Source organism: Acinonyx jubatus, chromosome E4 (assembly GCF_027475565.1).
Source record: "Acinonyx jubatus isolate Ajub_Pintada_27869175 chromosome E4, VMU_Ajub_asm_v1.0, whole genome shotgun sequence".
NCBI lineage: Eukaryota > Metazoa > Chordata > Mammalia > Carnivora > Felidae > Acinonyx > Acinonyx jubatus.
The window spans coordinates 20,696,378-20,768,466 of NC_069395.1; the positions used below are offsets into that span (position 1 = coordinate 20,696,378).

General features: G+C 37.7%; 1 protein-coding gene across 2 annotated transcripts; it reads left to right on the forward strand.

Moving 5' to 3' along the window:
* The first annotated feature begins 12,147 nt into the window (after positions 1 to 12,147).
* Positions 12,148 to 38,972, forward strand: RGS13 (regulator of G protein signaling 13). 2 transcript variants are annotated; one of them, XM_027074956.2, is made up of 7 exons: positions 12,148 to 12,539; positions 13,833 to 13,903; positions 17,148 to 17,331; positions 19,356 to 19,424; positions 23,110 to 23,171; positions 36,682 to 36,848; positions 37,997 to 38,972. In XM_027074956.2, the coding sequence occupies exons 3-7, from the start codon at positions 17,270 to 17,272 to the stop codon at positions 38,177 to 38,179; spliced, it is 543 nt and encodes a 180-aa protein (XP_026930757.1). In that variant the 5' UTR covers positions 12,148 to 12,539; positions 13,833 to 13,903; positions 17,148 to 17,269; the 3' UTR covers positions 38,180 to 38,972. The 2 variants fall into 2 exon arrangements, with proteins under 2 accessions (XP_026930757.1, XP_014932713.1); XM_015077227.3 differs by lacking the exon at positions 17,148 to 17,331 and having other exon boundaries at positions 12,155 to 12,539.
* The last annotated feature ends 33,117 nt before the right edge of the window (positions 38,973 to 72,089 follow it).

Genomic DNA, 72,089 nt, shown 5'->3' on the forward strand with positions numbered 1-72,089 from the left:
TGAAGGGGATACATCTCTACCAATGTCCCTTTGCCAGATTATCTTACAAAACTCTCCATCTCTTATTTTTTGCAAGTTTCTATCCACATCTGAGGTGATCTCTATATCACTCAACCTTCTGATACAGAGAGCAGTGTGGTGTAGCAGTTATGGTGTGTTCTTCACAATCACACAGACCCAGTTCCATGCTAGGTAGCTCAGCAGGACTGTGAGCTCAGCTCTGTGTAGGTAAGCACACTGCTTACTCTGAATTTCAGATTCCTTATCTGCAATATAAAAACGAAAATAATAGTCTCATGTGGTTATTTTGAGGATTATATAGGAAAATGTGTTTACGGCACTCTTTACCATGCCTGGGATATTAAAAGTACTAAAAAATATTGAATTAAGGTACCAATTCAATTTAACAAATATGTATTGAGTGCCTGCTGAGGACCATGCGTTAATTTGTTCTGAGGACCTAATAATGAGTAAGACTGGCATAGGCCCTACTCTTACAGAGTGTAGAGTCCAGTGGAGGAGACAGACACCTGAACATGCAAATGTAGTACTTGTGACAACCAAGCAATGCAGAAGCAAGTACACAGTAGTTTTAGGGCTTAAATGAAGGACACCCATAGAATCATAACAGACTTTTTTCACTCTTCTGATATCTTCAAATCTCAGTGGAAACTCAGCACCTACAAAGTGTAGTCATTATTAACAATAAAATCTATTTGATAGACCAATGCTGGAGCTCAGTGTAAGGTGTCAGGGACCGTAGAACCACATCAAAGAACCATCATGCCTTTAGGGCATGCCACATTCTAGGATCCACAAGCACAGTCTCACGGAGAAACAGGAGTCAAATCTACACACAAATAGCCATCCTTTTAGATTTGTATAAAATCCTCAAGACAAAAGCATAATCAATACATATGTCTTCTATTTGCATATTTTCCTATCTTGGGTAATAACTTAAAACTCAATGTGAAGAGAGAGGGACCCTGCAAAGCAGATGCCTTTGCTATGCTTCTAAAACCTGCTTTCCTTATTTTCTAAAATAGCATGTTAATTTTAAAAGGCAAAGTAATAAAAGACATACAGGGTGGTGAGTGGAAATGTTTCAGAGCTCACAGGGCCAATTTCTCATTATTAGTGGTCCCTGGGGAGTGATGAGAAACTCGCACTCCACTTGTCAAACAGGAACCTGGGTGGCTATTTCACACTTCACTGTACTTACAGCAACCCTACCCGACCAAGAATGTTCTGAGGAAGAAACAACACGAGTTTAGGTAAATGAAGTCTAGCAGCTTCGCTGTTGAACACAAATGACAGCTGTGACGGAAGGGCCTTGAGTTCATTTCCAAAAGTCATGTCTTCTGCCTCTGAACGGGGTTGACCAAGGGCTGCAGGAGGGAGGGCACACCATGCCTACAACCCTTTCCCAAGGCTGGCATCTACCACACTCTTCTTAACTCTACCCACTCTTCCCTGCACCCAACAGAGGGGCCAATGTGCATGTTCTGACCTGTAGCCTAATTCTAAATGTCTTGAGGAAGCACAGCCCAGAAAAGCCTTTTGTGGCCGTTATGTTCCTTTGATTTCAAATATTGCTCTTTCTTACAATCAAATGCTTTGCTTGACTATGTTTTCCAGGGAGTTGACAAATACCTACAAGTCCCCATTATATTTCCATAAAGTGGCACACTCAGAGCTTTTATCCACCCCCGTTTCTCTCCCCTGGGTTCTTTATAAAAGTGGGTATGCTCTCCAAATGGGAGATTGGATCAGGAAAAGTAACCTAAGCTTCTACATCATCAACTGGAAAAAAAAAACAGTGAAATGAAATATCATGAATTACTACATGTAACAAAAGACTCAATACTGTAAGATAAACAAACATCCTTGTAATCAGTGCTCTGGTTCTTGCTCAGCAGCGAGGACTAGAATGGAAGGTCCCCTGCTAACTGCACTGGAGTCTCCTCAGAGACAAATAGCTGCTAAAAACTGCTGGAAGGTTGGTGAAGTCCTAAAATCGATATAATTAAGAGCCTTGAGATACTGAATCTCAACTTCCTCTTCTGATAAATGAAGATAGTAAAATCTATCTCTTAAGGTTGTTAAAAGGATTGAGTGAAGTCTGAGGTCACTATGCCCATTGCAGGACCTATATAAATGGTAGTAGGAGTAGTAGTATTACCCAGATTAATAAACACTCCATAATAACCTTGGAACATCCATAAACATAGAATGTAACAGAACTCCTCAAATATACCGATAATGGACCTGACTGCTACAAGATATATGTGGTATGAGGGAAAAGCCCTGAACCAGAAGCTACTGGATCTTGTCAGAAGCAATGTCTCTACACACTTAGCTGTGAGATCTGAGCCATTCACACCCCATCTCTTTCAAATTAGTCATCTGAAAATTCAAGGAGTTGACCTAAATTGTTTGTAATGCCCCTGGAAGCTCACAGACTGTCGTTTTAATGGATTTTCTAGATTAAGTAAGGTCCGTCTACAATATCTGAGAGGCATAATGTCACTAGATAATATACTGGAGGTTTTTGTGGAGGGGAGGGTGACTATTACTTATAAGATATCTCCCTAGAGAACTCCTAACTAGAACACTTGAACTCCTAAATTTCTTTAAACCACATCCTCCTAGTCAACTCTACTAGACCCCACATTTATTTATTTCTGTTAAAAGGAACAAGCTGCTGTGCCAAATGATAAAGAGCCTATCTCTTAGGAGCCGGGAGCATTTGACAGATACTATCACATTAAAACTGTTAGTTGTTGGAGGACAGCTAATATGAAAAATCATCCTACTGATAAGGAATCTGAAACAGAAAGTCAAGTGACTTTCTCTTGAGCACCAAGTGAGTTAAGGCAATTTAACTCTCCGAATTCTATGGACTCATCTGGCCTCCTAATTAGGTAAATGCAACTGTCCGGGCTACTGTGATGTCCCCTGTTATGGACCTCTTACCTGTCACTCACTCCTGTGCTTCTCCCCCCAAAACCCGACCCTGGCTCTGACCCTCCCTCCACCTCACCACCAGGAGCATCACTATGGGCTCCACTATGATCACCTCTCCATTCTCAGCAACTCCATGGTCAAATGCCCTCCTGATGCTGATCCAGTCATAATGTTAGGAGGATTATCTAAATGCCTTCCCTCCAAACCCCATTATAGAGAATAGAATTGTCCACAGCCCAAATTGAAATTGACACAAAATCTGCTTTTGGTATCTATCAGCCATCTATGGGCCCTTATAGCAAGACCCGTTAAATAATTTGTGGGTCTCAGTGCAAAGTGAAAATGAAAGACACTTTGTTAAAAAAAAAAATTATGAAGAATTAACACCGGAGCATTTAAGCAAACCCTGGGCCCCAGGTAACTGTGGGCCATGTCACATGCACGTGGAGCTGGACCCGCTTCCCAGTGTCTCCTCTTGAGTTCTAAACATATACCAGATGTAGGGTCTGGCATCTTCAGCAACCCGGAGCTATTTCCCCTCTCCTCACAGCAACCTCAGGCAATTTGTTTGCCAATCCCTTGTCTCCACAGGTTTATTTTATGTGCCACTGACATTTGCTATTCTCCTGTGGAGGAGGTCGTCAGATAGTGAATCCACTGGATCAACAGTGTTATCTGGAATATCATCCTCGCACTCCCATTTCAAATACGGCCTCCAGAATCCTGGCTGCATTTTTATTGACTAACCTATCACTAATTGGACCAGGGAAACCCTGTGTGTGGACAGTGTGAATCTCAATATCTGTCCAGGAACCTGGTATGTGGTCCACCTGGGAGTAGGGCTTGACCCTGGAGAAAGTCTCCTCAGCAGAGTAATGGTGTCTTTTCCTCAGGATGACAGACAAAACATTTAATTTCTCATTATCTAAAGCCAGTAAAACATCTGTAGGCTCAAAGCAGCTCTGCCAATTAGCAGAGGCCACAGCCTGAATCAATAAACTGCAGGCTAAAAATAAAGCCACAAGGTCCCTTTGGAATGCTACTTGACTTAAAACAGACCTAAGTGGAATATTCCTTAATTACCAGTGTTTCATAATACGTTTTTTGACCCTTTTTTCTCAGGCATGTTTGATTCTCCAGGGTATTTGGAGGCATTGCAAGTTAGCATCTTAAATCTGTTTCTAATCTGCAGATAGGATTATTCTTCCTACCGAACAACCATGGGCCTTGGCAGAAAACAAAAATAAAATAATAAGGAACATATTATTAAGCATATTGTTGTCTGCATTATCAGATATAACTAGCGTCTTGAACTGCTAGAATTATTTAGAAAAGCTTGGGTGCTTTTCATTTATCATCAAAATTCAAATACACATTTCTTTCTGTTATGTTCTTGAAATACTGGGCATCAACTAAATTTCAGAAATTCAAACAAGAGGAATTCACTAAAGGAATCCTTATGGAATTCTTTTGTAAAATAAGTCATTATTCTCAATATGAATAATCATTCCTCTATCTGTGTTTTTCTTCAGATATTTTATCATATTTTGGTGGCAGGCAGCATACAATCTGCTTCTTTAGAGATTCTGATTCTTTAGAGAATGATCCCCAGACTGTATCATTTGAGACAGATAAGTTAGATCCATTCAACACAATAGAAGCCATGTTAATAACAACCAAGTGGTGAGACCAGCTTCTCAATATGAAATTAATTCATTACAATGAATATAAAGTACCGACAATGGGGTAGAGTTAAATACAGCATCTTTCTGCTAAAGAAAGAAAAAAGGCATAGATAAAAAAAAAACACACACATGTGCCTAAAAACTCTTGGCTGTTACATAATTTGAAATGAGACTATCAGATATATATCATTCCTTGAGTTTTGCCCAGAAATAAATCAGAAAGGGAATCAGAGAGCTCACTGTAAAAAAAAAGCGCAAAATTTATGCACCAGGGTTTTAGCCTAGGCTATATCACAACTAGCTGTGTGATTTGGGGCAATGCACAAGAGACCAGTGTTTTTGTCAATAAAATGAAAATTTTAAACTAGATTATCTCTAAAGTTCCTTTAAACTTTAAGTTTCTCTGACAGAAGTTCTATTTTAAAATGGGGTTGGAGAAGCATGTCTCTGATACAAGCTTTTCAACTTCCTACAGAGACAACCAAGATTTAAATATAGAAATACTTCTCTTATTGTAAAAGTCTCACAAAGCTGTTCAACCAAGTTATTAAAAAACAACCAACTGATGTATATTTTACACTTGTATTTATCTTCTGCCTACTCACTTATAAAAACAGTAAGATGGGATATATGTCCACCAACCTGGAAAAAAAAACCCTCAAAATGTAATTTTCCCTAAATTACTATATTTGAAATTTTTCACTAGAGTTCAACAAGTTTCATGGTTTACTAAATATTATTTTCCATAGTTTTTGAAAATGTGTTGGGGAAAAAAATGAGTGTTTGTCATTACTGCCCAGAAATTTTTCTTTTTCAAAATAAGATCATACTTCTTGTCTTTCAATCTCCCCTGTCTCCTTCCCATTCTGCCCCTTTCCTCAGTTTCATCTACAAAAACCACCCAAGTAATTTCTCTTGGCCTGATGTCCAGCATTCAGGATGCCATACATGATTCTAGGCCCCCCAAATTATACCTTTCATAATGGCAATTACTTTCATTTTCTTTTATAATTTTCTTTGAGCCAAATTACTTTTCTTTTATGTAAAAATGTTGTAAAGCTACATTTTCTATATCTGAATAAAAATGTGATGGACTAGTTTTATAGTTATTAAGGCAACCCCCAGATATTCAAACTTGAGGGGGGGGAAGCGTTTTTTGGCTTGTTTTGGGGGGGGTTGTTTGTTTGTTTTTTATGATAAAAAGCATGTTATTGTAGATTTCTAAAGCTCTGAGATTGCTTTTTTTTAATTCTTCAAGTTTCCTAAAATTTAACATGTGTTAACTAACTTGTTTGCATATCATGTCCTTCCAAAGGTTCTCAGGTGTAGTTTTATTATGCTATTCTAAGATCCTAAAGACACATGTTTGCTTTGTTTTATTCTAGTTCCTTATTTGATAGAAACACAAGGACTCCATTGTTCAAATTTGCATGTTGCACAAAAATACGTATTTGAGCAAATTATACTTACAAAGCTTGGCATTTCCAGATATATCTCATTAACTACTACACTAATTGTAGATTATAAACAGGTTACAGCAGAGACACAGGACTATCTCTAAGGAAGATTTGCAATTTATACGATAAACTCCTTCCCAACTCCACTCCATAATTTTTATATTAATGAAAATTAGTTAAAGGAACATTAAAGGTAGGTTTTATTTTGGATGAATCTTATTAGAAAGGGGATATATTCATTAATTGTTTAAATATTTCTTGAGCACCTACTGTACCAGTCGCAGCGCTATGCCCACAAAAGCAGTTGAAGCATGGATGAGAAAACTGGGCGATTCCTTTAGTAAAGGAGGGAGAGACCTCGCAGGCCAGTCCCCCGTTCTCCACCTTTTTTGTACCACCTACCAGCTAATGGAAGGAACTATTCTTCTTAAATTGCCTTGCCCCTCGGTACTACCTAGCCATCTGCTTCCCTGAGTCCCCGGACATCACATAGACCTCCATAGATGGGTCACATGGGGCTCGGCATTACCATTACCCTGGAGATAGATTCGTTTCAAGATTGTAAAGTTTTTATTTTTTTATTTTAAAATTTTTTTTAATGTTTTATTTATTTTTAAGACAGAGAGTGACAGAGAATGAGTGGGGATGGGGCAGAGAGAGAGGGAGACACAGAATCCGAAGCAGGCTCCAGGCTCTGAGCTGTCAGCACAGAGCCCTACGCAGGGCTGGAACTCATGAACTGTGAGATCACGACCTGAGCCGAAGTCAGACGCTCAACCGACTGAGCCACCCAGATGCCCCAAGATTGTCAAGTTTTTAAATAGAAATCTGCATCAGAGTCATTTTACTCTCTATGATTAAAAAAATAAATAAATTGTCATGTCCTGCCCTTCCATAGCAGGAAATTCAGATACCTTGCAGAAAGTAACAGGCTCATATTAAAGAATAAGGGCAGTGAGATATTTTGGGGATGACAAACCTGACAGGGGTGCCTGGGTGGCTCTGTCATTTAAGCGTCCAACTTTGGCTCAGGTCATGATCTCACAGCTCCTGAGTTTCTCTGTGCTGACAGCTCAGAGCCTGGAGCCTACTTCAGATTCTCTCTCTCTCTCTCTCTCTCTCTCTCTCTCTCTCAAAAATAAATAAACATTAAAAAAAATTTTTTTAAATGAAAGAAACCAGACAGACCCCCGCTTTGCAACCACATACTAGTAAGCCCAGTATGTTTAACACATATATGGTGACTTAAAGAAGCAAATAGTCGTGATTTCCATCTGTGATAACAAAGAAATACAAAGAAACAAGAACTACAAAGATAAAGATAATAAAGAAAAGTTCCAGTTTCCTCGATACTTTATTGCATTAAAAATGAATACATCACATTATTTCAGATAAAAGAAAATATGGATAATGGTAGATAAGACATATCTTGAAATATCGCCTCACTATCAGACACCTAGAAATGTTACAAAAATACATGTAACAAAATACCTCTCCCCTCCCATTTAAACATATATTTAAGCTCACCAGAAAAAAAAAAAAAAAAAAAAAGGAAAGAAAATCCCCACAGAAAACCAGAGGGAATCCTAAACCAGAGTAGTAAACTAGCATTTAACATATGGTTGAGCTCAGCATTTGCTATTTTCAGATATCTGAAAGGTTGGCTTTTAGGAGCCTTTGCATGTCAGAAAAAGAGATTCCAGGCAGCTCCAGGTAGGAAGATGAGCCAAGGACTTCAAAGTGCTACATCTTCAGTGAAAGAGTGGAGAGGAAAACACAGTTACCTGCAAAGACTAATGACAAGGAAACCTGGATTCAGCATAATACCAGGGTATTCTGTGCTCTCCTGGATTTATAATTTAAATTTACCCTATGTATATGGTCCTGGAACCTCCTCTTTCCTCATGACAACAAGCCAAGAAAATAGGAAAGAAGTCCTAGGTTAGAAGTGTCTGGGCTGCCTGACAAAGCCAATGCACATTGTCTTCAAGGAATGTATCCTCAACCTTGTTCTCAGCGGGTTCCACAGATAAACATCATGAATGTACAATAAAGCTAAAGAACACAACCCAGTCCAAATTAAACAACTGTAAGCTGTCTTCTTTTTTCCAGGAGAAGAACTTCGCTTTTCTAGTTGCTAATGTTGCCTTAAATAGACTGGAGGGTGGAGGTGGCGGGGGGGGGGGGGTGGGGTGGGGGGGTGGGGGGGGGTGGAGGGGGTGGGGGGTGGGGGGGGTGGAGGGGGTGGGGGGGGTTGGGGGGGAGGAGGGGGGGGCAGACACTGAGATTCTAACTGATCTCTGTAATCCAGTTGGCTAAGACACAAAAAGACCAACCACTAAGTGCTCAGGAGAAAATGGAAACCAAGCAGGGCTGCTGTTCCTTTTCCATTACAAACTAGAGATCGGAATCCTGAAAGCATTACTAATTTCCTGGGAAAGTCAAGAGAATGGATGTAGAGCCACCATGAAATGGAAGCTGTAATGATTGGGAGTTAATGACTGGACTTTACAGACTGACAGAACCACAATTGTCATAAAGGCATCTTTAGAGTAAGTCATTTGAATAAATGCAGACAAGTTGGTAGCTAGTTTTAACTGTTTTTAAGTGCATTTTTTGTGCTGGCAATAGTGTGGGGTGCTCAGTAATCCGTTTTTAATTTACATTGTCACCATGTTTCTGGTTTACACAAGGCAGAAGCCAAAGTTAGGTTGTTTCTAGTTAGCAGCAAGCAGAGAAGCCAAGAAGAGGAGGTGAGTCAAGTCTGGGTTACAGAATATTCCACCATGCTCTAAGATCTGGGCATTGATGCACCTGGGTGGTTCAGTCAGTTGAGCGTCTGGCTTCGGCTCAGGTCATGATCTCGTGGTTTTTGAGTTCGAGCCCCGCGTCGGGCTCTGTGCTGACAGCTCAGAGCCTGGAGCCTGTTTCGGATTCTGTGTCTCCCTCTCTCTCTGCTCCTCCCCCTCTCATGCTCTGTCTCTCTCTCTCTCTCAAAAATAAATAAACATTAAAAAATTTTAAGATATGGGCATTGAGTCTATTATGACAGAGGTTGCTCTACAAAGATACAACATGGGAAGGAATTGCAGGTTGAAGGGACAGAGTAGAAAGGCTAAGGGGATCAGATCCAGAATTCAAGAAAAGCAGGAGCAGACTCTCAGGATCCTGACACAAAGGGTGGTCGTGGAACACGGGGAAATCCACATAGATGGATATCTCAGGATCTGTAAAAGGCAATTGGGCCCTCACAGAGGACAGATCACACATATCTGCTCACTCTAGGAGAAGGGCTATACTTCTTGGTGATAAAATGAAGTTTCTGGTTAAAAAAAAAAATCAGTACTTTGAGAGGTTTCTTAAGCAAGGTGCTACCTACAAAGCACACAGAACTCACATGTTTCTAAACTTTTTAGTAAAAACTACGATGTTGTAAACAAAAACTTGAATACAATATTTTTAAAAATTCTTTAAGGAATATAGAGCTAAAATAATTGTGTTGTTAAAAACCTGTTAAAGACTAAGGAGGCAATAGCTGACATATTCACATCACATACTGCCTTTCACAGACTGTTTCAGTACATCTTTCTTTTCATTTTCTCTACTGAAATTAGTAAGGAGGAACAAGCATTTTCATATAGTACTTAAGTGTTAAGCACCATAGTAAAGGTTTTCATAATTTATTATCTGACTAATTTGTGGTGTATTTAAAGTATACAAAAATATATTCTAAGTTAGTTCATTTAAGTATCAGAGGTACATAGTCAGAAATAGCTGCTGAATATCATTACAAAATCTGGTGTGAAAAGAAATACACTTTTGCCAGGGGATAGAAAATAAAACTATAGAGTTTGTGTTTCCATCTAAATAGAAAACTCTCCGTAGCAGTTAAGGTAGTAACTACTCCACACGGTCTCAACGCAGGTGGTTATATTTACAGACACATCAGAAAATCTCTCCTTTGTGAGAATGAAAACATTGGCCCAAACTGCTGCCAATTGGATACATTTCACTGAAGAACTCCTCAGTATCTATGAGTGAATTCACCAGTTGTTTATCATGCTTCTAGAATATACTTAAAAGTATTATGTATTAACTATATATATTAAGTATATATCATATTACATTAAAGTGTTATATCTTAATTATGTATTTTAAAGACCATATATTAAAATATATAGAATATATTTACTGTGAACAAATGGCAACAATCATACAAAAGAAGAGGATGCGCTGTAAATAGCTTATTTCTTAAACCACCACCACCACCAGTAACCCATTTCTAACATTTCATTATTCTATTCATGTAAAGAAGTTGAATTTTAACCATGCGAAAACAGTAAATATTCTGTAACTATGCACATTTGAACTTGTGTTACTTCAGTCTTAGCTGGGTTGAAATAGAATTGGAATGAATGTGCTCAGGAGTGAATAGATCACAATTAATCAAAGACAGCCTTTTAAAGAAAAGAGCTTTTGCAGACTGCACCAATGAAAAGGCTCAATGCTCCTGTCACCTGCCCCTACCTGACGCCTCTGAATCTGTCAGGTCCACCTTTAATTCCTAGACTACCTTTTTCCAGAAAAATTAGAAATGCTTAGGTACCTGCCACAAATATCTACACTTTGTCCTGGAATTTTTCCGGGGCCATCTCCTACATAGCCATTCTGTTACTCTTCACTCCATGGCTTTTTGCTTCTCAGCCCTGTTGATATACAATTTTCACTCCATAAGAAGACGTTCATGTTGTATTCTGTTCACCAAGCTTTCCACTGGTATTCTTCCAGGGTGCTACTTTCAGAATTGTCCTGTCTGCTCCTTGCACCCAAACCAGGAGAAAAAGAAATCTCAGGCACAGTGCCCATAGAGACTCCCAAATGTCCCGAGGTAGGAAAAGAATTGGGGAACTAGAAACCAATGAAAATGAGTGCTATCAGCAAACAACCTGGATCCTTCACAACTGATCCAAACCTCATCCTGGCTTCTAACCTTCAAGTTTGTCTGCCTTTTCTAGTCCCAAACTTATCCTCTACATTTCATAGATTCAATTTCTCTGGGTTTGTACCTCAAAATCATGAAATACAAGTAAAAATAATCTTCTGCCTTGTTAGGCTCCTAAATACCTTTCTTAAGTTTATTTATTTATCTTGAGAGAGACAGAGACAGCATGGGTGGGAGAGGGGCAGAGACAGAGGAGACAGAATCCGAAGCAGGATGTGTGTTGCCAATGCAGAGCCCAACACAGGGCTTGAACTCACAACACTGCGAGATCATGACCTGAACCAAAACCAGAGTCCAATGGTTAACTGACTGAGCCACGCAGGCACCCCTAAATAATTTTTTAATGTTTATTTATTTATTTTGAGACAGAAAGAGATAGAGCGCATGCAGGGGAAAGACAGGGAGAGGGAGACAGAGAATCCCAAGTAGGCTCCATGCTCTCAGTCCAGAGCCTGATGCTGGACTCAAACTCACAAACAGTGAGATCATTACCTCAGCTGAAACCAAGAGTCAGAGACCTAACCAACTGAGCCACCCAGGCACCCCTAGTCTCCTAAATACTTTAGGAAATACTCCATCAATCATATTCTGATCTCCTTTTCCTGCTATTTTGTTCTAGCATTCCTCAAATCCACCATTCTCTTTCTCTCTCTCTGTCTCTGTCTGTCTGTCTCTCTCACACACATAAGTTTAGATTAGACATAGGATAAGGGTATTAACAATCTCACCATACTATGCGTTCATTAATCCTCATCTGGAGCTCTGCGTTCAGTTCAGATTTTAACAGGTATACTAACTGAAGAATAATGGTGAGTCCAGAAGTGACCCTATGAGGACCAGCTGAGGGAACTAGAAAGGCTTAACTAGAAAGGAGACCTCTCTAGACCCTTCGGTTATTACAAGTCCTTAGTAATTTGACTATTCTAAACAGATTGATTTTAATAGTTTTCAATAACTTAATAGCAAGTGCTTTCAGGCTCAGCCTATTTATTGGTATTCAGTTCTCTGATTTTTAAAAGGGAGGTTTCACTTTAAGCTAAACAAGAAAAAAATTTCTAAAAGCCATTTTGGAAAAAAGTTTGAATATTTCATTGAAGCTACATACAGCTACTGCTTCCAATCATCTGATCGCTTCCGATGGGTTGATAATATTAGATACAACCTCTTTATCAGCAATGCACTAGCGTCCCACAGCACTATTTTCCATATTCAGCCAAACCTCTTTTTGCATAGATACATGTGTAAAAACAGAACATTCATAGAGAGGGCAGAGTGCCATCAGGGGTAATTATAGAGACAGTAAAGTTATTTTATGCCAGGAAAAATATAATGCTGGCTGTCTCATGGAGCTTCAGCACCTGATTTCAAAAGCATCATACCGATAGAAAATAAAATTTAGCATGGTGGACCGTTCTACAGGATATATTTGTAAGTATACGATTCCATAAAATAGTTGATGACTACAATAATGTTGGCTCGATGTAAATGACTAGTGGATGTTTACTTTAACAGCAGGACCACTGGAAGTGTTAGCTTTCTTCTAAGGAAAACAAACAAACTGCCAAACACATGTTTGCCTGGCCTAGGCTTTCTATAATTAAAAAATACTTATAGTCACACATGTATAAATGAAGGTTCTAAATTGGGCAGTAAAAGAAATATTACTGGCTTAGAGTAAGGGATACTCTCATTTTATGTGTTTTTTGGGTGGGATGTACATGTTTAGATGAAGATATTTAACAAAATCAGGTATGTCAGAATTGTTTGCTTCAAACATCATACATTATTAAACAATTAGTTCCGATACTGGATTAGCTGTGCTGACTCCATGTATGGATTGTTGTAAGGTTTACATGAGATATCGTTAATTTTGATTTTACAGAATTTCTTCATTCCTTAATGTTATGCCTAACCACAACTACGCACAAATTACTTGCTTTTTGAAAAGCAAGAATTCTATGTACTGTGTCAAACAAAACCTCACTAAAATGTAAATTGCTCCAGGTTTTTCTAAATTCTATGGGATATTCTATATAATAAAATAAACACATTTAAATGCAGAGATTATATTGAACAGAATGAATTTATCACCCGTCAGGATAATAAAAACATTTAAATATGTGAAAAGGTGAAAATGAAGACAATTAATTTATTTTTGTATTGCTTTGAGAAAGATTTCATTTAAATGCTAGCTAAAGCTTGGATTGTTCTGGCATAATATATATCCAACTCAATTCATCACTAAAGCATTTATAAACCACTCTAAATATTAGATTATATAGATGAAATGTATACTTTCTTTAAAATAATCAAGAGAAAACATTGGAGGCAAAATCATTTTGAAAACCTAACTAAATACTATGCTTAGAGTGTAAAAGACCATACTAGTCTTACCAAGAGGATATTGAAAATTTTTTAAACATAAGCAAATTAATGTATATTGTTAACATAAGATAAACAAAAAAAAATATTTAAAGAAAACCTAATGGAAAATACAAATGAAAAGTATAGGAATTTTTATAATATCAATGTATGAAATTAATAAAGTTCTAGATAAGGAGTTAAATCAAAAATAAGGATAACCATAATCTAGCACTTACATAGTGAAAAAATTATTTACTTAAAATATAAGCAAGGTATTTATAGAAATATTTTGTGAAATATGCATTCTCCAGGAAGCACACAATAATTTTTTGCTTTTGTTATTTATCTTATTTTTAGGTCAATGGAATTTTTCCACATACCATACTACTAACATGAGAAAAAAATGATTGTTGTTGATTTGAAGCTTGGTGAGTTTCTCCAATTTAAATCAATTCTATTTCATATCCATTTAGGTCATTCTTTCACAGAAACTCTCTTTTTGCCAAAATAGAATTTTAGTTCTATGGGATATTTGAGGATAATTTTTATTTTTACCAGTAAATGACAAGGCATTCTCTAATTCCAAGTAAGTTTATTAATTTACATTTTTTTTTGGAATTACCAAAATTATTTCTTCAGAGTTCTCAATTATAAATATGAAAAGGTTTCACCATGTCACTCTAAACTTTGGTAGTAACAAACTGTAGATGCAGGTCTATTACTTAATGGTACACACTGTCGAAAGCAGGATTGCAGATATTTCTTTTTAAAGCACTAGCTGTTCTTGGAAATTCTTTGTCTTCAGACTGAATTTTATTTTCTTCATTTTGTCAGACAAAATTCTTTTCTAATTTTAGAGGTATGAGAATTTTAATTTCTATTTCTTCATCCACTTTCCATCTTCCAAAATTAGTTTAAAAGGTTTTGTTGCTTTTTGTCTCCCTGTTTAATCTCTATTCTTCTTCATGTTAAGTTAAGATTAACTATAATTTTAGCAGTGTTTTGGCTAAAAGAACCAATCAGCTCAAGGCGGCCAATCTGTTCTATTATCAGAAGCTGGGTAACCTGTTTGTGAATTTATCTCTTGGTTTCAATGTAGAAGGCATTATGAGGATATGGAAAATGTTCTGTGGTATTTCAGCAAAGGAGTAGTGCACAGTGATAGCAAATCCACTAGTAATCAAAAGAGGGAGGTGCAGTGGACATTTGGTTTCTGAGATCTTAGAAGATGAGCAGTAAGTCTCCAGCAGGTGAGCAGGGACATGGTGCGCAGGGACTCCTATACTGGGACAGCCCCCAACAAACTCCAGCTCTTAATGGACTAGAAAACCAAAGAACTTTGTAAAACAAAACTGCTTTGTGATCTATTTATTTTATGCATAATACATCTCTTACATAATTCTGTCACCAAATATTTTATTTACTTTGGATGTTTTTATATCATTATATTCTATTGGTATTCTATAAGTTAATCAATTTGCGAATGACCTAGAATACTAAACAACATATAAACAACTACTTACACAGGATTATCAAATAGTATTTGAACATAACACTTCAGTGAATTTATAGTCTATTAGGAGTAGAAAAGTCAGAAATATAAATAACATTATTTTCATACATTTATATCACACTCTTTTTCCAAAGGTCACCCAACTAATGAGCGCCTGGGGCCAGAGAACCTCTGAATCAGACACGTAGCTGAATGCAGGGCTGCTACTGGTCTATTCAGAGCCTTTGTTGGAATTTTAAAAGATAGCCTTTCCACCACATGGATGAATGGATGAAGCCCCACATGGAGGCCCATAGCTTGACCTCTCCTCTCCGCCAGACCAGGCATCTCCATAGAGGAGAAATCTGCCTAATTGTAAGGGTTAGCTCTGCTGGTCTGTCCTCTCTGAGCTCCTCTGGCTAAACAAATCCTTCCCAGCAGCCCCATCGCTTCAACAGGACACACTTGCCCCAAAGTGTCTGCCCTGATGTAGCAGACCAGCTAGTTCTAAAGCTGAAACCCAGCTGCTAATATAATGTGCAAAAATTGAAATCTAGGAACACAGCAGCAAACAAATGAAAAGAAGGAAGAGTTGCAGGAAGTATGCTAACACATTGAAGAATGGATAAGGTTAATTGGAAAACTTAGAAGGTCTGAGCTGAAATTCAAAAAGAGGAAGGAATGCAGTCTGATAGATGTGTGTTTCCTGCGCATACAAAAGAGCTTAGGAAATATTTCCTGAGTGACAGAGTGCAAGAAGCTGAAAGAAGTTCAGATTAACTGGAACAGAAAGTTTTTGCATATAAGCATTTTTCTAATCTTTACAATTCCATTTTAGGGAAAAGGAAATCAAAAATCTAAAAGTTTACTTACTGTGTGCAAGGTCATACAGCTAATAAGACCCCAAACTCATGCACATGTTTATTTGCCTCCAGAACCTAGAATTATTTTAATATACCCAGTCACCTGTCAGGAGCTGTGGGAACCCCCTAAACTCTAATGCATCTGGAAATCACTTTACCTTTGCCATGCTTCTGACCCCAGTCAGTGTTGAATACTAAGACCGTTCTATCTTTACCAAACTGTTCCATTAAAGCTCTTTAAAAGTACATACTAACTTGTAAATAGACATGAATTGTACCTTTTCCTAATTTGTTTAAGTTTATTTATTTTGAGTGAGAGACAGACAAGGAGTGCACACAACCAGGATAGGGGCAGAGAGAAAGAGAGAGAGGGAGAGAGAGAGAGAGAGAGAGAGAGAGAATCCCAAGCAGGCTCCACACCATCAGCACAGAGCCCAGTGCAGGGCTTGAACTCACAAACTTGAGAGTCGGTTGCTTAACTGACTGCGCCACACAGGCACCCCTAGACATGAATTTAGTTACAGAAATCACTAATGTGCACACATAGCTCTAATACACCAAATGAAGAGACAAAGAGATATAAAAAATTGTTAAATGTAGTAGATAGGGAGAGGTCAATGCCGAGCAGAAGACAGTGATGACTAATTACCCTGACACAGGATGGAAGGAACTTCTTTACCATCCTCCTACTTAGAAGAAGAGAAGCAAAGAGTCACTGGGTAACCTACATCATAGAAGTGATTACAGAGATGAAGAATCTTAATTTTCATTCAGGGCCCAATTATGAAAAAGATCAGTTATTAACAGCCAATGTAAGAGATTTCTTAGCCTCAATGATTTCAGTATTAATCATCTTCAGTCAGATTTATCTTTCTATAAAAAAAACACTCTTGTTTTCAACACAGCTATTATTTACAGACCTCAGTGAATTATTACTACAACAAAATAGAGCTCAACATTGAAGGCTATCCAGAATCTAACAGCACACACAGATATATCCTTATAATCAACTCTCTTTTTTGCTTGAACTAGTTTGAATCTATATTTGCAATCAAAAGAGTCCCAACTTTGTTTTTGCTTTTTTCCTGTAGATCTACTTAGCTACCTTGTCCCTTGTTCCTCCTTATAGTAGAGAGACCCATACAGAAAATGAAGTCCATCAACCCACAACACCCGTAAATTCCTATCCCCAAAACTGCAAATATACTTAGATCTATGCCTGCTCCAATGACGAGAAAACAGTAATTTCTTCCTCTAGTTCTTTAATGTCCTGTCGCCCACAATCTGAATTCTGGTTCCTTTTTTTTCCTTTTTCAGAAACCTGAAAATCTATTGGTTTTCCTCCTTTCGGCTGTCTGCAACTTTTTTCCACGGACACCATTTGCCAATCTCAGGGCATGTCAGCCACATTGCAGACTTCATAAACTATACTCCTAGAGATGTGCAGGCCAGAATGGCCAAACAGCATAGTCCTGCTTCTCTGTCTCTGTTATAATACTCGGTCAGTGGCTTTCATCAGAAGGAAAGGAAGAAAGGGAGAGAGGGAGGGAAAAAGGAAGGGATGGAGGGAGGGAGAAGGAGAGAGAGGAAGTATAAGTAGCCCTATATTTGTCCAGGTCTCCATTTCCTTTTGCTTTTTCTCCCCTCTTGCTGCTGCCCTCCCTGTTCTGCCAAAAGCCTTCTCACCGAGGTTCTTGATAACCTTCTTGTTAGCAAATCGATGGATAGTTTTCAGTCCTTTGTTCTCTTCATGTCTTCCCAGCTCTTAACACTCAATTGGCTAGTCTTTGCTTTTGATAACTCATTCTTTGGTGTCTTGGTACCACATTACCCTGATTATCCTCCTACAGGCTCCCTTTTTCAGTCTGTCTCTGAGTCACCTGTCTTGGGAAATCTGTTTTTCTCAGTACATACTCTCTTCTTGGGCCACCTTGTTTTTTCTTTTGGCTTCTATGTGTTTTATAAAAACTACCACCTCTACCTTGAGGTCAAATCTTTCACCTGAACTTGTTTCCTTTCTTTCTCCCACCTTTGATATCCAGTACATCAAGTTCTGGTAGTTCCTCCTCTACCCCATCTAAAATCTATCCTCTTCCCTCTATCTCTACTGCCACCTTCCTAATTTAAGCCTATAATATCCTCACCTGCACTCCTGCAGGCACCCCTTAACTAGTCTTCTGGATTCCGCCTCTGCACCATTACAATCAATTCTACTCACAGAACCAATTTCAAATGTTAACTTGTCAAATATTTTAAAACCTTCAATGATTTTCCAGTGTCTTACTATGAAACTGATCGTGTGTATGACCTAACATGCCCAGCTTCTGCCTATCTTCCAACTTTATCTCTCATCACTTTCTTGTGGCAACAAGCATTTTTGAATGTGATTATTGGTCCAGTCCTAACTCTCTAGCCTTTTCCCTCCACTTTCTCCCTGCCAAATTCTATATTCAAGTAATGACTACATTCATTTCCTCAATTAGGACATAACCCATTGCCCAAGCTTCCCCATCCCCTCCACTCAGCACATTCCTGCACATCCTGTAGGTTCCAGCTCAGCTATTAGTTTACTGGAATGTCATCTCTAACCACCACCAAGGCTGGTTAGCTTCTCCTCCTGTGTGTACTCATGGGCTCCTGGACTTCCTGTCTCAAAGTCCCCATCACATGGATTTTAAGTGCTTGCTAGTGAGGACAGGAAGAGGAAAAGGCAGGATCTTTGCACATAATAAATGTTCAGCAGATGTTTCGAAGGAGTCAATAAAGATTGATATAAGAACTCACTGTTATCCTTAATAATTCATTGTATGTAAGTGTGCATATGTTTAGCAAAATATTTCCAGCTCTCATTATAAATTGTAGATTTAATTACTCTTAAATTTTTGAGTTGTTTTTCAAAGTCCCAAGTTGAAAACCTTCTATGACATACATTGTTATATAAAGCCTGGGCTGAGTACAGGCTGAGTATTGGGCTGAGTACCTGAATTTTAAAGCCAAGGTCACACTGCTGAGAGTGGGGAAAACCAGGTAAGCAACCCCCCTCTCAGAATTCACCCCTAAGGAGGCTTGTTTTTTTTTTTTAGCCTTTTACACTATTTTATGTGGCTAATGACAAAAAAAAAAAGCAAATTCTTATTTAATAGATTGAGAGCTCTTTCTAAAACTAAGAATTATCCAAAAAAGGGAAGATGTGGGAGTTGACTTTGCTGTTAGTGGGCCCTAAATGGGAAGCTCTTTCTCAGTGAGCTGCATTTTTTTAAACACCATTATGATGAATAAGTGGCCCAGATGGGTTCTAAAGTCACAACTCTAAGAACCTATATTCCTAAAAAATATTTATGAGATGAGTCTTTTTGTTCTCCTCTCTTCTCTCTGCCCCCGCCAGTGACTGTATTCCATTAATTTCAAAAACCCATGCTTATTTTTTCATGATTTATAATTTTGGGTATTCCTGAGACATTGACTCTAGCATATAATTATTTTAAATGACTAAATTATACTAAGTATATTTCTGTATTGCTTTAGAAAAATGAGCAGGCGGACTTGTTGGATTTGCAAGCCTTGCAGAGATGAATCTCAGAGGCTCCCGTCAAAGTAAGTAGCATTTAAATTCTATGGCCACCATAATGCATATTTACCACATGATAAATAGGTGTACATTTACTCAACTGCTAATTTAATATATTTTGTTCAGAATGTAGAATTTGCATTTACACATGAGTAATTCCACCAGAAGAGCAATCATGTATTACACTAAGGTTCCATTTTCATTAGTTATGGTTTACACTTGAGAATTAAGCAAGTTTAATGTTTCTACAGTGTCTATTATGAATAAATACTGAGACTTTTTCTAACATTTTATATTGTTTATGTTAAAATGAGATTCTTTATCCAAAATATTTTTTTCATGATTCAAACCCTCCATCTACAAAGTGCCAGAAACCTCATGTCCAGTTGGAAGAAGTGAGACTGGGGAGGTAACCAAATGCTTACCAAGCTCCTGAGGCTCTTGGATTTTTTGCCAAAAGAAAAAACGTAGCTATTTGGATGGCAACGGTGACTGTTGAAATAAAAAGCAGAATGCCTCAGGAGGGTAACAAACCATTTGATTGGAGTTTCCACCTCAGGGTTCCCAGGAGTTTAACCAGAGTGCCTAACTTTCGTCCACGTGGAATACTCTGGAATACTCAGTCATAGCCACATCTCCCTTGCTAGGTCAGAGCTCCTGGCATGCATGCTCCACCCCCTAGTACCTAAATGTCCAAAACACTTAAAAGCATTTGTGTGAGGTGGGGAGGAGGCTGCAGTGGTAGGTGGAAGAGACAATAAGGCCCAAAGCTCAGCATTTTAAACAACCAGGTGAAACTACTACACTGAACAGGCACGTGCAAAGAGGAAGATGAAACAGGTTAATTTGGGAATAGCTTCCTTCTCTTCTGCTGGTGACTCCCATCGAGTATCACCATCTGGGCTCACATGTCTTTCTACTTGCCTTGCAGACCCCCCACCCCCATCAGGGAAGGGAGAGACCAAGGAAAGAGAATTCACATTCCTGGCAAGCTGGTAGATAACAGTCACTTGCTAGGTGCTTTACTTTCACGAACTACTTTAATTTTCCAGATAGATAGCTTTGAGAAATAGATATTATCCCCATTTTATAGATAATAAAGCAGGGGCTCAAAGATTTGAGGTAAAACCAAAATTTATTAAATGCAGCACTGGAATTAGAATTTAGGACTGTCAGATTCCAAACACTCTCCATTCTTGTTTCCATAATGACATGAGGTCTCAGAATACTCCCCTATTTTTTATTAGGAAATCCAGGTAGGTGAGGAGACAGAGGTGTTTAGAATTATTAGCATACAGACAGCTGAACAGCCATGGGACAGCATGAAGTTTGTGAGATGCTCAGAAAAAATTACAAGCCAAATGGGATTAAACCAAAACCAAATTTCATTTTCACAGTTTTTTAAGTTCATTTATTTTGACAGAGAGAGAGCACATGGGAGAAGCAGAGAGAGAGAGGGAGGGAGGGAGGGAGAGAGAGAGAGAGAGAGAGAGAGAGAATCCCAAGTAGCCTCCACACTAGGATAGTGCAGAGCCTGATGGAGGCTCGAACTCATGAACCATGAGATCATGACCTAAACCAAAATTAAGAGTTGGTCACTTAACCAACTGAGCCACCCAGGCACCCCTCATTGCATAATTTTAACACCAACCATAACCATTCCAATCATGGTCTATCTCCCTAAATCTCATGAATCTTAGAGGCAGAAGAATTCTCTAGCCAACAAAGTACCAACACTTTATTTTAAGCTAAGCCAAGACAATGATGGCCTCTTCACTCATGTTGTAGATTTTATTTTTTCCTAGATAATGAGAATGGGTGGGACTGAGAGGCATGCCACATACCTTACCTAGCACTTACCATTTTACTGGATGGAAAAGGTTACCTGAGGTTACTGTTTTTAAAGTTCTTAATAACAGAAAAGAACAGTGAGTCAGATACCATTTCATGGAAATGTTTTTTTTTTTTTTAAGCAATCTTTACAGCAGTATACTGTTAAGCCTCAGTGCTGATGCACATAGTCCATCTAAAACTGGCAAGAGCCATCTGAATTTGCAGAAAACAAAAGATACTTGACCTTTTTAAGATCTTGATATTTTTCCATGTTCTAGGTCATTTTTTAACCTCTTTAACTAATCTTCCTTCATTGTGTTAAGTACCTACTAATGCTGATGGCTGTTCCCTCAAAACCAATTATTGAGCAAACTATACCAAAAGTAGCCAATGGACAGGGTTTGCTTGTATCTAGAGCTATCTGATTATATGATGTTATTGAAAACTGGAAAATTAAGAATGAACAATTGTAAACTGAAACAATCATAAACTCAATGGCAGTAAACACAATGATTATTTTAAAGGAGAGAAAATAAAATGATTTATATGTAAGAATACATAGTCACTTGCCAATTCACCTCACAAAGCCCAGAAAAAATGAACAGAAATGAAGCTTCAAACCCGTATCTTTCACAGATATTTTTGAAATTGTAAATGGTTTCTTATACTGTTTATTTACATATTATTCGCAGTACTAAAAATTCAAACCTTCAACACGTAAAAAAAATTATAGCAAATAAGAGAGAAAATACCTACATCAAGTAGATATAGAGTTAATAACTTTATTCTATGAATGCATGCAAAGAAGCTTTGTGGGTGAATCCAAGATGTGAAGAGTCTAAATGGCAAACACATTGCTGGTGACAGCAGCACACAATAAAAACCCAAATGTAATTTGGCAACTTACACCAAGAACCTTAAAAATGTGCATTTTGGCCCACTTTAATTCTACTTCTGTGAATTCCCTCAACAATTACCTTATTTGATCATAGCAAGCCTTAATCACAAGTTTTTATGCTAAAAAGTGAGAAATAATCAAAATGCTCATTGAGAATATGTAAACTATAGAATGCTCCCTTGTGGAATACTCAACACTCTTCGGTGACTAGCAGTGATTATAAATCTATAATTATAAGTTATAACATAATAAGTGGTTATTAAGACAATTGTGATGACATATAAAAACTTATTAAAAATAATATATACATATATATGTACACACTCACAAAGTATGCACACACACAAACACACATGCAGAGTATGGCTACTTCTTGGTTAAAACACACTAACACACACATAACAAAAACACTAAAAAGAAATCAAAAATATTAATAGTAGTAATTCAGGAATAGGTAAATTACAGGACTAAGGGTGCTATAGATCATTATCTTGTAAAAATTATCATATTTTCAAATTTACATTACTTTCATAATTTTGTTTAATTTTAACAATTTAGAAAGTAAAAATAAAATGTAAAAGATCACAGAAAGATAAATTTCCTTTTAAAATCACATACAAATATGGGGCGCCTGGGTGGCTCAGTCGGTTAAGCATCTGACTTCAGCTCAGGTCACGATCTCAGAGTTCGTGGGTTAGATCTCAGAGTTCGTGGGGTTAGCCCCACGTTGGGCTCTGTGCTGACAGCTCAGAGCCTGGAGCCTTCTTGGGATTCTGTGTCTCCCTCTCTCTCTCTACCCTTCCCCCACTCATGCTCTGTCTCTCAAAAATAAATAGACATTAAAAATTTTTAAAAAAAACACATACAAATACAGTATAGCTATATTGTGGCATTATTTTCAGGATCATATATTTCTATTTAATTCAGCAAAACCTTGAGAATATTTTGATGCAATGAGCACCTTTTGTTTCTTTTCAAAGCATTACTTTGGAGGAAGTGTTACAGTGGGCCCAGTCTTTTGAAAAGTTGATGGCTACGAAATGTGAGTATGATGTATGTGTTGGAATAAACAGTTTCATTCCTAAGAGAAAAAAGTGGCCCTAGGTGATGAACGTATGCAGCTCTTCTCACAGCCTTCAGAATGGCAGCTGCCCCAGTCACAAAAAGAAAACCTGAAAATAGTTTGTCGTGTCAACCACTATTATTTTCTTTGCTGTTAATTAAAACAAGATTAGTCACTGTGAATATTTAGTCTTCACAAGTGTATGTGTAAAATCCCTTGGAAAATATGTCTAAATCGTAACACATACTGAAATATACTGTCTTATCATAGCCTTCTAAAGTTAGAATTTTAGAAAACTCAAAAATTTGCTGCTCTTAGTGTCTTCAAAAGTAAGAATAAATTTTGAGTCTTGATGTTCTAAAACTCCTCAGAGTTAGTTTTCAACTTTATCAGTGTCTGATTTCAGTGGGACTTTATATAAGTCTACATATAGTTGTGTATAAGTATCAACATTCAGATGGTATAAATGAAAGCTAACAACAATGGATACTAGGGAGACAGAGTCATAGGCTCAATGCAAGAAATGAGAAGCATTTGTATTCATGGGAGCAGTCAACTGTATTTGGGTACAAAATTGGGAAGTTGTAGAAAATGATAAATATCAGAAGACAGGTACAGGAAAAAATATTGTAAGTACTCAAAGAAAATTCTTTTTTTTTTAAATGTTTATTTTTCTTTGAGAGAGAGACCGAGTGCTAATGGGGATGGGGCAGAGAGAGAAGGAGACAAAGAATCCAAAGCAGGCTCCAGGCTCCAAGCTGTCAGCACAGAGCCCGATGCGGGCTCAAACCCACAGACCGTGAGATCATGACCCGAGCCGAAGTCAGACACTCAACTGACTGAGCCACCCAGGCGCCCCATCAAAGAAAATTCTCTTGTTTGCTGAATTTGATATTTTTTAATGGAGTTTGTTCCCATCAAATGGTTGCTAATTTTTGCCTATACATCTCTTTTTATTTGAGATTCCTTATTAGCCTCTGTATGAATATTTCATCTGTTTATACCTATTGACTATGGAAGGGGACTTAGCTATGCTACTTGATGGTTCAATTGATGAGATATGCAGGTGGTAACTCTGGGTAAAGTACTTCCTGTTACTCCTGGCGGTGACCATGCTTCTGGGGCACTTCCTGCTCTCTCTACACAAGGGCCCCTCTTGATATGGAGACAACTATCACTGTCTGACCCAGAGGGCAATTAGGGGAGATGTAGACCCCTGGCTCCTCCTACAGGAACACCTTCATCAGATATTCTGGCAATTACTTCATGGCCCCTCCATAGCACCTGCAGACTTGGATCACTACCTGAACTCCCACCTATCATAACAGGCCTTTCCAATAAGCATTTGAGACCATGATTTACTTGTGAACCCTGCCTTTTACTTTTCAAGTATTCCTCATAGTTTGTGATCCAAGTTGCCAACATGTGAATTTTTAAAAATATATTTTTTGCAGGGTGCCTGGATGGCTCAGTAGGTTAAGCTTTGGACTTTGGGTCAGGTCATGATCTCGCGGTTTTTGAGTTCGAGCCCTGCATTGGGCTCTGTGCTGACAGCTCAGAGCCTGGAGTCTGCTTCAGATTCTGTGTCTCCCTCTCTCTCTGCTCCTCCCCTGCCCTCTCGCTCTCTCTCTCTCAAAAATAAATAAACATTATATATATATACATATACGTATGTGTGTGTATATATATATATGTCAATTTTAGAACAATGGGATGAGAGGAAGAGACAAAGGCATATGTTTAGTCAGCTATATTGATTGATCCACTGCTAAAGAATTTGGATTTCAGTCTCAACTCCCGGTAATTCCTGTTTTGCCATATCGCAGGTTAATCTCTCTCTTGAAGTAACAAATTCTCCACCTGTAACATGAGAGTACTATCACCCATGTTTTCAGCATTATTGTTCAGGTTAGACATAAAACACCTAGCTTAATGGCTGAGCAGGTTAGGCACACAATAATTGGTAGTTCTTTTTATTAGTAACAAGGTGCATGTCTCTGAATACCATTCCTTTTTCTCTGAGGCTTACCAAGAAGTTCAAAATCCCTAACTTGGCATTCAAGATTCTCTACACCCAAACTCAGTGCACTTTTCACGATTTAGCCACAGCTCTGCCCCTTCACATAACACACCTGTCGGCCAGGGTGACCGTTGTTCCGTTGGCTACACCGGCAACACACCTGTTCCAGGCTTCCCCTGCTAAGTCCTGTCTACTCTGTTATCCACACATCTTGGGTAGTAAAATTCAACTTCCACCTTTTCCATGAAACTTCTTAGAAATACTTGCCTTCTCTCTTCCATTAGTATCATTATTTATTCTTCTTCTTAGTACAGCTATTTGGTGTATTGGGTTTTTTTCTGCACTTTCTCAGTAGATCTTAAATTCCCTGAGAGCACAGATCAAGACACATTCACCTTTCATCTCCCGTCCCAGAGACTAAAAATAATGTGCTTTGTATCTAATGGGTATCCAATAAGTGCTCAATGAGTAAATACAAGACAAATACTAGTAAGAAAATATCAAAATGTATTAGGCCACATTATGTAAAAGTTTCTGTGCCAGTCCTGGAGCCCTCATAGACAAAGTAAATAAAGTTAATTGTTCGGTAATGATCTCAAGGGAGAGCCTAGCTAGAACTAGCTACTTCGACATCTAGTGTCATGAAAATAAGCAAAGTTTACAGAAAAGATGAGGACAGGAAGATAGCATACTGTTTTTTATAAAAACCAGCAAAAGCAGGATAAGAATCTTAAGAGCAATCTAATTACTGTGAAATTCATGTAAAAATTTAATAATCACATAATAAAAAAGATGATAAAACAATTCATTCTATGGACCATCCAATCAGAAAGATAAAACTAAAAAAACAGACATTAAATGCCAGAAAATAAAGTGTGTTTACATTAACCAAGGACACTGGTAAAATGTGTTCTCTAGCTAAGATATGTAGATGCCTCTTTTTACATAGATTAAAAGACTGTTTCTAAGAACATGTAGTCAGAAACCCACTTAGGAAGGAAATGTATTAAGTGTAGTCCCAATAGATGAACAGGAATTGGTTTAACCCATGTTTGCTGGACAGTCATTAACTAATAGTCATCACAACACTGAATTAAATCAACTTCTTCATGGGGAGAGAGGATCCAAGAAAAGCATCAGTTTAGGGCAGAACCCTGGTAAAATTAAGACCTTAGTTAGAAATTAAGAACTCTAGGGGCCCCTGGGTGGCTCAGTCTGTTAAGCGTCCGACTTCAGCTCAGGCCATGATCTCGCGGTCCGTGAGCCCGAGCCCCGAGTCGGGCTCTGTGCTGACAGCTCAGAGCCTGGAGCCTGTTTCAGATTCTGTGTCTCCCTCTCTCTGACCCTCCCCCGTTCATGCTCTGTTTCTCTCTGTCTCAAAAATAAATAAACGCTAAAAAAAAAAAGTTAAAAAAAAAGAAATTAAGAACTCTAGTAGTCTAGATATTGTTTGATGATACATTAATTGGCAAACAAGTTAATTTTTTAAAAACAGTACGTGTGCTCAATATCCATTTAGTAAATCTTAAGCACTTAGGTACCAGGCAATGTGCTTGAAAAAAACAAAATTCCCTGTGCCCATCTACCACATGAAATAACACAGAAAAAAAGGTAGATTTTTTTTTTTTTTTACCAAAGACTGAAAATCTCCCAGAAGAGAACAGGGAAGCCTGCTATTTATAGCACTTTGGGGTAAAGTAGAAAATGGTGATGGAAACAACTTCTAGGAACAGCCCGAATGGCATTTTAAAGGCAAGGCAAATACATATTTTTTTAAATTTTTTTAATTTTATTTTTTTAATTTACATCCAAATTAGTTAGCATATATACACACTTTTTAAAAATAATGGCCTTTGGCAAATTTTTCACTAAAGACTGATTGTCAGGGTTTGGTTTGGTGTTTGGTTTTTGGTTTTTGCTTCCAGAGTAAAAGTGGTTTTATGAAGCTATATCTTTCCCTTGAAGAGTCTATTGTTACATTCAACAAGCAGAAGGAAGCTCTAAATCCAGAAAGAAAAACATACACCCACCTTTCTTTGACATAAAATTACTTGCAAGGTCCACTTAGGACAGCCTCATAGAAGACCAGCATCTAAAATACGTACGACTTGTGATAGTAAAACGTGTGCTTATGAAGTGCCCTATGTAAAAGGCTGAGAATCTTGAGGGCTCAAAAAACTGCCAAGAGCAAACTGCTTTGAGTTTTAGCATACATTATGGAGTGTGATCTCGGAGCAATTAAGTATTTATTGAGTTCCTACTATGTATGACAGAAGGACAGTGGAAGTGCTTTCTTTTTTTTATTATTTAAATTTTTTTAAATGTTCATTTAAGTGAGAGAAAGAGAGAGACAGAGCATAGTGGGGTAGGGGGAGAGAGAGAGGGGGAGACACAGAATCTGAAGCAGGCTCCAGGCCTTGAGCTATCAGCACAGAGCCCAATGTGGGGCTTGAACCCAAGAGCTTTAAGATCATGACCTGCACCAAAGTAGCCACTTAACCGATTGAGCCACCCAGGCACCCTGGGAAGTGCTTTCATGAAGGCACAGATAAGGATAGATAAAATATATGTGCACCATATATTTGTGAATCACTGTAACAAAGGGAGACTAGAAATACAGGTCACCTAGCACAAACCTACTATGTATGGGCTAAAAGGTGAAGATAGATGAGAAGGAATGGCAGGTCTTTGGGAAAAGCTTCTCACAAGAGGCAAATTTGAGCTGGAACTTGATTCAGACTGTTGTAAAATGATGAGGAGGTGTGACTGGCAGTATGTTAAAGATAGTCAACTATTTTAGAAGTAAGTCCAATATAGATAAAAGCTTCTTTGAAGGAAGAGATACAGTACGTAGGATTCCTCAGGATTTAGTGTAAAAAAAAATGGTCTTATTAAAAAATCTCCATAATGAATTAAGCAGAAATTTCCAAGTCTACAGATGATAAAAAGTCCTCCAAGTTTCCAAACACCCAAGTTTTTAGGAAGGAGTTACATTATTTGCAAATGGACATAAAAGTAGTAAGTTATTTAATGGGTCAGAAAAAAAATTTGTCAGACCTGCTGACAAAAGTATCTGAGAATCACAAAATTTGTTTTCTTAAATTATATTGACCCAAAATAGACACTGTGTCTCAAACATCATCAGAATGTTGGGCATCACCAAGATGAAAAATAGAAAGAAAATCCTGTGAATATATCTGCTAACTAAACCTAGTAGAAATCTGTAGTTCTGATGGCTAAATCTGGTAGAACTAGAAAAGATACAGAAATATGCTTTTGCAATGACAAGGGGACCGACAATCACCTAAAACCCAATGGCTCTACAAACTGGAAAGGGTCAAGAGTGAAAAATAATCAAATCAAAATTTTGACTAATCAGTTTTCCTTTGAATTAAAATGACAAAAAATGGTACCAGAAAAAACAACACATATGCATATCTGCTAAACCTCAAAAGGTGAAGGTAGAGGTTGCTCATTGATATTTGAGTAAACTATGTTTAATATAAATTAAAAGAAATCACTAAAACTGCAACTAACTTCTTTGGATGATTCATTCAATGCTTCCAAGTGTCTGGCAATCCTACCAAGCGCTGAGACAGAGGTGAAAAAGACCTGTAAGGTCATTGTGCTCAGCTCATGTGCTCCCTCTAGAGGGAGGAGATAGACAAACAAGCAAATAAATTAATGAAAACATTCATTCCAGTAAGTGTTAAATGCTTTGAACAAAATAAAAACCAAGTGGTATAACAAAGATAGGCCAGTATGAGAGGGTAGTTCAATTGGATAATTAGAGGAGAACTGTCAGGAGGCACAAGATTTGAGCCAATTGCTGAGTGATGAGAAGTATCATCAAGCTGATGAGCAGTCAGGCTGGGATCTGGGGGGCACAGTGGCCCACACAAAGGAAAGCCATATTCAAAAGACCCTGAGATGTGACTGAGGTTAGTGTCTTCAAATAACTAAAGAAGTTCAACATGACAAGAGTATAGAGCCTTATTGGCCACATGAGTGGCTTTAAACTGAAGAATAACAAGAGTCAATGTATCCTCCGGTTCTCTTCTGAAAAAAGAGGCAGAAAGACCAGTTGGAAGGCTATTGAAATAAACCACATAAGACCAGAAGTCAGTGGGGAAGACAAAGCCAAGAGTACTTAATATATAAACTCTAATCAAAGCCATGGGACTATGAGATTACTTAGCAGGAGAGGTCGGAGAGAGGAGAGGAGAGATCCAGAGATGGAGCTTAGGTGGACACTAATATTTCTAAATCCAGAGAAGAGGAAGAGTCAGCAAAGGAAATGGAAAAAGATCATCAGGTGAGTTAAGGGTGACCAAAACAGTACATCATCATGAAAGGCCAAAAAGAGCATGTTTCAGGAAGGGAGCTGTGAACTGTGGTCAGAGACTGCTGAGAAGTCAGGTAATATGATGAAAGAGCAGTGACCATTGGATATGGCAATATGAAAGCCAATGGTGCCTTGGGAAGAACAGTTGCAGAGGCATGGGGATGGCTAGGACAAGAGGAAGCAAGGCCGAGGATATAGGGCATTATTTACATAAGTTTTGAGATGAAGGTCAACAGAGAAAAGAGTAGCAGCTAGAAAGAGTCATGAGGTCAATATTGGAAATATAGGCAACAGATCTTGTTGATTTTATTTGGGAAATACAGCAGCATCATTGTGGATGATGGCAACCATCAGAGAGGAAGAAAGTGATGACGGGGAAGACAGTGGAGACAATTTTAAGGGCAACAGAGAAATGCAAAGCCATGGAGAAAGCATAATTAGGTAGAAGACAAAAAAGAACTGTTTGGACATTGTTTTCCTATCAGAAAGAAAGTTAGAAAGGACATGTACCAGTAGAGGTAGGTCGGTTGATTTGGTAGAGAGAAAATGAGGGAATCTCTGCGTGAATAAATCAGTGTTCTCAGTGAAGACTGAGGCAAGGTCATCAGCAGAGAGCTGAGGAGAGATGTGCTGGGACCTTAAAAAGAAAGAAGAGGGGCGCCTGGGTGGCTCAGAAGGTTGAGCGTCCGACTTCAGCTCAGGTCATGATCTCACAGTCTGTGAGATCGAGCCCTGCATCGGGCTCTGTGCTGACAGCTCAGAGCCTGGAGCCTGCTTCAGATTCTGTCTCCCTCTCTCTGCCCCTCCCCTTCTCATGCTCTGTCTCTCTGTCTCAAAAATAAATAAAAACATTTAAAAAAATTTAAAAAAAGACGATATGAAATAGCTTCTGGAGAGTTAAAGAACCAATTTAAAAATTGTAGCTATATAAGTTGTCTCTCACATGAGTTTACTGTATAGATGGAGTGCTCAGAATAACTTTAATTAGCAGACAAACTTAGTATTCACAGTACAATCAATGGTATAGTACCATGAGCAACATAAATAGATGTGTTCTTGAGAGATATTTTATCTATAAACCAAGATACCATGGAAGGGTGGTGGGATGACTGGGTCATGTTGAGTGCCCACTTAAAATCTGCAGAGATGATTTGAAGTGCGAAAGCCCAGTTACATATTTTTCTATGGCCTCTTCAGTTTGCTCCAGACCAGAGATAGAGTTCAGCCATTCTAAATAAGCAGGTGTTCTGACTCACAGAGTTGGCATCACTATTAATTTTGGTCAAAATCAATCTTCAGTGTATGGTGTACTTTCCTCCCTTTCTCAGTTATCACAACCACCTGCCAACAGCCTCGGAAACGCCAGGTTGGATACTATGGGATTATTTTACTGCTAAAGGCAATGAAGACTTCTCTGATTTACACTGGCCGGTGCATCCTCATCCTGACACAAAGCAGGCATTAGAAGCTACTAATGGATATTGCTGTCCCATCACGTACATCCTGATCTCTAAGGCAGAGCCCCTCCTTCAGCTCACTTCCTCTGTGACAGATTCTGTACTGCTCACTGTGCATCGACAGCCTCCTACACTATCATTTATTCTACCCTCTGCTAACCACTGCTGTTGCCATGGCTCCCATCAGCAGCCCTCACATTCCCTGCATGGCCAGGCCACAGCCCCTTCCCTCGGTACTGTTTCTCTTCTCTAACTTCTCATGCACTTGTTCACCTTGCAGGAAGAAAAACAAAACAACAAAACCTGGCCTTTTATAGACACCACTGTTCAATTAGTGCATGTTTGTCTCCCTGTCCAAAAAAAAAAAAAAAGTAACAACATGCCAGGTATAATCCTCTGGTCCTTGGTGCTTCCTGGATGCTAACAATTAGGGCACGCTTCTTCACTTTTCAAAACGTATGGAGATTCACTTGAAAACATAAAAGCACGAGGAATCTGAAAGCCTGAACTGACAAACCTTTTTTAGTCAGTACCTGCTGTCCATCAGGCAGTGCATAGGCACTGGGCATAGGAAGGTGGAACTGGGGTCCTAGTTATCAAAGTGTTTGCCTGTGAGTAGGAGAGTAATCAAAGTAAATCAGTAGATACAACACACTGTGGTATAGGGTGAGAGGGAACTATCATTAAAATAACTGTAGACTGGGTGCTATTTGTCAACTGACAGGAAGCACTTACCTAGTTGGGGAGGAGGAGGTTGTTCCAGAGAAATTTTTCCAGAAACAGATATTTAACCTGAGTCTTAGATCCTAGTACAAAGCCTACCACACAGGAGGGAACTGCATATACAACAGCGTGGGGGTCGCACACTGCTTGGCCAGGAGCAAGGCTCAAACAAAGACTGTTTCCAGAAGTGACAAGGGAAGAGGATAGAGAGGTAGGGAGCACTGTATCCTAATGGGCCCTGTAGCCACTGCCAAAGTCTGGCTTTTTTTTTTTTAATTAGGGCAATGGGAAAAGGTTGAAAGGTTATAAATAAAGGGTTGTGGCCAGATTTTTGCCTTAGAGATTTTTCTCTGATAAAAGTGGAAAACAGATTGAAAGCAGGTCAGGTAGATGAACTGAGGCTTTTTTCAGATTAGGTGGCTTACAAATATTTCTCAAAAATCATTAAAAAATAATCTGTAAAAAGAGAACAGAAGATAACATAATAAATATAACAGATAGCTTCTTTAATATACAAAGAAGTCTGAAAAATTCCAAAAAGACTAACAATGCAAAAAAAAAAATTCCAAAAGATTTGAAATTCAGTAGGAAAGAAAAAATGTTTAGGCATTAATATTTTAAAAGTGCAAACTAAACAGTTACAAGTCACTGGTTTTACCCCATCAGATTGGAAAAGATGGAGTAAGCAGACACTTTCACACTGTTGTTAGTAATGAGAACTAATGAAATCTTTCTAAAAGCAATTTTACAATAGATATCAAGAGTTTCCAAAAACATTACATCCAATAATCTAGGAATTCAACTCTTTTAAATTCATTATAATAAAATTATTACTGATGCAAAGATTTACACACCAAATATTCAATGTAAAATAATTTATAACAAAAAATGGGAAACAATATAAATATTCAACAATAGTAGGGTAGCCTAATATAATATAGAGTTGTCTTGCAATGGACTACTATGTGACCCTTGAAAATAAAAAGGAGAAAATGTTTCTGGGGCACATTTCTGGGCAGCTCAGTCTGTTAAGCATCCGACTTTGGCTCAGGTCATGATCTCAGGGTTCATGGGTTCCAGCTCCGCGACTGGATCTGTGTTGACAGCTCAGAGCCTGGAGCCTGCTTCAGATTCTGTCTCCCCCTCTCTCTGCCCCTCCCCCACTCTAGCACGCGCTCGCTCTCTCTCAAAAATAAATATTAAAAAAAATGTTATAAAAACTGTTTCTACATATTAAGTATGAATGAGTGACACAGAATTGCTTTCACATTATAATGCCAGTAATTTGCATGTGTATCTGTGTTTGTATAGACAAATGAATTCTAGTTAGATAGAAAGTTAAACATTAACAAAGGACTGAAAGAATAAAGAAAATATATCAAATCGTCAACAATCATTATTATCTTTTTTAGAGGTTCTCTGTATTTAAAAACGACTTATAGTACTTTAAGTTACATTTATAAGAGAGAAAAATCATAAAGGATTAATATCACAGAAGCGAAACTAGAGAAACTCAATAAAGCAGATTTACTTTCAAACTTCAGGAAGAAGCTAGTACAGTTATAGAATTTATTATCCCAAGTGGTACAGATTGAAAATAAACTAGATGTAAAATCGTTTTAGGCACATTTCTGATGAAAGACTGCTGCATAGCACGATTTTAGGATCTATTTCATGGTGTAAGCTTTTTCCCCTTGCAGAAAACAATCCTGGAACAGATGGGCCACTGCTCTGACTCAGCCAAGAGGAATGCCACGTTTCCCTTCCACATCAAGAAACTGACATGTGTCACCTTGTGTGTCATAGAAAATACTAATTTCCATGACTGGTTTAAAAAAAAAAAAAAAAAAAGCTACAGAGTCCCAAAAGCATCACTCTCATTCTTAAGGGAAAAGCATACACTATGTATGACATAAACCTACTTTTTCCATCCTCTCAACTTAATGAGCAATTCTGTTGTTTATCTTTATTCACTCTGTGCCAACAGAGTCACCGGCTCTTTAATGCTCAGGAAGGAGAATCATTTACAACTTCAGAATGGGCTACTTTGGGCTACATGGCCTAATTTGGAAAAGGCTTTTCTACCTTTAAATTCACTTGTTGTATGAGTCATTAGAAGTTCTAAATTGAGCAATTCAGTTCCAACTTTAATAATTACTCAGATTCCTGGAACACTGTTATACAAATGCGCTTTCAGCTGCTTGCCTTGGTTAACTTATAAAAATTCTGTAAAACACACCAGCCATGTGAGTTTACTTAATCTACACACCAGAATGTTACGTGACATATCAGATAAGTTCAAATGGTCCACGTCTGCTTTCAGGTCCAGGTCAGGTTATGATGCAGTAAAACACGACATTAAAATCCCACTAATTTATTTATAAGAAACATTCATTTCTTGTTTGTGCCATTCTATGTCTTCATTCTGGCCTTCAGGCAAAAGAAGCAGGTCTTTTCCAGAATGTACTCTTTGCATGACCATTTGAAAGCTCAACAGCAGGCCACCTGCTTCAAACTTCTGCTTAAAGCCTTTTGCTTACACCTGCGTATGGCAATTTGCATGTATTTCATTGGGTAAAACAAATCCAATGGGCAGGGCCGATATAAATGGGACATAAAAGTATAATCCTCCTATGAGAATGGCAGGGAGTAACTAAGATCAATACTACAATCTACCATATTATCAAATATCTATATAAAATACAAATTGCAAAACATGGATGGCCTCATTAGCAAAGGACTTGAGTATATGGAGAATTGTTGAATCATTTGGCCAGCCCGAAAAGATCCTTCCTCCACTTGCAATCAGGAGAGAAATTAGAGAAGGCCATACAGATGCCGGCAGGTTCTGAAATGAGAATCTCTAAATATTTTACTATACATTTAAGCTAAACATAAACACAAATTCAGAATATTATAACACAGACTCTAATATTGGTTTCCAAGTCATCTCCCTAGTCCCCACTCACCCATGCACTCACCCATCCGAGTACCTGGCACCTATCATTCCAGGATCTACAGATTTTATCTGGTATCTCATTTTTTCCCTGTTCCATAGCTCATTTCTTTATTTTAGGACTTATTTTCTGTCCCTAATGAGGTACGCACTCAAAATTCTACTAAGTACAAAGTACTAAGTACAATATCCAGACTTTAAGCCAGCTTTAAGTCTGGCTTGTTAAGCCAGAAATACCTTTCTGTTTTGATTTGTTTTTTGTTGTCGTTGTTGTTGTTGTTTTGTTTTGTTTGTTTTTGGTTTGCCTTTCCATTCAGCTGTTTCTCCAACAGGAGCTCCAACTGCTACAGGTATTGGTTCTGACCTCAGCTTTGTGTCTGTGATGAGGCAAGGCACATCTTAAAGTTAGTTTGGTGTGAAAATAAACTTCTTGTTTGAAATCTAAGATAAAATATATTCCCCCATTGGGTAGAAGTATCTAATCCATATTACTTCCTATGTTACAGTTTTATACACGCTCTACCCCCATTTCATCTGTCCTCTCAACTCAAGTGATGTTCCTTTCAAACCCTTTCCCACTCAATGTCATGGAGGCTTCACTTACATGATAATAATGAGACATGCTCTAATTTTGTGTATTACTAAAATGGCACACTTCTTGCAGATTACCAGTTTTTCCCAACCCTAATCCTCCTTAGAAGGGATCTGCCTCTATTTGAGTTTATCTCTTGAATAAAAATATCTTAATTGTTATCTTTATTTTTGTATTACTGCCAACAGAGCCAAGTAGAAGCCAAGGAGTCAAGGCTTTCTAGTGCTAGAAAATTCAATCCAATCTCTTACGTGAAGATCCAGGAAAATCTGATTTTACATTGCTATTCCATCTGATTACCATTATTTCTTATAACAGTTAATAATACTGATAAAATATTTTTAATCAAAATTCTATATTTGGTCACATATTCAATGTGCCTACACACACATTTCTCTTACTGTCAATTAAAAGCTATGTCATTTCATCATTTAGAAATTCAATTTCTCAGATATGCCAAGAGACATCCTAGTCACCAATGAAGTTCTGAGAGTGTTCATCTTCGATACTGAGAGTACTTGGTCCTCCCAAAGATTCATATTAATGTGTCAGATTTGTGAGAGCTTGTCTAACCCTCTTCTTCAAACACTAGCTCCTACAAAATAGAGCCTCAATCAGAAAAGCTCCTTCCACATGCATGTCATTAGCCACTCAGTCCAGAAATGCAGTTTAAGACAAAAACTAAGAATAAACATCTCTGGCATCAAATGTCATTTGATGACTGTGCTGCACATACCCATTGTCCTGCTCTTGATTTTGAGATAGTTTCCAACGCCCCATCTGAATTCCATTCTTTGCCTGGTCCTTCATTTCTAGTTTGAAACATAATGTATGAATATAAAGTTGAACTTTTCATACATCTGTGTTCTCCTGCTCAGATTGGATATTGAGAAACACCCCAGGATGTACAACTTGATCAATTTATTACTCCTACATGACTTGGGTATTTTTCTTTCAACCTTGACCTGCCTGTTGAGATTCTAAACCTTGCTCTGACCCTCCAGTTTGGCTTTGAGGGCTTAGATTTTTTTGTTTCAGTTTCATGATCAGAGCTCTGTCCACTGATGCAACTTAAGTCTTCTTTCTGGGTCCTTGTGACCTCTTCTATCCTAGACCTACCCACATCAGTAGACATTCTCCTGAGTGACTCAGAATAAAAGAACGAAGGGGTAACCACACCACTGACTGGCATTGTCAAAACATGCTTCAGATTTATAGATCTAAGGTGTGATGTGTGTGTGTGTGTGTGTGCATATGTGTGTGTCATTATATAATACTCACTTGTTAAATAATTTGGAGCTTTGATTTAAACTTTAGTTTTAATCTGCATTAAATGTTGTTCAGATTTTTTGATGATTTGACCCCCAAAATAAACTAATTTCTCCATTACTTTTAGATGGTCCAGTAGTCTATGCAGCATACTTAAAAATGGAGCACAGTGATGAGAATATTAAATTCTGGATGGCATGTGAAACCTATAAGAAAATTGCCTCACGATGGAGCAGAATTTCTAGGGCAAAAAAGCTTTATAAGATTTACATCCGGCCACAGTCCCCTAGAGAGGTAACTACATGACAATGATGGCTAATGGAAATCAGTACATCCCGGGGAAGGACGCTAAAATCTGTCAAGCACACATATGCACCAGGCATTTTATATCCAGTACCTCCTATTATGCTACAAAATCAGTATTGTTAACCTTATTTTACAGATAAGAAGCCTGAGAATCTGAGAAACTACCTTGTTCAGTGTCACATATCAGTTAAGTGAAAGTTAGGATTCAAAGTTAGGCCTGTCTGGCTCCAGAGCCTCTTGTCATTAAATTATCTTAATTCCTTGGAAAGTTTCTTTTTTAAAAAAAGAAGTCCTTGTAAGAAGAATTGACTTTGCTAGAAGGAACTACAGATACCATAAATGGGCGTGTTGACAAGCCCAGTAGTGTTGGGAAGAGTCTGCACCACAGCACCAAAGCTCACTGCTCACCTCAGTTCCAAACCGGCAAATCCAGCAAACATTCACACTGACGCCACCGCCGGTCACTTACAACTGCCTGAAGAAATAATGCCATGAGCGAATGACACGCTAAGACCCCTTCTGGTAGAGAGAAAATAAGGAATGAAACTCTTGTCAAGGAGATAAGGGTAGGCTATGATATATGAGATTCCTATCACGCAGATAGTCCTACATTATCATCTTGTTCCTCAAAACTCCTGTCTGGAAATCACTTGGTTTATTGAAATAACCACTTCTCTCCTTTATTTCTCCACTTCTCTTCACTCTCTTCCCATTTCACGGCATATTCAGTGAACAACATTCATGACTACTAAGATAAACTTTAAAATAGTACCGACTTCCCTTTTCCTTAAAAGAGATATTCATCTCATAAACTTGCTTGTTTGTAGACTCCACTAACAGACCACTTGCATCTGCTCAAGTAAGCAATGGTTACTGAGATTTCCCTGGTCTTGGGCTTTTTTGTTTTGTCTTGTTTTTTCAAACTGGGATATGGAGGTGGGTGTTTAGTTTAAAAAAAAAAAAGCAAAGTTTGTCTCTTATAAGTCGTTTTATATACCTATGAAACTTGAGACAAAATTACCTTATTCCACTAAGGGAAAAAAAAAAGGAGAGTGGGGAATAAATTAAACCTTTCCATTATAGTTTCTGTCTTCAATTATACCTACTTATGCTGTACATGTAATTTCACTTTTCAGATTAACATTGACAGTTCAACAAGAGAGACTATCATCAGGAATATTCAAGAACCCACTCAAACGTGTTTTGAAGAGGCTCAAAAGATAGTGTATATGCACATGGAAAGGGACTCGTATCCCAGGTTTCTAAAGTCAGAAATGTACCAGAACCTTTTGAAGACTATTCAGCCCAACAATTCCTAACTAATACTCAAAAGTGTAAATCGAAGATGGTGTATTGAAAGTACTGGCTTTGTTTTTTTAATTCACACACACACACAGACACACACACACAGACACACACAGACACACACACACACACACACAATCAGAAGTAGAATAGGAATGAAATAGAAAAAAAAAACTATAAATTAATTTCTTTTAATTCTCAAAAAAAAAAAGCAACACAGATCCCCAAAGGGATGGGGTCCAGAACAGTTAAAATATGAATAACATAATTTATGGCATGCCTATGTAGCTCAGTCAACATATGAGGAGAAGGAAGGTCTTCATTACACCAATATTAGAAAGTTTTTACTGTAGTAGTCAACAAATGGATGTTTTCTTATTAATAAAATTTTGCTCGCATAATGCATAGACCAGTTCTTTAGAAATTGTAGCGATATGAGTTGTCTCTGGCATGAGTGCACTCCATAGATGGAGTGTTTGTATTAACTAATCAGTAGACAAACTTGGTATTTGAAGACAGTCAATGGTATAATATTATGAGCAATATAAAAAGATGTGTTCTTGAGAGATATTTTATCCGTAAAATTTTTCTACTATTATACTCAAACTAAATATAATATATAACAAATATCTTCTACATGTGAAAAAATCATGGTGATTGTAAGCTATTAAGAACGTATAAAATACTTCATTTATTCTTATATTGATATAAAAGTAGAAAATTTGGTTCCTATATTTCAAGAATTGTCCTCACAATGTGAATTTACAATGGTCCTGGTAATCAATAAATCCAAATATAATCTAAAAACTTTTAAATCTGTGCCTCTTTTAAAGACACGATGAAGTTATTTTTATAGCAAAAGACTGTTTCTTATCTATCCTGTCATAGCAACTTCTTAGAATTTGTCAGAAGATAACAGAGGAAAGAACTCATATCAATTTCACTTGTTTTGTTTAGCATATAGCATAGCATATAAATTTTCCATACAGATGGATAAATATTCTGTGTTTTTTTTTTAACGTTTATTTATTTTTGAGACAGAGACAGAGCATGAACGGGGGAGGGTGAGAGAGAGAGAGGGAGGCACAGAATCTGAAACAGGCTCCAGGCTCTGAGCTGTCAGCACAGAGCCCGACGCGGGGCTTGAACTCAGGGACCGCGAGATCATGACCTGAGCCAAGTCGGACGCTTAACCAACTGAGCCACCCAGGCGCCCCATATATTCTATGTTTTTTTAATGAAGAACAAAATACATAAAATATTTACTATGAATTTTCCAAAAATTTAACCATATAAAATTGTTGTTCAGGATTTTTAGTTTTACTATGAAAAGTGTTTCTCATGTCTCAGATTTGACTGAAATAGCATTACTATTTTAAAATACCTATAAACTTATGCTGTATGGCATGAAAATGAATACTAACGATAATTCTTCTCAATCAGCAAAGGGTTATTATAACACAATAAATATTTGGGGGTTATCTCTGAGAAAGAAACTGTTTAAAAGATATTTCCATGAAAAAGTATATCATTCATTAATATGGATCTTAGTTAAAGTAAAAAGTGTTACCATAGTAGTCTAATTTTACATAGTTCACTGAGTTTTATTTTCTGTTAAAAATACCAATATAAGAATACAGATTGACAGATATCTGAAGTTGATGATGATGCCTAGCCATAAAAAAAAAAAAAGTTTACACATGTTTCAAACAGTTTTATCCCACTCTGTCAGCAAATTAATGTATTTATGGACATATATTTAAGAAGTGTTATACATGCATAGTCATAATACATATAGTTTGAGCAGTTTCAGAAGACCTGGAGCCCTTCTCATTCAAATTGTACCAAGTCAGCCACTGACACAACCAATAAATTGAATTGGAATAATCAGCCTTCTTTACTACTTATCTGTCCCCTCTAGGGGGTATTTATACTCCAATACAGGATAAGTCTAGAACTTTCAGTATTGCTTACGCACTGATTTTTCCTCCCGAATAAGGTCTCTCTCTGTTTAGCTATCCCAAGACCTTCATCTCACATTGGGTCAACAAGGTGCCACGTGGTAACATGAAACGAAAAGCTTTGGGCTGAGGAACAAAGCCATGGATTGGTGCCCGACCACTCAGCTGATGTTGTACCATTAGTACCAGGAGCTCTCATTTGTCTCATCTATCAAATAAAGGGGAGGGACTACTTGGTTTGACTGGGCCACACATAGTGAGCGCTTTATTACATCCCATTACTAATGTATTCATTCTTTTTCTCTGTAACAAGTTTGGGCTCATTTTGGGAAGAAATTCTTCCAAAAATCAATGTTTTCATGAGGAAGTAGATAATGAACTATTTTGCATTTAACACTGGTTAAGGGAGTTCTGAAATTTTTTACTTAGTAACAGAATTTAAACTGTTTTCCTTTCAAGAATTCTACAAGGAAGTATGTGTTTTATGTTAATAACAATTAAAATATTTTTCAGATCATTTTAAACTAATAACTTACTAAATCTTGTTCATTTTCCTTAGGATATTTATTAAAATAGTTCAAAACTTGATGATATTTATCAAATGGCTATAAGGATAAGCCCATATAAACATATTTTTTACATTGTATTTGTTTTATCGTTAAGTACTCTGAGATTAATAAGTTAAAAACGTACTGTTAAATTTCTGATATCAGAACATGGATATATTTATGACTTTCTTCTATTTTTAAATATACATTTTCAAACTCTGGAGATATATGAGATAAGCCTTCATTGTATCTGCATAAAAATAAAATCTTATCTTCTCCAAAGAAGATAGTGACAGAGATTTGTACAATTCAGATTCAAACATGTTGGCAGAGATGAACACTTTCCTATTTATAATTCATCAGTCACACCATAGTTTCATCAACTGCTAAGGACTTTTTACCAATTTTGGAAGAACGATTATAGAAAAGAGATATGTAAAGCTTTCTCCAAAGACATAATAGGGTGTGATTTGAAGAAATCATAAGATACCACTGCCCAAAAATATCTTCCTATATCTAGGACCTGAAATCCATCATTGGTCATAGAAGATGAAAACGGGTTTGAAATTCAAGCTGTAAGTGAAGAATGAAACACTAGTGTTGACACGTTACCTGTTGCCTAGCAGAAAGTAAAGCTTGAGAAATAGAATGTAGGCCTATAGGGTGGTATAGGAAAATAGTCTGAGAGAAGAAAGATATCAGGGTAACTAGAAGTCACCAGATACCAAACAGGACATGGAAATTGGGGACACAAATGGAAAGGGATTGCTTACTAAAATCTTCCTATGTTGTTAGTAGAAAACCAAAGGACAACAGACTTAGCTTAAAAAGCAAGTATTCTGGGGCGCCTGAGTGGCTCAGTCAGTTGAGCGTCCGACTTCGGCTCAGGTCATGATCTCATAGTCTGTGAGTTCGAGCCCTGCATCAGGCTCCGTGCTGACAGCTCAGAGCCTGGAGCCTGTTTCGGATTCTGTGTCTCCCTCTCTCTCTGACCCTCCCCCATTCATGCTCTGTCTCTCTCTGTCTCAAAAAATAAATAAACGTTAATTAAAAAAAATTTTTTTTTAAAAAGCAAGTATTCTAGGAGTACCTTGGTGGCCCCGTTGGTTGAGCTTCAGACTTCAGCTCAGATTGTGATCTTGTGGTTCATGAGTTCAAGCCCCACATTGGGCTCACTACTGTCAGCACAGAGTCTGCTTGGGATCGTCTGTCCCCCTCTCTCTCTTCCCCTCTCCTGACTATGCTCTCTTTCCCTCCCAAAAAGAAATAAAATATTTTTTTAAAAAATAAGTATTTTAAATGCTAATTATACATTTTTGTATAAAAAAATTAATAGCATTCTCATAGAAATAAAGAGCAAGTATTAAATTCCTCATTAAATATTTATAGAAATATTCTTTTAACAAAACTTTATCTAGCTCCTGCTGAGTACAGATATTGTATGTACAAACATTAATTAGGTGAGGCTTCTGCTGTCAAGGATGTAAGCTGATAACTGAAATACAAAATAATAACCCAAAATAATAATGGCCGAGGTTGACCTGTTTACAGAGTGCTGTGCAGTCCCAGCAGAAGCATCTACTTCTGCCTAGCAGAATTTAGAAAAAAAAGAAGAGGTGATGTTTAAGATGACTCTTGAAGAATAACTAAGAGATCACTCAGAGGAAAGGAGAAAACAGAGTGGATTGGAACAAGGGCTGAAAAAGGGAAATCTTGTGGCAATTAGGAAGATTTAACAGATGGTTGGAGGCTCTTGAATCAGACCAATTTAAGTCCAAATCCTGGCTCTAACACATAGCAACTGTGAGAATTTAAGGAAACTGTTTAATCTCTCTGAGCCTTGTTTTTTCTTCATCTGTTAGATGATAATAGCAATAACATTTATAACGGCTACCTTGTAGGCTTTTACATGTGCATATAAAGTCCTGAGAGTGTGCTTAATAAAATGTAACCATTTTATTAGTTATTGTAAAAGTTCAAATGAGAGACAATGATAGTCTAAGCTAGGCAAGCGAGGAAAAGCAAGGGAGAAATAGTGAACTGATCCGATACAGGGAATGATCAAGGTTGATCCAAAGTTTCTAATCTGAGTATCAAGGTGAGTACAGATGCCATTAGCCATTAGCCGAAAAAAAAAAAAAAAAAGCATCTCAGAAGGATGAGTGGGATTGGGAAACAGGTTGAGTGTGAGGTGCCCGTGTGTTGTAAGCGGGATTCCAGAGTAGAAATGTAGAACAGGAACTGTTAGCATGGCTGACTCAATGACCAGAAGAGATCTTATAGTGAAATCGTGCAGGACAGAGAGTAGAAACCCAAAGGAACCTTAAGGAGCAAGATAACATTAATAACTCTTCATTAATTCTCATGGAAGCTCATCACAACATTTATAGTACTACTAATGATTATTTACTGAGTTGTAATATGTAGTGGATACTGTGCTAAGTATTTGCATATGTTATTCACACATCCAATAAATAGTCATTGAGCATTTGCCATACATCAGTACAGTTGTCAGAGATAAGAACTCACCAACAAACCAAGCAGAAAATGTGTCTGCCCTCAAGGGGCTTACATTGTCTTTATGTAATAAGATAGTAATTCTAGAAAACCGTATCAGGTTTCAGAAATGCTAGGAAAAAAAAAAAACACAAGATACTAGCATAGAGAGTAGCAAGGTGAAAGGGGTGGGGATGCTCTAGAGAAAGTCAAGGGATCCTCCCTACATAACTGTTATGCTCCTCCCTCCTGACAAGGCTAACCAAAGGTGACAAATCTGAGGTTTTGAGAAGTTAAATAATTTTTTCAGTACCTCTCACTAGAACCAAGATTTTTCTAACTCTAATACTTTCATCATTATAAGTACAGCCTCCCACAAATAAGCCACATGGAAAGTAAGTGTACAGTGACCTAATATACAAAAATATGCATTCAAATTTAAAATGCCATTATTATACAGACCATTTTAATATGGAGGATCACTATTAAAACTATCTTTAGTTACTGCTAATAAACTCACGAGAATTGGTTTAAAATACCATTGATGCTTGGGTCTCTGCTAGAAAGACTTACAAGGGAGCTGATATAATTATGCTCAGGTTCCAGTAATAGGATGGAACATCTTCCGTTTAATTGGCAAATATGTTGCTAAAACCAGATATTTAAATACACATATACATTTATGGATGACAGGGAAGGCAATTGTAAAGGAGCCAAGCTATGAGCCTACCAAGAGGTTGGAGGTCACAGTCCTCACCATGCAGCAACCCACAGCTGTCCCCGTTATCCTGGGAGAAAAAAAGAGCAGGGCTATGGCCATAGTCAGTACCAACTGGCTGCATCTTCAGTTTGAGGTCCTGGGGAAAGAGATGTGGGCAAATAGTGGAAAATATCATTGGAAGCCCCAAAGCCAAAGAAACAAAGTGCTAAAAGAATCTAGAGGGTATGGCCAAAGAATCTGGAGAAAATAAAATAAGAAATCAAGAGAGCATTTTATTTAATTTTAATAAGCAGCATCTTTCTCATCGGAGGCGGTTCTTATCTGTTAACCATACACCCAGCATTTGTCCCTTTTAAAGACACCATCCAACATCTAGTCCCTGCCATTGTTGCCTTGCCCTACAGTTTTGCTTAAAATGAGGAACCAATTCACTTAGGGCTTAGATCATCTATCCAAGTACAACCTAGTATGTTTATAAAAAAGATTTGATCAAGGGCATTTTCGAATTTTAGCAGTTTATGGGCCTTAGAAAGAATAGTTCGCTATTTTACTTGAACCTCCAAATAATCCTACCAGGATGCATTTTCACCCTCAGTGCACAAAGCCGGAGAGTGACAGGGCCCCAAGAGCAGGGTGTTTGCTGCTCTATAGGCCAGTGCTTGAGTGGCGAGATTCAAGCATGCAAATAAAAATCCAGTAGCAGGGTGGTAATGGAAACTTCCCTGCTGGAGAGCTACAGGAATAAGTGAATTGATGGACTCAGATGTGCAGACGGTGGTACCTGGTGGATTGTTGTGATCCTTAAAAGGTAGTTATGAAGAGAGAGATTGTGTTTTTAGAAAGGAATGGCTTAAGAGAATTAAAAAGGAAGAAAGAAGAGTTCGCACGCGAGAGAAAAACAAAAGGCAGTATGTAAGAGGAAGCAGAGGGAGTAGGAGTGTAAACCGAGAGACCAGCAGTGTCAGGTGTCAAAGGCTAGAAGAGAGGGAAGAGAAATGAAGAAATAAGAGCCCTGCAGAAATGTTATGACAGTACAGAAGCGGCTCTTGTAAAGGTAAACCCCCTTCCTTAGAGAGCTTCCATTCTTAATAAGGAAAGGAAACGTTTCAGTGCAAGAAAGGAATATGCCATATCTATAAACATACCTAGTTTGAAACTTATACTTTAAAAGGAATGGCACCCGCAACGAGGTGGGAAAATCTACTGGATAATTTGACTTCTAGACAGGACTACAGCTCATGTTACTGCTTCTAATAAATAATGCATTTAGCTCTATCAGACACTTTGATGTGTTTCTCTGACAGCACTTGCAACTGAGTTCTTTCTCACAGACCTCAACTAGCGAGAAGAATACAAGACAGTTAAGGTAAATACAGCCTGTTTGTGTGCCTAACACTATCTCCTAGCATCCCGGACTCTAGGGGACTCATATGCAAGTTACATCCCCAGGAACTAAATCTAAAATTGGAGTGTATGTGCTCGTCCAGTTTTTATGTTTCAGTTTGGCAGTTTGTTTCTAAGGTTGCCACAAAGGAATGATTATTATTAGCTTCAAGCTTTGGGGAAGAGTGCCATCAGTGCGTATTCTTTGAGAGGAAAAAAACCAAAAAGGATTCTGAGGTTCTGTTTTCAGGAATAAAACTTGGAAGCTTCTAGGTGCCAGACACTGTGATAGTCATTTTGCATTTCTTATCTCATTCAGGACTCACAATACATGTGCAAGGAAGTTATTATTAACTACATTTTAACCTTGAGAAAACAGGTTCAGAGAGATTTAAAACATGTCTAAGTTCACTCAAGGAATCAAGAAACCAAACCAGCAGTAAAATTAAGCACTTTCTGACTCACATCCATGCTCTTCCCATAAATCAAATGAAGTTTTGCTTATTAAAGACCAAAACTGCAACTTTTTTTTTCAGTCATATGCTTGCAAATCAGCCTGACATTGAGGGGACTGTCACGTGACTAAGTGATAATTGCTCTTCTTGACAGATCTCAAATGAGCTATTGTCATCATTTCAATAATGATGGGTGCAGGCATGATCTTAGAGAAATATAGGTTAGAAAATTCTTTCGACGAAATACGCAACAGTTACTGCTATGTGCGCTCTTATGTGCACCCTAAGAAAAAACATCATAAACACCTAATTTTAAGAGATTACTGTCTTCAGTAATTCTCTGTCTTCCCAAAGGCAGGGAAATCATTCAAACTGAACTGAATAATCTGAGTATGTGAACTGAACAATCATTCAGATAACAGACGCTCAGAAATCACCAAGGCCCCTCTTGCTAAGCTAGATATGTCCAAAACAGTCTCCTCTCTCCTCCTGAAGCATCATCAGTCATGTAAGTTCCCCAGCCTAGATCTCTTACCTGAACTCCAGACCCATTTTGGAACCATTTAAGGTGCACCCTTTTATCATCACTCAACCTTAATAACTCAGAAAGGTGGGTGATCTGAATCCCATTTTTCAGATGAAGAAACTGTTACTTCCCTGAAATCATAAACCTAACAAGTGATGGAGCCAGGCAACAATTCAAGCCCAGGTCCTTCTGATTCCACTTGCTTGTTCATTCTTGTTTCTCCAGCCCTCACTGCCTTTCAGTATAACCTCCAGTGCTCACTTTGGGGTTCCAGAGCTCTCTCAGTTTTTTGCATCTAGAACTGAATGCATAGTTTTTCCTTGTAATTCGCCTCTGCTTCCTGTACTTCCTGTATTCTTTATCAGAACAAATGGCATCACCCGTAATATAATTGTTATGTTCACTTGCCTACCCTTCCACTAAACTCTCAGTTACCTTTATGTGCTGAGAAGCTGTCAGCCCAGCAAAGAGTTTAAAAACACTTAATATGTAAATATTTGCTAACTAAATGACGATACCCAGTCACTTTAGTCAGAACCCAGAGAGTCATCTGAGACTCCTTCCTCTCCTTCGGCCCCAAAGCCCAGTTTGTAACCAAGTTTTGTCTGCTCTGCTTTAAATGTCTCGCTGTCTTCATTTTTCCACTTAGTGGCTACCTTAGTTCTTATTCCCACCATTCTTGCATGGATTATGACAGTTTTCTTCTGAAAGATGGGAACACTCTTCTCCCTGAGGTGGCTCCCAACCACAACCCTGTCAAACAGTAACTCCGCATTGCATCCACCATGATTAATTAGCATTCCAATCTCATTTGCTTGCTCTCTCATGATTTCTTGTGCTGGCTCTCTCTGACTGTCTGTCTCTGTTGGTCTGGCAGTCATCTCTCTAGTCTCTCTCTCTCTCTCTCTCTCTCTGTCACACACATACACACACACACACACACACACACACACACACACACACACACACACAGTGTGTGTGCTCTAGCTATTAGAAACTGCTCACAAGACCCTCAAACCCACATGACTTCTCTCCACTGTGTCATTTCCTGTACATGAAATGTACTTTTCTCATTTACTTGCCTCATAAATTCCAAATTATACAACCAAAAGTTAATCATTTGTCATCCCTTTAAAGTCACAATCTTCTGACAAGTGTACTCTCACGTTGAACTTCTCATCGTCAAACTATGTGTATCTAATTTTATATGTGCAAAATATGGAAATTTATTGCTTTCATTAAAATATCACCAAGCATTTTATCTTATCTGTCATTGTTTTTATATTTCAGTCAATCTGACCCTCATTATTAGGTAGCATTTGTAGCAGGAAAAAAATGTGAAATAATAACCAAGATGTTTTACTTGCATTTCTCTGGCGTTCCCCTGCTTCATGATTAACAAGAAGTGGCTCAAGGGAGCACTTAGAGCACAGAAAGCAAATGGTCAGCCTTGGCAGTTGAATTCGAAAATAAAGACCTGAAACTTGTAGTAATAACAAAGATCTTAAAAGTTTTTTATTTGCCGGGCGCCTGGGTGAATCAGTCAGTTAAGTGCTGACTTTGGCTCAGGTCGTGATCTCCCAATTGATGAGTTCAAGCCCCACATCAGGCTCTGTGCTGACAGCTCAGAGCCTGGAGCCTGCTTTGAATTCTGTCTCCCTCTCTCTTTGCCCCTCCCCAACTTGTGCTCGCTCTCTCTCTCTCTCTCTCTCTCTCTCTCTCTCTCTCTCGAAGGCAAATAAATAAACATTTGTTTTAAAAGGTTTTTATTTGCAAGCACAGACAGACTTTTCTCTACTTTCAAGTGGTTGTCTTGAAAACCCAGGCATAATGGTTATGCCGTTAGAAAAATAAATTTTAAAATTTTGAATAAGGAGTGCTTGGAATCCCACTGAAGTTTTCCAAACTTTTTATCTTTAGTATGGAAATTTTTAATTTGAGTTTATTTCCTGTGAGTTATATTTATTCATTTACCTTTCTAGTTTTCATACTTTTTTATTATTTTTTTAATATACATCCAAGTTTGTTAGCATATAGTGCAATAATGATTTCAGGAGTAGAATCCAGTGATTCATCCCCTACATATAACACCCCGTGCTCATCCCAACAAGTGTCCTCTGTAATGCCCCTAGCCCACTTAACCCATTCCCCCTCCCACAACCCCTCCAGCAACCCTCAGTTTGTTCTCTGTATTTAAGTCTCTTATGTTTTGTCCTCCTTCCTGTTTTTATACTATTTTTGCTTCCCTTCCCTAATTTACACCTGTTTTGTATCTTAAATCCCACACCTAAGCATACTTTATTTTGCCAAAGAACTTTAGAAAGATGTCTCATCAAAAAAGCCTGCTGTGCTTTAATAGAAATCATAGCACTCTAGCACCTGGGTGGCTCAGGTGGTTGAGCGTCCAACTTTGTCTCAGGTCATGATATCACGGTTTGTGAGTTTGAGCCCCACATTGGGCTCACTGCTGTCAGCACAGAGCCCACTTTGGATCCTCAGTCCCCCTCTCTCTTTGACCCTCCCCTGCTCACACTCTGTCTCTCAAAAATATATAAACACTAAAAAAAATTTTTTAAAGAAATCATAACACTCTTATATTGTTTCTATAAACACACTTGCCTCTTCCCTGTTTTGCCTTTTTCCCTGTTAAATTTCACCTGCCTGAGATTTCTGCCCACTTTCTCTTGGCTTTAAACAACTCCTGTTCCTCTTCAACATACAGTTTGAATCCCACTATATTTTCCCAAAGTTTCCATGATCACTTCCGTGTAGAAAACCATCTCTCTCTCCAGATGCTCACCATAATAATTATCAGTGAATTCGTGGTTCATAAATCTCATGCTATTTCATCATAACTTTTGTCTTGAACTACCTGAACTACTTCTCAATATTTTATCATTATGTTCTTTTCAAGAATAGTACTCTATTTCTGCAAGTAGATTATAAAATTTTGGAAAGAACAGATTCCATCTTCACATCCACCAAAAACCACATCAACACTTCATAAGGAGTAAATGCAACAAAACACATTTGATACGGTATTCTGCCCTTTTGTGATGATGACAACCATAATAATAATAATAATAATAATAATAATAATATAACTTAGTAAGCATTTACTATGTGCCAGGTGCTGTGCCAATCACTGCATGCAGATGATCTCCTCCAATTCTCACAACAAACTTATGAATTTGGTTCCACTGTTACCTTTGTTGTATAGCAGGTAAAACTGAGACTATAGAGGCATTAAGCAATTTATTCTAGCCACACAGCTAGAAGTGGAAAAACCAGAACTTACTTTTATCCTTTAAGCTAAATTTCTGCTTGGAGAAATCCACATCTAGTGCCAGGTGGACAAAATGTTATTAAATACTTCTTAATGTCATCGATTTAGGAAAAGCATTCATTATCAATAACAAATCTCCATTCAAGTATCTGTATCTCCCAAAAGCAATGAAAAAGCACTCTGAAACAGGCTTCATAAGTAAGAACTCAATGATGTTAAAGTTGCTTCATGGCTTTAACGAAGTAATATAAATTTTCAGGGAAAAACTAAATCATATTAATAGAAAACATAATGAACCATTCCTCTACAATAAATAATGATAAATAGTAGACAAGGATTTCTAAATATCAGAGCTAGGGATAATTCTGAAAAATAACTAAGTGGTTTAAAAGGACAACATGGAGTATCATTGTCAACTAAATTACTGTGAGAGAGAAAAGTGTTTTTTAAACAATCTCCTAATAGGATCTGGAATTGCTAAAATCATTTACATGTGAATCATAACTAAAGAAAATAAAGACAAAGAGATTATAAAGTACTTTGAGCACAGTACTATTTGTTCTTGGTTTACTGCTTCTGACAAACAACTCACAAATAAAAGGAGTATGAAATGTTTGAGGATCCATAAATAGTTTGGGTATCTAATAAGAACTTTCAAAACTAATATATCCAAAATCTTGCTCTTCCTCCAAAGTCTATTCCTTCTCAACTTTCCTCATTTCGGGAAACATCATTGCCTCTTCCAAGTTCTGCACTTCTTCTTTTTTGTGATGTTTTATTTATTTTTGAGAGACAGAGAGAGAGAAACAAAGTGCAAGCAGAGGAGGGGCAGAAAAAGAGGGAGACACAGAATTGGAAGCAGGTTCCAGGCTCTGAGCTGTCAGCACAGAGCACAATGCGGGGCTTGAACCCACAAACCGAGAGATCATGACCTGAACTGAAGTTGGATGCTTAACAGACTGAGCTACCCAGGCACCCCAAGTTCCTCTTTTCTCTGTTACATTTCACCAGACCGAAATTTCTGCCCCCTTTCTTCTTAGCTTAAACGTATCCTGTTCCTCAATATCCAGTTTAAATCCCACCATGTTTTCCCAAAGTCCTCCATGATCACCCCAGGTTAGAACATCACCTCTCTCTCACTTCTGAATGTTCACAGCAACCCCTAGCAATGCAATGCATGAAACACATTTAGTCCAAACCCTAGACTCCTCCTGAGCTTGCTCTTTCTGTCACATGCCACATGCAATTCATCAGGCAATCCTATCTTCTTTCCTTTGAAATGTATGCTGAAGTCTATCACTACTTATCATCTTCACTACATTGACCTACTCCAAGCCACTGCCATATTGTACCTGGATTACTGCAGTAGTCTCCTAATTGGCCTTCCAGCTTCTACCTCTCCACTCTCACCACTTTCCAAAGTGCGTGCCCGCACGCGCGTGTGCGCGCGCGCACACACACACACACACACACACACACGAGTGTTCATTTGAAAATGTGCAGGATTATATCACCCTTCAAAGTTCTCCAGTGACATCAATTGCACTCAAGGAAAAATTCCAAAATCTTTGACACAGACTACAAGGCCCATCAGCACCTACCACCACACCTGTCTAATCTTCCTCTATATTTTGCTATGAAACTAAAATTTCCCAAAAAAATAAAGTCTTTTTTTTAAGTAGTATCAGTGGATAAAAGCTACTTCACAGAGTTGCTGTGAAGATTATATTATTCTCAATAACACATGTAAAGTATCTAATAAACTGACCAGCTTATGATAGGACTTTAATAAATGTTCATAAATAAGCTTCTTTTTCTATTGCTGTATCTTTTTTACTTTATGCAAATGGGAAAATATAGCTGCCTAGAATATGATCATTTAAAACTGCAATCGGAGAGGTATGAAACACAATAATTGTTAGTTTACAAATTGAAAGTGTAGGTCTATTAGTTTGCATTGTTTAAAATAATAATCTATATCTGGGGTTGTGCAGAAAAAGAAAATAACCTCATAAAAACTCATATTATTATGGTCTTTATTACATTATAAACTAAGTCTTATCTCCCGTATCATACCTACACAATATCAAGGTAGTTGAAGGACCACTTTTCAGGATAATTTACTTCAGTAAAATATGTTTATGTAGATGGTATCTATTTTAGCACCTCATATTTCCTGGAAATTAATTATTTAGAAAGAAATTAGTTGACCATATGTCAATAAATTCAGACTAGCATCTTTTGCCATTTCATGTTTTAAGAATATTTGAGCATTTTCTGACTACAATCCAAATTAAATGCAAACAGTCAAGTGGCACACAGAGACCCCATTATCAAGTTCTTCTGCTAGCTGAGAGGATGAATAATATAATGAGACATATTAATTATTTGCTCTCCAGCAGCTGTGATTGATTAGTGTTGCCTGGTACATCTTGCTAATGTGATAGAGTACAGTAAATATTGGGGCTTGTTATTTTTTCCAGAACAAGGAAACCATGGTCTCTAATGATTTACTTCATTTATAGCCTTTTCCACAGTCTGCTAAAGTGTTGGTGTACTCAGGTTAATCTCTTTACCAATAAATTTCTGTGAATTTTGTTTTACCAGACCCAACATCAAGGTCAGGTGAGTCTGCTAAGTTTTCAGAGACTTCTGTCTTAGAAAAGTTGACATCTCTCTCTCTCCCTCTCTCTCTCTCTCTCTCTCTCTCTCTCTCACACACACACACACACACACACACACACACACACACACACTGCAGTTTCTGACTTAACAACATATATAACCAAGCTTATGGAAGTACTAAGAAATCCCAGCTACTTAAGAATATCTTTTTTTTTTAATGTGCAGGTTTTTTTAACAACTAAATGCCTTTTGTGGGCCCATGCATGATTGCACCCAATCCAGTATTAGACCTAAAATCTTTGAACTGAATGTGAAGAGTGTTTAATCGTGGCCATCTAGAAGAAATTGTCACTGGAGCAGTGCTTCTCAACCTTTTCTTTCATTGTCATCTGCCTCAGAAGACCTCTTAGACATTTTTTTTCCTAATTGCCCCCTCCCCATGAAATTTCGATATGTTAGATACATATCTGGTATATCTGATTATGTACTATGGCCCTTTATAAGCTACCAACCATTGTAATAGCTGAGATTTTTTTGATCCTCCAGAAACCAATTTTTACCCCTTGGGGGCAATATCATCCCCTGGTGAGAATGCATTCATTAGAGTCTTCAGTGTATTTCCTCTTCACCATATTCTCATATTCTATATTTCATCATGAACTCCTCTCTATATTTTTTTTAAAAATTTTTAATGTTTATTTATTTTTTGAGAGAGAGAGATAGTGTTAGCAGGGGAGGGGCAGAGAGAGGGATACACGGAATCTGAAGCAGGCTCCAGGTTCTGAGCTGTCAGCACAGAGCCTCATGTGGGAGCTCGAACTCACAGACCATAACATTATGACCTGAATAGAAGTCAGATGTTTAACCGACTGAGCCACCCAGGTGCCCCTGAACTCCTCTATATCTTATGTTTCCCATGTAAACTGGTGAAAGAGTAACAGTAATAGGCATACGCCCCAAGTCTAGTTTCACTCCCTAAATGAGGTAGTCAATACAATTCACATGGTACAAACAACTTTATCCCCTTTTTCCGCCCTCCCAAATAACACATGCTGACCCAGGCTTAAGCAACCTTAAGGCAATCTTGAAAGAAGAAAGAAATCTCAGAAGAGCCACATGCAAATTGTGCTTTGCAGAAAGGCTGAATGAGCTTGAATCTATAGGCTACTTACTTTAATGAAGCATGAGTGTTCGCATCTATTAAATGGAAATACCAGTAGTTATCTCTCTCCCATTCATTCATTTAACAAATATTTGTTAGCTTGGTCAATAGCCCCTATGAAGACAATCAAAATACCTAATCATCAAAAAAAGATAACTTTCCTGGAGCACGTGGGTGGCTCAGTCGGTTGTGTTCAATTCTTGATGTCAGCTCAGGTTATGATCCCAGGGTCATGTGGTCATGTAATCAAGCCCTGCATCAGGCTTGGCGCTGAGTATGGAGCCTGCTTGGGATTCTCTCTCTCCCTCCCTCCGTCCCTCTCCCCAATTCACATGCTCTCTCTCCCTCTCTAAAATAAGAGAATTTCTTTATTTAAAAAAAAGATAAGTTTCCTGAACTTACTGCAGCAAGCAAGAACACCACCTTTATGTCTTAAAATCTCCAAAAGTAGAAAATTAGGGAAAAGAAGGATATTTATAGGATTATAGACTATATACGTTACAGGGTTAGAAGATGCATGCTGAATGATTTTAAGGTGGGTTTCAAAAAGCAGAGAACCATGTGAGAATGGGCAGAGTTAATGACATAACTTTGGATTGTTGGTCACAGTGAAGTTGAGGTCTTAAAATGAACACTGGTAAGCAGGCTGTTCTTCAAAGCAGTCCTGAGGAGCAACCTATTCGTTTTTATACATAAAGTGTTTTAGTTAGTTTGTGGTCTTAGTTTCCTGGAACAAAACAAAAATAATAATAATAATTTTTGCTTGGTCCCAGTGTCATTTAACATAGGAATTGGGATTTGTTTCATTTCTCACCTCATGCAATTTCAGATATTAATTTAGGCAAGTTCCCTGCCTTCAAGAAGCTTCTACTCAAGCAATAAAAACAACTTTGAATATGATATTACATGGAACAAGTCTTTTCAAGAAGTGTAAGTTGCTAGGGAAATAAATATCAGAGCAAATTCATTAATGAGGACATTATAAGAAAATATCATTTTGTAAATTGTCTGGGAGAGTCTCTAAGACATGATAAGAAGGATCCTTGAGAATACCCACTGGCTTTTCAGTGTCTGGGCTTGAAGGCAAAAAACAGGATAGAATAGTTTACCTGAGTTTTCATTGTGAGCTTGGAATGATCTATAGATTAAATGCTTCCATCTATAATTATATATAATATATAAATACACACAATCCAATTAATTGTGCCCCAGGTACTTTTAAGCCCCAGCTAGGAACTATAACAGTCTTTCAGAAAATTCTAAGAAAGACCCTGCCTCACCCTCGGAGTTTGGGAGGGCATGCATAAAGCAAGGAATAGAAGCTTCAGTAACACTATAATCTAAAATCTATTAGTTCTGGGCACCTGGGTGGCTCCATCAAACATCCAACTTTGGTTCAGGTCATGATCTTGCAGTTTGTGAGATGGAGCCGCATGTCAGGCTCTGTGCTGCAGAGCCTGGAGCCTGCTTTGGAGTCTGTGTGTGTGTGTGTGTGTGTCTCTCTCTTTCTCTCTCTCTCTCTTTCATATATTGACAAATCACCTCTGCAGTGCATATTTCTTTTTTTTTTTCTCAACGTTTTTATTTATTTTTTGGGGGACAGAGACAGACAGAGCATGAACGGGGGAGGGGCAGAGAGAGAGGGAGACACAGAATCGGAAACAGGCTCCAGGCTCTGAGCCATCAGCCCAGAGCCTGATGCGGGGCTCGAACTCACGGAGTGCGAGATCGTGACCTGGCTGAAGTCGGACGCTTAACCGACTGCGCCACCCAGGCGCCCCTGCAGTGCATATTTCTAAGATACCTCAAATGTTCACTAATAGACCTTAGGGTAAAGTTAAGTTTACACTTTCTATGCTGAAGTATTTAACCATATATTGCAGAATATAACATCTAATATACCTTCCCCTATTCCCCAACACACACACTCATCTAGAGCAGGGTTTCTTAACCTTGGTTGGCACTACTGACATTTGGGCTAGATAATTCTCTGTTGTGGGGGACGACTTGTACATTGTAGGGTATTTGGTACACACCTGGTGTCTACGCATGAAATGCCGGTAGCACCCGCCTCCAGCTCTGATAAGCAAAAATGTCTGCAAACATTACCAAACATCCCAGGGAGGAAAAACCACTCCTAGTCAAGCACTACGGCTTTAAGCTAGGCTTACTCCTTAAGGCCATCCCCAGCCACTAGGATATTTTTCTTTCTTTTGCTTGCATGAACCTCCAGTCTTAGAAGTTGTCTCTTCCACTCTCTTACTCGAATATGACCCATCCTCTAAGACAAGGTAGCTACAGACAACTCAAAAACCACAGGAAGCTGTCAGAAGTGCTTTGTTTGGTCTGGTGAATGCAGTTTCCAGATCACTATAGTCCCCACAGCTCTGGTTATCTTATAGTTCCTTACTCATCCTATGTGCCTCATGTATGTTACTTGGCTGACCCTTTAAGAATTTGCTGTGACATCTATACATTAATGTGAAGTATAAATCATTCTTCCAGGAAATTTCCCACTCATTATGTCCTTACCTAACCTCTCCCTTTCCTGGAGGAGTTTTGCACTCTGAAGAAAAGAAATGAACACATTCTGGTACCAAAATCTCCTGCAACTTAACTGGCTTCTGTTAACAGAAGTAAACTATTAAACCACAATATACAAAAATCATTTATTCTTTAAAATAGTCCCAGAAATCACCAGTTGTTAGGTTAGCTAAGAAAAAAAAATTGTTCATCTAGATTAATATATAGAGTATGAACAGTCCTGCAATTTTTAGAGGATCAACACCCATGGAAGACAGAGTTCTTAATAAAAATTCAGGTGGGAGGGTCCACTTATATAGCAATCTATGAAGCCATTTGTATTAGGTGAAGGGTATAGGTAATAATTTTATGCACTACTAGCTAAAAATTATTTTTTAACTTTCTTGTTTCTAAAAATAAATCCTATCATATTACATCAAGAACATCATAAAAGCAAATGTTGGCAAAATATAGTTAGGTGAACCATAGCTGTTCTCAGCAAGGTTTAATAAACATAGCAGGAGTTGCAACAAATTAATGATTAATAAAAGCACTGTGAAGATGCAATGATATACCTATGCACATATTATAAATGCAGGTTAAATCGATCAAAGTAGCCCTATCTGAATCCAGTTTATAATATGTGCAGGTTTTATAGTTTTCCCTAAAATGCAAATGAGATAAAAATTTGACAACATTTTATGGTAATATCTTATTATCTTCATATCTGTTCTGTATCAAAAGTCTTTAACAATACAAAAAATATTCCCAAACTGAAGTAATGTGCTATGATCTTTGTGAATTATCTACTTTTTGTAAATATACATGATGATCAGTGGTGATTATCTCACCCCTCTCCTTTTCCAATTGAAGTCATTCTACGCCTCTTTTTTTATTCTTGCATCAAACATTTTATAATGTTACAGCACAGCCAGACACTCCTCCTCCAAGAAGATCTCTTCTTAGATAATGTGGCATTTGCTAATTCTCACAACCACCCTTGGAGATAGTTATATTGAGCTTATAGATGGGAAGATGAAATCTCAGAGAATTTAAGAATTTTGTCTGTTTAAATTTTTTGAAATTTTTTATTAAAAATTTTTCACGTTTATTTTTGAGAAAGAGAGAGAGAGAATGGATGCGGGAGGGACAGAGAAAGAGGGAGACAGAAAATCCCAAGAAGGCTCTGAACTGTCAGCTCAAAGCCCAGTGTGGGGCTTGAACCCATGAACCATGAGATCATGACATGAGCAGAAGTTGGACGCTCAACCAACTGAACCACCCAGGCACCCAAGAATATTGCCTGACTTTTTAGGTAGAAAATGCAGAACCCAAACTTCGGCCTACCTGACTTCAAATGAATTGTCTTGGAGCTACTCATGCCACCATCAGTTTTCTCACTCTTAGCAAAGGAATCTTGACTATCGTGGTCAGTAGGGTCCGCCTAGTTCAGTTACCTCTATATAGTTATCCTAGAGTGTTCTTTGTGTGAATTTTTTGGCATTATATAAGATTAGCAGAACTTTAATTGAGAATGGGAATAAAAAGTATTTCCTAGTATGAGTAAAATATATATGGATATGTATAGAGATATTACTATACATGTTAGAATGCATTAAATAAATGAATAGCATCCATCATATACATAATATTTATAAGCATTCAATGGATGAAAATGAGGATCTGAGTAAATTTCCATGTGCTTCTCACAGTGGAACTGGTAAAACACTTTAATTGATGTGATTAGGAGAATAGTCTCCATTCTGGTCTGGATTTCTCTTTTTATTCATGTTCTTCTTTAATGAATATCTTACTGTTTTTGTGCCATCCTGGTCTATTATGGAATGTTGGTTTATTAAGCATCAGGATCTTTATTTTTCCACATGCTGATAGTTCAATTATGAGCTCTATCATTACAATCTAACAATATTTACTCATAATGACTACTCGATATTTGCCAATCACTGCCAATATATTTCATTTACTATCCCGTATCATATTAATATTTGCCAATCACTGCACTAAATATATTTCATTTACTATCTCATATCATTTACTATCTCATATTGTATTATAAATCTTTTTACTGTCATTTTGTAATTGAGGAAATTGAAGTTTACAGGTATTGTATGAATTTGAACGTCACACAGCTGGGAAATGGTAGGTTGGAAATCAGATGCGGAACTAATTCCAAGCTGTATATTCAGCTTGTGGTACAGCTGAGGAGGGAATGTTTCTCTACAAAGAACCTTTGTGAAATGTCAGCTGCATGCTTCACATGCTAACCTAGACCTATTCCATTCCTCTGTTTACGTAGCATTCTGTGTCCTGAGTGAGGCAACTACTCTTTGTACCAAAGGAAAGAGTCAGTTCCCTTTAAAGGAAGGAGGGCTAATGTTTTTCTATGGAGAAGAATATACCTTCCAGATTTTTTTTAATGCTTATTTATTTATTTTGAGGGAGAGAGAGAGCAGAGGAGGGACAGAGAGAAAGGGAGACAGAGAATCGCACGCAGGTTCTGTGCTGTCAGCACAGAGCCTGGCGGGGCTTGAACTCACGAACTAAGATACCATGACCTGAGCCAAATCAAGAGTTGGATGCTTAACCAACTGAGCCACCCAGGCACCCCTTAAATGTTGCATTGAAGTTTATACCGAGAAATTTATTTCTGCAGTGGATATTTACCCCCTGGATATTTAGTCAAGTTTTTTTTCCCTAAATATTTAAAAAGCAGTATGCTGAAAGGTACATATCAGAGATCTATTACAAGTGAATGTATTTTAGCCAAAATCCACATATTTGGCAGGGATGACTACATCTATTATTTACAGTTAAATACTTCCTGTACATGGGGAGATTCCTGTCCTGGAAGGCATTTTAAGACATGAAGTGCTCATATCTTTCTTTTTTTTAAATAGAGTGCGTGAGTGGCAATCTTCCAAAATCCTTGCCAGGAGGAAGAGAAATGCTAAATATAGATTGAGAAAACCCATCTTTGGAAGATTAAATGGCACCTGTATAAACACCTAAAGTCATAGCAACATTCCACCACAAATCAGTCAATTGTTATGTTTTCAAACTCTGTATTTCTTGTATGTTGTTTCCTCACACGCTTTTGTAATCATTGTGTCCTTTTCCAACCATTCCCCAGGCCCCCAGATTATTGCTCTTTACATAAACTGATAAAGCTCAAAAAAAAAAAAAAAACTGGTTCACTAGCTAAAGGGATAATCATGGAGTACACACAAAACAGGATTTGAAAAAAAGATTGCCATGTTGTAGTGAAAAAGAAAATAACAAGTATTCTTAAGTTTCAAAACACTAACTAAATTCCAGGATCATATGTCATTAATTCTAAAAGTGATAGAATCAGTGTTCCTCGGCAACATTACATCATCTTTCTCATGCACAAACATATCTGATCTTTATAGTCACTCCTTGAAGAGACTGTTATTATTATAATCTCCATTTTATAAGTGAGTAAACAATAACTCAGGAAGCTCAAGGGTCTCCTGGAAATTAAACTCAGGTCTCAGATTAGACCTGTGTTTTCTAAGGCAGGCAAGCCCTTTAAAAATGAGGATAAATCAAGGCACTCGGGAGGCTCAGTCAGCTGAGCATCCGACTCTTGGTTTCAGGTCAGGTCATGGTCCCAGGGACGTGAGATCAAACCCTGTATCAGGCTCTGTGCTGATCATGGAGCCTGCTTAAGATTTTGTCCCTCTCTCTTTCTCTCTCTCTCTCCCTCTCTCATGCACTCTATTTCGCTAAAAATAAATAAATAAATAAATAAATAAATAAATAAATAAATAAAATGAGGCTAAATCATTACCAAAGAATGAGGATTAAGGTCATATTGCACTTTGGGAAACTCAGCTGCTGTACTGTATATGTAGAGACCCTTCTGTGGTTCTGTAACACAAGACCATTTCCATAGTCCTTATGTGCCAGTATAATAGTTTTTTTTAAATGCTTAGCTTGTCTGTTTATAATGAATTTTATTAAATAACACACTCACAAACTTCTATCTCAATAGTACAGAAGTTACCCTCATATTTGGAAGTTTCTAGTTTCAGGAGAATAATCATTGCCCAAGGAGGAAACAAAAAGGGTAAGACTTAAGTTTCTTAGCAAAAGTGTTTCTTTTATATATGCAATGTTTTTTTTGCATTTGTAAACAATTCTGCTTCCCCCATCACCAGGTATATTTTAGCAATAATAACTGAAGTCTGAATCCATCAATGAATTTAAGACAGGATTCTATCTGCATTTTTATTTTATCAATATGACATAATGGAATTTAGGCCTTACATAGAGATTTCTAGAGCCTTTTGGACAAAAAAAATTTCCATTTTGATTAGTACTAACTGTGTAGACTTGCAGTAGAATGCAGCATGCCTGACTACTTGTTTTATATTGAAAATGGGTCTGAAGGGGGCACCTGGGTGGCTCAGTTGGTTAGGCGTCCTACTTCCACTCAAGTCATGATCTCATGGTTCACAGGTTTGAGCTCCACGTCAGACTCTGTGCTGACAGCTCAGAGCCTGGAGCCTACTTCGGATTCTGTCTGTCTGTCTCTCCCTCTCTCTCTCCCTCTCTCTCAAAAATAAACATTAAAAAAATTTTAAAAAGAGGGGCACCTGGGTGGCTCAGTCGGTTAAGTGTCTGATTCCAGCTCAGGCCATGATCTCATGGTTCGTGAGTTCGATCCCCAGGTCAGGCTCTGTGTTGACAGCTCAGAGCCTGGAGTCTGCTTCAGATTTTGTGTCTCCCTCTCTCTCTCTGCCCCACCCCTGCTTGCACTCTGTCTCTCTGACCCTCAAAAATAAATACTTAGAAAAGTTTTTTAAAAAGGGGGTGTGGCACCTGGGTGGCTCAGTAGGTTGAGCATCCGACTTCAGCTCAGGTCATGATCTCACTCCATAAGTTCGAGCCCCATGTTGGGCTCTGTGCTGACATCTCAGAGCCTGGAGCCTGCTTCAGATTCTGTGTCTCTGTCTCTCTCTGCCCCTCCCCTGCTCATGCTCTGTCTCTCTCTGTCTCAAAAATAAATAAAAACATTTTAAAAATATTTTTAAAAATAAAAAATTTAAAAAGAAAAATAAAATGAATCTGATGGATCTATTGTCTTTCATATTTTCAGCCATGGGTTTGACTTAGCCACAAACTGGTACTTTGAAAGTAGTCATTGATTGCTCCTTTTTAACCTTTTCTTCATTAATTTCCTGATGTATATTCCTATGTACTCATATACATGAACACACACACAGACACACACACACACAGCACAGAGTTTTACTAATTGCCTAATTTAACTATTTTAAATATTTTTAAAGTTCAATGCTTTTCTCTTTAACTCTCTGAACAATTTCATCTCCAATTATCCACCTTCACAGTCAATTTTTAAATCTACACCTCTCATTTTGTGTATTCTCCTTAACTCCAAGCCCACAAATCCAGTTTTCAGGTGGACCTCTAAAATATGAATGCTCCCAGAAGCAGATCAATTGCCTCACAACTTCAAACTTCTCCTTTTCTTCCTAAATTCAGTCTTCCTCTTGCATCCGGGTCTCCTGATAGGGTCTGGTAGCATTCCCAGTTGCCCTTGTCAAAAATGTCAGAATTCCAATCATCTCCACGACCCTTCATCCTCCTCATCTAGTCAGTGTCTTCTAAGCTTCCTAGGCACTCCCTGAATTCATTGCCACAGAATTCCCACCCTCCCTTCCTGGGTCTAGCCACCAACATCTCTGGCTTTGCTTCACCAAGTTCCCTACTATTCATCCTTCCAGGAACCCAGGCCTCTTCTCCATCCCTTTATCCCTTACAGTGTTACAGTTATCTTCCCAAAATTAAGATCTGACCACTTCATGCCTCCCCAAATTTGTATATCTCCCAACATCCAAAAAATAAGATTCAAATATCTGGCTTGGGTATTCAAGAACTTTCTCTATGCGGCCCCAACACAACTTTTCAGTTGTATCTCCCAGCCTACTGCTTTTTCCTGGTCTTTACAGTGAACTAATCATTATGCCTATTCCAATTCCAATTACACACTTTCTATTACCTAAGACTACTCCATTTATCTTTTCAGCTACCACCATTGATCACTCTGGTCCTTACTTCCATCTTGAAATCTTAGCTACTGTCATGTTCTCTAATTGGAAACTCTTCTCAGCTCCCTGAGTTAGAATAATTGCCTTCCTCCTCTTGTCTTCATTACACTTGGTTTGCATCTCTGCCCTGATACCCACCACATACCACTTTAAGTTATATTAGGTCTTATTCAATCCAATAAATATTTTTGAGAATCTCCCCTGTACCAAGTCAGTCATAGGAAAAATTAAATGAGTCAGACAGCATCTCTCCTCAAAAATGTATAATGTAAACCATCAACTCAGCAGGCAAATTTTATATCCTAAAAAAGATACAAACAGGTACTGGGAAGACTTAAATCTTTATCTTTCTTTCCCAGAAAAGGGCAAGAACTACCTCTTCTCTCTTTCTTTTTCTTCCTCTCTCTCTCCTCTCATGCTTTCTTACACACACAATAACAAACAACATACACACATATCATGGTTTATGTCAGACAGTAAATATTTATTGAACAGAATTTTTTAATCTAATTTGAAGGTTGATCAAAATACATTGACTGCATGTTATGGACTGAATTATGTCTCCTCAAAATTCATATGTTGAAGTCATGACCCCTAAAACCTCGGAATGTGACTGTATTTAGAGATGGGGCCTTTAAAGAGATTATTAAATTAAAATGAGGTTGTTAAGGTGGTCCTTAATCCCTAATCTAATCTATCTGATGTCTTTATAAGAGGAAATTTGGATACACAAAGAGACACCAGGGATGTGTGCTTATGGAGGAAAGAAGACTACATAAGGACATGGCAGCCATCTGCAAGACAAGGAGAGGAGCCTTAAAAGAAACCAAATTTGCTGACACCTTGCTCTTGGACTTCTAGCCTCCAGAATCATGAGAATTAAATTTTTGTTGTTTAAGTCACCCACTCTGTGGTATTTGGTTATGAAAGCCTTGGGAAATTAATACACTACATATCCAAAAAAAAGCAGGGAAAAGAGGGAAGTTAACACACAGAAAACAGAAAATTAGAAAATAAGCACATCATTGAAAAATAAACTATGTAATTTGTATGGTCTACACATTATAAAAGCAAAATAGTAAGATTGGGTAAGGTTTACATAACCAAAGGGAATTATGACACCATGTATATAGAAACATGAGCTTAATTAAGGATTCCAGTCATTTGCCACAATGTATTCCTTATTATTTATTTTTACCTTGGGCCACAAGTATTTGTTGCTAATTGTGTTTGCTTGATCTATCAAAAAAAAAAGTATATTATTTTCCTATGTATTAAAGAAAATGGAGGTGGGAGTGTACATCTGAGCATATTTTTCATCGAGGTATGATTAGCTTGACATCTCAATTAAGCCATGCAGTCACATTACAGGTAAGCACGTGATTCCAGTAGGTTTTTTTAAAACATTGGAATCAGCTTGAATAGCATCCCCTTTTGCAGCTTTCTTGGGTCATTAATAGTTTGGATCTCTATATCCAGCTGTATTAATCAAATAGCTAACATCCATACTCTTCAGTGTTTGGCATAGTTTTTTACTAATGCAGATCTGAATTTGGACTTTTTTTGGAGTACATTCCCCAAAAATCTTCCTAAATGACTTAATACTAAAATGGTAATTAAAAATGTTTAATGTTCTGATTTTTAAAAATAAATATGCATGGCATTCTTGTTTCTTGCCAAAAGTCAATAAATATAGGGGCGCCTGGGTGGCTCGGTTGTTAAGCGTCCGACTTCGGCTCAGGTCATGATCTCACGGTTTGTGAGTTCGAGCCCCGCGTCGGGCTCTGTGCTGACAGCTCAGAGCCTGGAGCCTGCTTCAGATTCTGTGTCTCTCTCTCTTTCTGACCCTCCCCCTTTCATGCTCTGTCTCTCTCTGTCTCAAAAATAAATAAATGTTTAAAGAAAAAACATTTTTTTAAGTAAATAAATACAGTTGACCCTTAAACAGCACAAATTTGAATTGCATGGGTCCATTTACATGCAGACCTTTTTTGATAAATATGGTACAGTACTATGAATGTATTTCCTCTTTCTTATGATTTTCTTAATAACATTTTCTTTTGTCTAGCTTACTTTATTGTAAGAATATGATATATAATGCATATAAGATTAACACAAAATATGTATTAATTGACCATTTATGTTATCAGTAAGGCTACTGATCAACAATAGACTACTAACAGTAGGCTCCTGGGGAGTCAAAATATATAGATTTTTGACTGTGGGATCAGGGGGATTGTCACCCCTAACTTCTATGTTGTTCAAGGGTCAACTGTGAGTATGAGTCCACTGCTCTATGGCACAATTTATGCTATAGTGCATGCTATAAAAAGAATGTTGAGCAACTTTTATTTATCTATAGTGAACAAAATACAAATTCTTGTGTAACAAATTAGGTATAAGTGAAACTAAGCATAACTTACCAAATTAGTGATAGGAATTATAATGTAAGATTTATTTGAAAAACTGACTAGGCTTAAGCACTTACTGTATATGACTGTTAAAAATAATAATGTAGGGGTGTCTGGGTGGCTCAGCTCGTTAAGAGTCTGACTTTGGGTCAGGTCAGGTCATAATTTCGTGGTTCATGAGTTCCAACCCCATATTGGGCTCTGTGTTTTCAGAGAACCCTGCTTCAAATCCTCTGTCCCCCTCTCTCTCTGCCCCTCCCCTGCTCATTCTCTCTCTCTCTCTCTCTCTTTCAAATAAACATTAAAAAAAATAATGATGTATACCCACTCATATTACATTCAAAAGAGGCCAAACTTGGGGCACCTGGGTGGCGCAGTCGGTTAAGCGTCCGACTTCAGCCAGGTCACGATCTCGCGGTCCGTGAGTTCGAGCCCCGCGTCAGGCTCTGGGCTGATGGCTCGAGCCTGGAGCCTGTTTCCGATTCTGTGTCTCCCTCTCTCTCTGCCCCTCCCCCGTTCATGCTCTGTCTCTCTCTGTCCCAAAAATAAATAAACGTTGAAAAAAAAATTAAAAAAAAAAAAAAAAGAGGCCAAACTTCATAGGCACCATGTTCTAGTGACCCGGGATGGATATTTATGAGCAACAATTCTACCATTGTCAAAATTCTCAGATGACTTCGTATAATTTATTAGTTGATGAAGTAAATTATTAAAGGAAAAACAAAACTAAATCTAGATCACTCAAATGACATTTTCTGTTAACTCACTTTCTTGATTATAACAGTTATATAAAAGCAGCTGATTTAATTGTCACATAATCTATCTTAAACATTAAAATAGTGCAAACAAAATCATGTTATTGGTTAAAGTGGTTTATTCAAATGATGATGATCCTTCCTGTGAAGCAGTCAACTAATAGAACACATATAGGATGCTAATTTTTCCATTTCTAAGTGAAGCTTGTCAGGGATACCTCAAGGGTTCTACAGGTTGTTCTTTGTACAAAGGGACAAAGCCAATGGGATGATTGGGGCCTGTAAGCCAGCCTGAACCAACTGCCCAAACCATGTACCTATAAGGCCTTCAGGAGTCCAGGGGAGGTGCCCTGGACTAGCTCACACAAAGGGCCCTTTATGCACTAGCAGCCCCAAGGCGGTCACCTCCTTCAACGGAATGATGCTAAAATTTCCACACATTCTTAGAATCTATTATAATATCTGAATAGAACATGACTCATCAGCCAATTAGACCCTTTGAACATGATTTGAACTTAAGCAATTGTAAATAGTTTTAAAATCGTGAATGTTGGGGTTCCTGGGTGGTTCAGTCGGTTGAGTGTCAGACTTCAACTCAGGTCATGATCTCACATCGTGAGTTCCAGCCCCACGTGGGGTTCTTTGCTGACAGCTCAGAGCCTGGAGCCTGCTTCAGATTCTGTGTCTCCCTCTCTGTCTCTGTCCCTTCCCTGCTCATGCTGTCTCTCTCTCTCTCTCTGTCAAAAATAAATAAAATATTTTTTAAAAAAATTTTAATAAAATTGTGAATGACTTCTTTTTGCAAAAGATAAATATTATATTCTAAATCTTTTTGAAATCTTAAACTGCCACCATTTGATTCAGCACACTAATAGAATAGAAAGGTAATTTGTTGCCTGATAAGATATTATCTCAGTGATGATTACAATTAACAAATACACCTTAAGATTATTCAAAATTAAGGATCAAGAAGTAACCTCTACCCTATATTTGTAACATTTTGTAACATTTAGCATTACATTTTAACATTTTGTAACAAACTAATCTTCCCAACATTTGAAGAAAGTAATGGAGTATCTAATCATTTAATCCCACCTTCCTTCTATCTATGTCCTCTATAAGAAGAAGCTAACCATGAGCAAAACTGTTAGGGCCACAAGAATAGGACCACATGTTCAACTGAATGTTAGGACAATTTGGAAGTCCTCATGAGAGAAGCAAACAGAGGTATTTCTTTGTAGTCATTCCTTATTTCAAAATTCTTTTTTAAAAATTTCAACCAGGTTAACAATCTAAAAAAGTTTGCACCTGGTTTTTGGATAGTGAGGTATTCTGTGAGGTGGGGGAAAATGTGGGGGAATGGTATCTAAATTACTGCCTTTCATTTATTCAAGAGGCATGAATTTGTTTAGTATTTTTATATGCTTTGGAACATATAGAGATTAACTACTATGACCTTAGCCCTTTAGCAACATCCTTACTCTACTAGAAACTTAAATTCTTGTCATATATCAAAAATTATACAAGAGTAGTAGAATAACACTTTGTTTCTTTTTATTCACCTGCCCTACTGAATTCTGTTAACAAGTTGGGTCTTTAAGTTATTTTTGCTTAGAGGATATCTTTTTGGGATGTAAGTGTTGCTTGTTATCCTTTTATTCTTCAATTTGCTCTTGGGCTTCCTACTCAAAAAACATTCATTTCATTAGTGTCTTTTCACCATTAACTGTTCAAGTAGCATTAAATACTCCTGCTTACTTAAGCAAAGGAGATGTGGGTATTGTAGGTATGTGTGTATTCATTTTAGTTTGTAAAGCTCCATCAACTAGAGCCAGTAATAAAGTGCAGATTGTGGACTATATCTCAGAGGTTTAAAAGAACTTAGCCAATTGGAGCGCCTGGGTGGCTCAGTTGGTTGGACTTTGGCTCAGGTCATGAACTCGCGGTTCATGAGTTGGAGCCCCACATGGGGCTTTGTGCTGACAGCTCAGAGCCTGGAGCCTGGTTTGGATTCTGTGTCTCCCTCTCTCTCTGCCAACCCCCCTGACTTGTGTTCTCTCTATATCTCAAAAATAAATAAACATTAAAAAACATTAAAAAGAAAAAAGAACTCAGCCAATCACATTATATGAACTAAGAATGAATTAAATCATCTGTGATAAAAATGATTGCATTCATATACTTTTAGCCAAAAAAAGCCAAATTTCTTCTTAATAAAACCAAAAGTTTTAAAAAATTCAAGTACATGGTCATATGATGATGTTCCTTGAGTAGTAATAATGAAAATGATATTTCTTTGATGTTTATTATAACAATTAGCTTAATATGCTGTGATTTAATTCATTGATAATTTCAGTTCCTTCTGAGATAGGTAAAACTATTTGCTAATAATTTGGATGGTGTTTTATAGTTAGGCCTTTCAAATGTCTTCTCATTTTTTAACTTCTATGCTAAATAGCACCTTCCCAAAACTCCTTTTAGGTTTTTATGACTGCTGTAAATACATGATAGATGATAGATAGATAGATAGATAGATAGATAGATGATAGATTTATCAGAGTTCTCCAGAGAAACAGAACCAATAGAATGTGTATAAATACACAGAGAGAGACTGATATTTATTTTAGGAGTTGGGTATGTAATTGTAGAGGCTGGCAAGTCCAAAGTCCAGGTCAGCAGGCTGGAGATTCTGGAAAGAGTTAATATTAAAGCTTGAATCCAAAGGCAGTCTGTCAGAATTTCCTCTTCCTTGGGACATATCAGTCTTTTTTTTTTCTAAGGTGTTCAATTGACTGGATAAAGCCCACCCACATTATGGAAGGTAATCTGCTTTACTCAAAGTCTACTGATTTAAATATTAACCTCATCTAAATAATACCTTTACAGCAACATCTAGACTAGTTTTTGATCAAATTTCTGAGTCCCACAGCCTGACCAAGTTAATACATAAAATTATCGAAGATCTATAGGAGATAGATAGATAGATAGATAATCATCATCAATAGATAATGTTTATTATTATGTCTTTCTTTTCCTGCTTAGCTCTAGGTATTGCTTTTTTACTAAAGGCATTTTATGTGCCTCTGTCAGCTTTCATTTCCCATTTCTAACCTTCTGAGGGATGGATAAAAAAAAGAGAAGGGTAGTTCTGAGTGCAAAATGGAAGGAAAATGCCTCTAAGTTACAGCTCGAATGTTCATCTATAAGTAAGAGTACATGTGGAATTTGTGTTACTATATTTGTCTAGCCAAAAGTCTTTCTTATTTATTTTTACATGTCTTTTTATTTTGGTGATTGAGTTTGCCAGATATGTGAAAGGTAACAACATCAATGAGACTTTTGTAAGAAGTTTCCCATTTTAAACATAGAAAATGTATAGAAATTTTATTGTAATGATTTGACTTGAGAATATAACCACCACCTCTTTGTCATCATAAAAAATTAAATTGATGACTTGAAAATTTTTATTCATAGATATTATCCATCTTCACTGATTTCATTCACCTTCTATTCTTCCAGAACATATTAGTCTTTTATTTGATTTACTTAATAATTAAGGTAATCTGAGGTAAATAGAGCAAATCAAATATCAAGATATGAAGTCTATTTTAATGCATTACAGTAGCCTGAAGAAAGAAGTTAAATAGTGCAGTATCTTTAAAAAATCTAATAATTGTGCCCTTTTCATAAAAGTACATTTGACATCTTGTTGAGTCAGATTTACGATGTTTTAAGAATTTAAAGAACATTTTGACCTAGAGTACATAATATCATGAAACCATGTCACAGCTCAATTTTCCTATACTTTTTATTAATCTTATATAAAATCTGATAGTGCAAAAATAATAAGAATTTTAATGGGAGGGACTCATATTGATGAGGGTTAAAAGCAGAAAAATGTTCATCGTTAGCCCAGAAGGCTGACCTATAGCCTGCACAGTTCCAATAAGGATCAAACACATTCTGGCTGCTACAACCTTAAAGGGTCTCATGACTGCCTGCACATCCCACCAATCATTAACATTGGACTGAATAAGTACCAGAGAAATCTCGCAAAAGTAGTTTTACAAGTAAAAATCGAAAGAAGATGTTTATGATCTGATACTTGCTGCACATCCTCTCCCCCTTGAGCATTAAACATAGAACCACCAGCTTCATACAGTAAAAGTGCAGCTCTTTTTGCCCATGAGTCCTGTCCCCGTGCTACTTAAATAAACTTACTAAGTTGCACCATACAGCATCTCAAGAATTCTTTCTTGGCCATTGCGCTGAACGATCCCCTATCAATATTAACATGTGCTATGATTTCCAATCAAATATTTAGAAGATGGTTAATATTTTGACTTATTCTTTCTATAAAACTAACTTCTCAGATTTTTTTCAATTATTCAACACTACCGACCATAATCAAGGTGGAAACCAGTCATTATTTCAGCTTGCTGGGATTTATTATAATTAATCTTTGAATACGTTAAGCCAAAATGGTAAGGCCTTTAAATGGTAAAATAACATAACAATAAAAATGTTGAACTGAATACCATCACTAATTCCAAATCAATAATGAAAAACTAATTCCAAATGATCTATAAATAGAGTCACTTGTGATTAATATCTGGAAGTATCACTAGTCATTCATACCTGGTTTATCTTCTTAGTTTTTATCACTCCTCTAAGGTAACAGGCAAGAAGCCAGATGAAGTCCTTCTCAAATCATCAATATCAAAAAGCTCTTTGTTATGGGCTAAAAATCATCTACCTCATTCATGGTATTTGACCTCAAATTGTCTCATGCACCCATTATAAATAGATCAAGCCCAGTTACAAAGCCCTCATTTACCTAAATGTTCCACTGATTTTTTGTGTGTGTGGCTGTACATGTGACTCAAGAACACGTTTACTTAATATCAAATCTTTTTTTGCTTCTCATGTTGGAAAGTACCAAGTAAGTAAATGGAAAATCGTAACAGTAGGAGAATGCTTGCCAAAATCAATGAACGTGAATTACAATGGCCCTCCAGTTTTAAAAATAGACTGAATTTTAATCATCTTTGAAGGAAAATGAAATAACAATGACACTTGACATAATGTCTCAAATAAGGCATCTTTGTTCAGGATATAAGAAATAACAGTATTATCTGAAAAAATTTCCCAGTGCCTTAGTCAGCCAGCATTATAAACACTCAAAATCAGAGTTTCTGCCTCAGACATTATAAGGCCCAGAGCCAGAGAGAACGTGTCGAATAGGATCAAGATCTCACATACTGCTCCTGTCATTCTCTCCACATGGCTGACAGCCACAAGAAATTTGGATCTCACCAACAGGTGCCCCAAAGATCAACGATCAACAAATGTGCATTTAATCATAAGCACCATATGGATTTAATTCCTGCCAGCTAACTTTTCTGAACCAGCCATGATCTAACGTTAGGAGAGCTAAGCTATTCTTTGAGCACCATTTCAGCTCTGAGATTCAAGGATCTTTCATGATAATCCTTGATTTTTGCCAATACTACTTTTTATTCTCCCTATAAAAGGATGTCTGCTATGCCCATATCTTGGGGCACACACTGACAAGTGAAGTTTAGTCCTGTGATTCTGACAACAAATGGTCCAACATGTATTCAAGCTGGAATTAACATATATCATGGCCTTTTCTCATTAATATGACATAAGGTTGTGGCCAGAGTTCTTGCTGGAAAAAGCCATAAACTTTTCTTCAGAAGATTATTTAATGCCCCAAGAAAAAGATATATAAACTAAGCTACCAGCAAAAGTACCAAGCCTTGAAACTGTCTGCAGAATCCACATTCAGACTGTGACCCAAAGCATCCCCCCTTTCCACACTCCAAGAGAGAATCTTAATGCAGATTTAAAGGTCTCGGGCTCACACAGGCCTAGGTGTAAAGCCAGCTGCGTGGTTGAAGACACAGCCTCCAGAGTCAGGCTGCCTAGGTAAATCCTGGCTCAGACGATGACAAACTCTGTGACATTGGGGAAGTTATTTAAAGCCTCCATTCCTCTGCAGGCTCTGCCTCCCCTTGCCCTTTAAGCTTAAGCATCTCCAGAATGGCTGATTCATGGTCTAGGGTTGGTGCTGACTGTCCCTGCCAGTTACAAGAGGAGTTGAGACTGAATGTGCTCACCAGGGAGGAGGATTCCAAACCTCTGGCTCAAATACTGACTCCTCTGAACCGTAGTTTCCCTCAGACAGCCATATTCTCCCCCCACCTGAGAATTAGCGTGTCTCCAGATCCCGCTCCAACTATGACTCCCACAGAGTACAAAGAGGTAGCTCTGGATTACATTCAGTTAAAAGGAGGCAAAGAGGAACAACAGGAGAGGTTGGTGATCCAGGAAGAAGGTCACTCATGGCACAAAGTGACTTTAGAGCCATGTAATGGTATAGCTCTTGCTGTAGTGGCCATCTGCCATAATAATACTTGGCAGAGATTATCTCCAGGTGCCAACTCTGCATTGTCCCTCAAGCAGAAGCTGGATATCACCACCTGTTAAAATTAAGCAAGCTTCAGAGGTGTAGACTCAATCAGACCAAGAGCTCCTGTAATCGTTGGTGTCACAGTCACTAAATCTGGGGTCCTAATTACCTCCACCATAGCTGGGGTAGGGCTCCTAGCAACTTCCTTAGGCTGTTGTAATTCCTCGAGGCTTGGTAAATGCACCTTCTTTAAAAAGTAGGTTCAGATAGAAGGTGCTCCATGACAAAACTGACCCAGGTGCCAAATGTGATGAGGCTTTGACTTAATAACACAGACACTGCTCTCGATTTCGAATATTTTGACTAGAATTATGTGCTTCTGGTGTCAGCTACCTCCATCAGCACCTGTGTTTCCCTTCAATCTCTCAACCCTGAGGCTGAGCCTTACCCACTAGTCACATCTACTGTGGTCAAAGTGAATTCACTCTCAGGAGTCTCAATGTTCTTTCCCACAAGCAAG

What these genes read in the sequence shown, in the direction of transcription:
- RGS13 (XM_027074956.2), top strand. Translation starts at nt 17,270, where the DNA reads ATGTGCAGGCCAGAATGGCCAAACAGCATAGTCCTGCTTCTCTGTCTC. An exon ending in TGTCTCTGTTATAATACTCG is followed by an intron (nt 17,332 to 19,355) that starts GTCAGTGGCTTT and finishes GTATTGCTTTAG; the next exon opens with AAAAATGAGCAGGCGGACTT. An exon ending in GGCCACAGTCCCCTAGAGAG is followed by an intron (nt 36,849 to 37,996) that starts GTAACTACATGA and finishes TTCACTTTTCAG; the next exon opens with ATTAACATTGACAGTTCAAC.